The following is a 69,070-nucleotide window of genomic DNA, read 5'->3' on the forward strand; positions in this document are numbered from 1 at the left end:
CTGCGTGTAAATGGATGCACCGCTCACCACCAGCCCTTCTTCTCTGGGTTCCTCAGCTTGAGTCACTCCGGTTTTCTGCCTTTTATTGTTGGATGGTATTTCCAAGACAGGCTCTCACATCTCAGGGTCCCTCTGCTGACTTTCGACTTTGGCCACGCTTTCCTTCCCTCCGTGTGTTGTGGACATTTCTTCATGGTCTCCTGGTGTTGGATGTGGGGAAATCTGAGACTATCCTGAGTTTCCCTCTTGTAATGACTTATTTTTTCTCTACCTGGACACCTGAAAAATTCTTCATGCTTTGAAGTTCGGTAACTTAAACAGGTTACGTCTCTGTGTTGACCAACTATTTTTTTCTGGGATTATTCCTGGCGTCCTTTCCATTGGTAAATTCAGTCCGTCCTTTATTTAAGGGCAGCCTTTTCTGTACAATATCCCCACATATCTTTTCTATTTCATTTGTATCATTCTCTACTTTAAGGATATTAATTATTCTTACATTAGCTGATCTTTACTTATTTTTGTCTCTGTAATTGCTTTTCTCTGCGTTGATTGTGATGGTTTCAAGCCTCTCCTTTGTGCCATTCTATTTTTAGCCTTGTTTGTTGCTGCTTCTAAATCATTTATTGGGTTAGTAATGGTCGCTAGTTCTCTGTTTGTCTTCCTGACCCTGCAATCTCTTTTTATCCCATTCAGTTTTATTATCCAGTCTTTGAAGATTGTAGTAACACTTTCTCTAAAACAGGATGCGCTAGGGAGGAATCTGCTTCTGTTTTCCGCTCAGGTTTTCTTCCAGACTGGACTCTTCCCCCATCTCTTTCACGCTTTGCTCCTCCCCCTGCACACACCCCCACACACCGTCTCCCTGCACCCACAGCATATTTGCAGAGTTGCTGTGCTATTCCTTTTCCATACTGCTTACGCTGACACGACGGCCCCATCCACACCCTCCATTAGCTGTGATATAAAGCCGATGAGTCACATCTGTCTTGTATTGTTCCCCAGATTGCCTCATGCATGTAAGTCTCGCTCTCATGCCTTCGGCGTCCGGAGGACAAGAGCCACTCTTCACCCTCCTCTGCTCCCCATTGGGCATGCCACATGCAGGGGCTGTCTGAGTTCTAACTCCAGTGACCACAGGTCAGGGCTGAGCCAAGTTCTCAAGTCCTGAAAGACATTTTTGTAATTACAGAGGACTCTGCACAGCTGTTCTGGGAGCTTCTGAAGGGCAAAGCAAGAGAAAATGTGTTTAAATTACACAAGAGAAATTGAGGTTACTCAGAAAACATAACTTGCTAAATTCCAAGAATTCACCTGACACTAAATTTACAGGAGCAAAGAAGTTTGAGCTTATTTCATTTGGGGAGGGGGGTTTGTTTTTCCCATCTCCTCTGGGTGCAGAGTTTGAGAAGCTTCCACACCTCACATCCAACCTGTTAGGGAATGTTTTCTTGAACACCAACACTACGAGTGTTTAACAAACACCTACTCCGTGCTGGGCACTTGGTGTTTATCTTTCCTCTTAATCCTCTCAGAGCTATCCTACAAGTTGGTTTTCATCAGTTTCTTTTCACAGATGAGAATACTGAAGTACAGAGAAGTTAGGTAACTAGTCCAAGGACATAGACAGGTGAACTTCCCAGACAGGTACACAGACCACCCGGTCCCCCCAAAGCCTGGCTTCTCCCGCTGCCGCCTCCCAAGTTGGCCTTCGAGAAGTGTGGGCAGTTTTAGAAGAGGCAAGGGAGATAGGATGGGGCGTGGAAGACAGAGATCAAGAAGTTCTGGGTGATGGAAGCAAAAAGGATGAAATGGCAGAGGCAGAAGTGAGAGAGGGTCTGGGTCTGTCCCCAAAAGAACTGAAAGCAGGGACTTGAGCAGATACTTGCACACCCATGTTCACAGCGGCGTTATTCACATCAACCAAGGGGCGGAAGCCACCCAAGTGTCCACTGACAGACGAATGGATAAGCACGATGGGATCTCCACATACAGCAGAATATTATTCAGCTTCAAAAGGAAGGAAATTCCGACACCTGCTACACATGGATGAACCTGGAAGACATTATGCTCAGTGAAATAGACCAGTCGCAAAAGGACAAATATTGTGTGATTCCACTTACGTGACCTAGAATAGTCAAACTCACAGAGACAGAAAGTAGAAGAGTGGGTGCCAGGGGTTGGGGGGTGGGGGGTAGGGACTTTTTTTTTTTTTTAGTAGGTACAGCATTTCTGTTTGAGAAGATGAAATGGTTCTGGGGATGGATGGTGGTGATGGTCGTAGAACACGTGGTGCACTTAATGCCATTGAACTGTGCACTTAAAATTTGCTAAAATGGTAACTTTTATGTTATGTATATTTTATCACGATTTTTAAAATGCAACCCCACAAATTAGCTGGACCTGTCATGTTCTTTAAAAATTCAGGTTCCTCGGCCTAACCCTGGAGTTGGGTGGGTTCCTAAAGTGTGCTTTTTTTTTTTTTTTTTTTTGCAGTATGTGGGCCTCTCACTGCTGTGGCCTCTCCCGTTGCAGAGCACAGGCTCCGGACGCACAGGCTCAGCGGCCATGGCTCACGGGGCCCAGCCGCTCCGCGGCATGTGGGATCTTCCCGGACCGGGGCACAAACCCGTGTCCCCTGCATCGGCAGGCGGGCCCTCAACCACTGCGCCACCAGGGAAGCCCCTAAAGTGTGCCTTTTAAGAGAAGCACTCAAATGGTTCTCATGCTCTCTTGTTTAAGGACCACTGGCCAGGATGGAGACCTGACTGGTGACAGACAACCGGGCTGGAGGAGCGAGTGGAGGTGACAAGTCTTCCCGAGTCCGGGGGGCTGTGCCCGGGACATTCACTCTTCCTGCTGGTCCAGGACCCCCTCCTGGACAGCCAGCCATCTCTGGGAGAAGCCTGGGGGCAGCAGCTCCAGGGAGCCCCAGGGGCAGGGGTCTAACCCACGTCTCCCTCGCTGACACCACCGGCAGGGCCATTCCCTTGGAAAGAGAGGCTCTGGGGACAGGGAGGGTCCAGCAGGTCACCTGGTTCCTCTTCCCGTCACTGCCAGATTCCCTTGTACCCGTGACCCTCCCCTGTCTGGGTCCCAGCGTGATTCACTGTTCACAGAGTTCCATCCACAGGGAAGTGTCCGCGGGAAGCGTCTGGGAGCGGGCGGACATTGGCTGTGGCAGCCTGAGGGCCGCGCTCACGTGAGCCAGAGCAAGTGGACTCACCTGGCTGCAGGGGAGCGCTGTCACCACTGCTTCTACTCCCCGTGGACCAGGCCCATCCCCTGCCCAGAACAGCCCCTTCTCAGTTATCAGGGATCCCAAACAGGAGGCCACTGCAAGGCCTCCCTTCGGAACCAGGGGCTGGGGGCCCCTCTCCGCCTCCCCTCTCCTCCCCAGGGCCCTGCCTCACTCTCTTTCTGTCTGTGCACCGGGGTTCTCTGCCTGCTGGGCAGCGTGGTTGACGAGTGGGTCCCCAGCACCCAGAGCACCCCAGCCCCACTTTCAGGGTTGCTCTGCCTGGATCAGTCCACCACGGCCAAACCTGTGGACAGGCTCTGGGACCCCCGCTGCTGCCACATCCCAGGAACTGATGTGAGGAGGGGGGCCACTCCCAGACAAGCAGCGCTCCAAGGGTCCTGATCTGCATGCGATCCTGTGCTGAGCTCCCAGGCTCTCCCCCACCCACCCCGTCTTCCCAAACGGCTCCCACATCCCTGTCTCTGCAGAAGCTCTTCTGTCCAGAAGAGCAGAGCCGGGCAGGAGCAGGGCCAGAACACAAACCAGTCCTTCTGGCTCCAAGTCCTATAGCCCAGTTCTGTCCCGCAGGCTGCTGTGAGATTTCTGTGTAAAGCGGAGGCTGGCTTTCAAATCTCCCCTAACGTGGTCCAGGCTTTCGTTCTTCTTTTCCCTGTAGTTCCTCTGTGATTAGACTAATCTGGGAGACTTCTTGTCCACATAGAAAGGGGATGATGTAGAGAGCCTCCCACCCAACAGAAGGAGAAGGACGACACTCCTGAGACCCGGGGTGGGCACAGGCGGGCAGGGGAGGCATGAGGGTCCTGCCCTCCCCCCCACCACCGGGTTCCATTCAGGGGAGGGAAGAAGTATAAGTTAGGGGTAGAAACACCCAGAGAGTTTGGTAGGGGTCCCCATGCAGGGGTCACCCTCCTAGCTTCTTAGTATATGGACCCACGAATGGCAGGCCCCTTAGAAAAGCCCAGTGGTCCCCATGGGGCCACATCCAAAAAGGGACAGAGCAGCAGGTTAGGTGTCTGGAGAGGTGGTCCTGTGCTCTTGTCCCCCAGCTCCCTACGGCCTTGCTGAGGCATGTGGGGCTTCTCCAAGGTCCTGCCCCTCCCCCATGAAGCTTCAGGAGGGGCTGAGGGTGCTGCCTGGCAGATTTGCCAAGAAGCTGGAGCGGGCAAAGCAGCCACAAGGCTGCAGGGTGCCACACAGCCAGGCTGGGAAGGAGGTTTGGTCACGACCAGGACTCAGGCATCTTTGGGGCCAGGAGAGCTGAGGTGGGGGGCGCCTGGCCAGCCGGAGAGATGGCGCCGCCCCCCTAGGAGCAGCCCCAGGGCCTCACCTGGGACGGGGCAGGGGGACCTGCAAACAGAGGGCGGAGGGCAGACCCCCACTCTCCTACACCAGGAGGGTGCCCTCGGGCACCCTTGAGAGAAGCAGTAACAGCCCCGACGTGCAGTTTCAATGTTGAATTCATCACCCACCCAAGCGACTGTGAAAGAATACAAGCCAGATTGTTACAAACCGGCACCTCAGTGACCTTAAACGGGCAGGCTGGTTTGTTCTCACCATTGGTTCTACAGCATGGTCAGAATGAGAAAGCGGGCCAGTGCGTCCCCGGAATCTGGTATAGACAATAAGGTAGTTTACTCTTTTTTCCTGTATATTTAAGTATATTATGTAAACATTACACCTCTACAAACCTAAAGCTTTATACCTAGAAACTGAGAGCTACCCCAGTCTTGGTCAGAGACCCCTGGCCTGGAGCGTGGAGCTCCGTTCAGACAGGACTGGGCTGGGCACCAGGTCCCCTGAGCCCCCTCCCCAGGGGCCCAGCTCTGGCCTGCAGGGGGCTCTCCGTGGCCAGTGGGCTGAGTAAGGCGTCTCTCATCGTCAGACCCACGCTGACCGGAGAATCAGCGCCAACAGCCATGAGGGCAATGGTTCTGTTTAGACGTAACCGGACTTCACCGCAGGGGTCGAGAGAGTCTTCATCTGGCAGCATCCCGGCTGCCACAGTGGCCACCCCGCCAGGGCTCGTGGAGGGAGAGCGGGGCGGACGCGAGGTCGGGGTGGGGAAAGAAAAAGCCCCTGCTGGCCAGTGGGGGGCTCTGAGCCTGCCCCCAGCATCCACTGGCACCGCCTTGCCTGCCCACTTCTACCCACAAACGGCATCGCCATGGAGACTGACAGCCACGCCCGCCCAAGCACCTCGGGGCGTTCATTTCCCAAGGGGAATGAACCTCGGATCCCCCTGACCTGCGCCTCCCTCCTGCCCCAACCCCCTCGGCAGCTGAGGCCCAGCTCACAGGCTCCCCAGCTGCTCCCGGTGGAGTCAACACACTCAGGGGACCTGGAGAGGAGCTGGGGCCCCGCCTCCAGGACAGCAGGGTAAGGGGAGGAGCTGGGTGGGACTCGGAGGACCCTGGGGACCAGGTGGCAGTTATACCATCACCTGGCAGGTTGGACTCTAGGATGAGAGGGGAAAGCATGGGCGAGGGTGGCCGCAGCAGCTCCCTGGCCGTCCCCATCCATAAAGAGGACAGTAGTCGAGGGGCGCTGGTGGCCCGGCGCCTTCTGTGGGGTGCTGCACTCAACCATCTTGCTTTATTTAATCCTCATAACAAGCCTGCCAGGTGGGTGCTGTCACCCCCATTTCACAGGCTCCGAGAAATGACGCGTTTGCCCAAGAGGTCGTTAGCGGATGAGAGGTGCCTTTGTCTCCAAACAGTGAGTCTTATTCACACTGTGTGGGTCTTAAAAACATACATTTGTTCAGGACTTTGCAGCCTACAAAGTGTTCTCACACCAGTAGCCTGTCTGTTCTTCAAACAGTGCCCTGGGGAAGGTGGTGGCTGAGAGACCATGGCACGTTGGAGGCATCACAGGTGACCTGGCCTGAGCCCCGTCACTCTAAGCGTGGTCTGAGCACAGGCGTCTCCGGGCTGCTTGTCAGAAGTGCAGAGCCCCGGACCTGCTGAAACAGAACCTGTATCGTAAGGAGGTTCCCAGGTGATTCAACACATGTTCAGAATTGAGAAGCACCGACTTAGAGCATCTACCCCAAACCCCTCATCTCACAGGCGAGGAAACTGTAACCCAAAGAAGCAACGACTTGTCCAAAGTCACACAGCAAGCTGGAGGCCAAGCCAGGCCCAGACCTCTGCTTCGTACCAGGTAGTGTGGGGGACAAAGCCCCCAGGGCAATGCTCCTTCCCCCTCGACACCCACCCTCCCCTCTCCTATCCACCTCCCACTGCTCATTAAGCCAAGCCAGCTGAGCCCCAGTGTGACCGTCTGTAAGAAGGTCCGGCAAATCCTGAGGAAATTTCTGAAAAAAACAGAACTAAACTAAACTAAGCTTCCTGTTGAAGGCTGGTGGACCATCTTACCATGAGGATGGACCTTGGGAACCAAGTTCTTGGCCAGTATCACAGATCAGTAACTGGACTGGAGCCCTGCTCTGGCTTTCCTCCCAGAGAAGCACCCCAGTTTACCCACCTGAAAAGAGGCATCAGGGCCTCCCAGGAGGCATAAAACTGCCCAAGTGAAAGGCCCATCAACAGACAGGGCCCCATTATGTTTGCTTGTCGGGTTTAACTGTGGCTGCACCACATTAGCTGCCTAAGCGGGATGTACGAAGCCAGGGCACCCCGTGGGGTGGGGGGCCACGACACGAGGCTGACTTCCTGGCCGAGGTGTGGGACTGGCCTTGTAAATCCCTCCCAGGGAGGTGACGTCACCGTGCCTACTTTTCCCCCCGAGCCCTTGGAGCACATTCTTTTCTGGGTACAAGTGAAACCAAACAGAAAGTCGGTGGCCAAGGGCAAGGGGTGAGATGTTGGCCATCCAGTGCTGGGCAGGAGCTGCTGGCCCCTGCGTGCTGCCATTGCCGAGGGGCTGTGACATCCCGGAGCCCCTCCCCGGCCCCAGGGGCCAGCCCTGGGTCTCACACCCACCCCAGCCAGGTGCCCCATGGGTTTGCTGGGAGGCCGACAGCTCAGGCCAGGCGACCGAGAGCGTTTCGGAGTTAGTGTCTCTGTTTCCCAGGGTGGACGCGCACATCACCACAAACTTGGTGTCTTAACACCAACAATGCCTTCTCTCACAGTCTGGAGGTCAAAACTCCACAATCAAGGTCTGGGCAGGGTTGGTTCCTCCTGGAGGCTCTGTGGAGGAATCTGATCCGTGCTCCAGCCTCTGGGGGTCCTGGCGTCCTGGGCTGGGGTTGCACCGCCCACCCCCCACCCTCTGCCGTCTCCTCTGGTTCCATCTCCCTCTGTCTGTTCCTGGAAGGACACTCGTCATGGGCTCCAGGGCCCACCCAAAACGCAGCGTGACCTCATCTCAAGATCCTTACCTTAATTACATCTGCAAGGACTCTTTGCTCATATAAGGTCCCCTTCGTGGGTTCTGTGGTCAGGTCATGGACACATCTCTTTTGGGGGATGCCACAGTGTCCCCCGACGACTGTGTGCTTCGGCAGCTCCGTCCACCCCAGACTGTCCCGTGCTGTGTGGCGGGTGGACGTGGAGGGAAAGCCCTCGGCTCAGCGTTGCAGGAAGGACCTCTGAGACTACAATGGGGGCGTTAACGGGGCGGACACTTCACTCGGGAAACTGATGGGCAGATCCCAAGAGATCAGGACAGGAAACCATTTTGTAGACTAAAGAACTAGGTAAATATGAAACAGGGTCATGAATCCATGTGCAAAAAGACAAGAGCAGAGGCAAAAACTGTCCAAGCCAGCCAGTGATCCAAAAAGTACTCACTCCTGGGCTTCCCTGGTGGCACAGTGGTTGAGAGTCCGCCTGCCGATGCAGGGAACACGGGTTCGTGCCCCGGTCCGGGAAGATCCCACATGCCGCGGAGCGGCTGGGCCCGTGAGCCATGGCCGCTGAGCCTGCGCGTCCGGAGCCTGTGCTCCGCAACGGGAGAGGCCACAGCAGTGAGAGGCCCTCGTACCGTTAAAAAAAAAAAAAAAAAAGTACTCACTCCTGAGGGCCACCTGTGATTTCCCCTTGCAGACCTAGCAGCAAAACTCTTCATCCGGGACCACACATTTGCCTTCCACAGTTCTGCGGTCCCCAGCGTTCCCTGTGTCCTAAAAGGCCTCAGGTTTTGTCTCTATGTCACTTTGCCCACCCTCCCCAGCCCAAGCTCTGAGCTGAGGGCAATTGGAATGGTTTTATCTGGCTTAAGCAGAGTTCAGATGTCACCAGTTTCCAAGACACTGGGCTGGGGGACAGAGTCCTCCGTGACAGAAGCCAGGCCGCCCAGGGTCTCCTGCGGGCAGGAGGGGGCCGACACCAGCAGATGCGAAGTGTGCGGAGAGGCGCCTTTGGGAAGGAGTGAGACTAGCCCGGCCGCCTGGCCCTCCCCCTGCTTCCTCTGCAGCCGTGGTGGCCAGTGCAGAGCTAAGGCTGCAGGTGGCTTGAGAGTCAAGGTGTCTGGGGAGCCCCAAGTTCCTCCCCAGCTCCTTGTCACAACGGGCCCAGGTCCAGCTCTAACCCCAGCAGGGCCTCTGGGATGACAGTACCTCCTGGAAGGAGGGTGGGGGGGCAACACAGTGCCCAGAGAGGCCTCTGGCCGCAGGACGTCGTAAGAGAACACACGGAATGTCGCTGGATGGGCGAACGCTCGCCGAGCCATTGTGACATCCAGGCCTACCGGTGACGCGCGGACCTTACAGTGAGCTGGGGGACGCAAGATGTGCTGAGCGGCACGAGGTGCGGGGGCAGCGGTACGTCCAGCTCAGGACACCTGTGGGGAGGGGGCAGCGTGTGAGCTGGGCTGGGGGGCGTGGCCGTGACGGGGCTGCGTGCGGAGGGTGGGCAGCAGCCCCGCCAGGCAGACGGGCCACAGTGACCCCCCGTGGCTCCCAGCTCAGGCCGGGTCAGTGGGAGATGACAGACCCTTTGGGAGCAGCCTGTAGCCCGGGGCCCCACTGAGCACAGACGCCGAGGCGCCAGCCTGCTTGTTACTGGGGCTCCTGATAAAAAGGCACCCGGACGGGCAGTCCAGGCCGAGACGAGGGGCGGCGCAGACCGGGCTCTGCCTCCCGGCAGGACCTCAGTCCAGCCCCAGGCCCGAGCATCCGGGCTCCCACAGGCGCCCATCCGTGGCCCGGCCGGCTGCAGCCCAGCAGCTGAGAAGGGAAACACTGCCAGGGTGCCAGCTGCCCTGGGTGTGGCTGCCTATCTGCGGGCGCCAGCGGATGACGCATCCAATTATCAGGAGGCGGTGAGGGCTGCGGCTGGGGTTGGTGACTGTGAGACCCAGGGCAGTGCAGGGCCCACGGGGGGCGGGGGGGCTGCTCACATGCCAGGCCTGCCAGCCCTGCACCTCCCACAGCAGGTCTGGGGCTGCGGCTCCACCTCACAAATGCCACGATTCTCCCAGCACAGGAACCCGCTCTCAGACTCCCCTCAGGCTTGTCACCCAGCCCCACTGTCCCCCAAAGGGAGCAGCGACTTGGCCCCCCAGGGTGTGGGAGGCCTTTGTGAGGCGGGATCACCAGGCCCCTCTGCTCTCAGGGGCCTCTTCCGACGAAGCGAGGGGTTGACCAGATGGTCTCTGAGACCCCCTTGACCTCTGATGTTCTGAGGTCCCCAAGGTCGGAGTCACGACTGCTAGAGGAGAGGCGGGGCGGGGCGGGGCGGGTGGAGGGGGAGCAGAACCAGGGGAGGGAGGGTCTGGAGGGGAGCGCAGGTAGACAGGAGGTGTGGGGGGGAGGGAAGGACGCTCTGATTATTATTAAGTTCCTGCAGTATACCAGGCACCAGGCTAGACGTTTGATAAATATTTTATACATATTTATGGTCACAAGAAGCCTGTGAGGTAGGTGTGACTAACCTCATGTTACAAAGGAGGAAACTGAGGCACAGAGAGGTCAAGTGGCTTGTTCAAGGCCACACAGCTAGCAGTGGCCCCCAAAGCCCCTGTTCTTGTTTCCCAGCTGCCTCCTGGGAAGGCCCTGGAGTCTGCGCTCCGGTGGCTTCCGGTCCTGCACAGCCATGTGCCTCCCCGCCCCCGCCCCCCAATCCTGAGGCTGGGGCTCCGCCCGAGCCCAAGTCCTATCGCAGGTTTGCAAAACGTCACTGCTGGCCAGGGGGCAGGGCAGCTGGAAAGGCAGGTGCTGGGTTTGCCGGCGTGGGGAGCACAGAACTGGAATTTTGGGTTGGCAGAGGCGCGGGGCCCAAGCAGATCTAGTGCTGACAGCAGCCAGTTGGGCCGGGCTGGACCACAGCTGGGTTATTCATCACCTTCCCAGCCTCCCGGGCTGCCGCCCCACCCACCGCACCCAGGGAGACCAGAACTGCAGCTCTGAAAGGCTCTGAGCTCTGGGAGATGGAGCACACACCCTGGCCTTGCCCCTTGGCCCCCCCGGCCCAGCCGCCTAGGACTCACCCAGGCTCCCCCTGCTCTCCAGGCCTCGGCACCCAGTCTTCTGCTTGTTCTCCCTCCACTGCCGGCCCTGCCCCCTCATCTGGGCTGGGCACAGCAGGGGCGGACGAACGGGCACAGGCGCCCCTCTTGTCCCAGCCTCGGGCATGGGGGGCCCGGTCACGCGCTCTCATCGTCTAATCAAGGTCCTTGCGAAGGGCTTGGGGCGTGGCCCCTGCGGTTCCCACCCCTCTGTTCTCCATACCCCCAGGGGGGGCCGGGAGCCTCTCTGCGGCCCCTCTGGACCCTCCGGGGAAAATGACCCTGGGCGACAGGGCTGCGGGCACCCACACCTAGGGTGGCGTGAGTTAACCCCAGGAGTCAGGTCCAGGGTCTGTCCATTCCTACCCTGTTCCCCTGAGGGCGGCGAGGGTCCAGGATTCTGCGAGGGGTCAGCACAAAGTCCATTAATTCAGGTCCTTGGGAAGATGACTTCCCAGATTGGTTTCTCCCAGGATGACCAGGCCAGGGCAGGCAGGGAGGGAATTCTGACTTCCTGATGCGGGTCTCCCTCAGGAAGTGCGAGGGCAGGCGGGCCCCTTGTGCTCCCTGGAGGCGTGGGAGGATGGGCTGGGGCCTCGGGTGCAGCCCCCGGGGTATCCCTGACAGCAGGTGGTGAGACAAAGGTCGTGAGAGAAATCAGTGTTTAGAAAGGCAAAGGCTCGACCAGGCTGCACTCAGCGTCCATTATCCCAGAGACCTGGCTCTGGAGCAAGGGGGTGGACTCGGCTGGACCCAGTAAGCATTTACTGAGCGCCCGGTGTGTACCAGCGGTGTGGACGGTGGGGAAGGAGAAAAGAGCAGCACACAGCCCCTGCCTCAGGCTAAGAAGGTGACGGGGACTGTAACACGGGTACAGCACCTGCTACAAAGTGTCCCAGGAGAGGGCACTGAATTCATTCAATGTCTGGGAATTCCTCGGCAGGGATAAACCGGGTTGATGAGCTGACGGGTGGCAGGAGGCAGGGCTGGAGGGTCTCGTCCCCCTCGTTTCGGGCCTCTCAATCCTCTTAGAATAAGATTCAAACCCCGGACAGAGGTCTAGAGGGTCTGGCACGATTCTGTGCTGGTGGCCTCTGTATTCGCACATGGAAGCATCTGGAATGTGGCTGGTGTGTCTGAGGAGCTGACATTTTAAAATTTATTTTAAAGAAGTTTTAATTGAAGTATAGTTAATTTATAATGTGTTTCAGGTACCCAGCAAAGTGATTCAGTTAGACATATATATATTCTTTTTCAGTTTGTTTCTCCTCATAGGTTATCACAAGATACTGAGTTCCCTGCGCTAGACGGTAGGTCCTCATCGTTCATCTATTTTATGTATAGTGGTTTGTATCTGCTAATCCCACACTCCTAGTTTATCCCGCCCCCCGCCACACTTCATTTAGCTGTAACTGGTTCGATCCGCACAGACACGGAACATTGCCGTCATCACCCAGAGCTGCGCAGGACAGCGCACCCTGCCCGCCTGTGTCCACCTGTGCGCACCTTCTCCTCCCCGCGCCGAGGCCGCGCTGGTCTGTGGGCCCCGAGGACGTGCCAGGCTCATGGCCTTTACCCCGTGGTTCCCTCTGCCTGTGGCACCTTCCCCCACTGCTGAGATGGGTGGCCTGTGCGCCCCTCTCTGACCCCTCCCTGACCACCGCTCAGAGGGTGAGCGAGAGCGGACCCGGCCATCCATCACAGTTTTGTCCGTGGGGACTGGCCTGCCGCGTAGCCGTTTAGCACTCGGGACAGACTTACGAGACAGCCTGAGTGAGCCGCACGCAGAGGAACGTATGTGCAAAGGCGCAGGGGAGGCATCGGCGCCGGACGAGTCAGGCAGGGCTGGCAGGAAACAAAATGAGAAGGGAGGCTAGTGAGAGGTGGGCGAGGGGCAGCGGGGTCCCCCAGGGAAGGCTCTACAGCTCCTGACTTGGGCTGCCACCGGGGATCCCACTAGCTGACCGGGGACTCAGCTGGAAGAGACCAGGCAGCCGGAAAGCCCAGAGCTACCCGGGACAGGGAGGGGGCAGGGGAGGAAGGACTGGGCTTCGCAAGGGGTCCACCCAGGAAGCTACCGCTTCCAGCTCCGTTTGGGGTTCAGGTAGAGGTGGTCCCCTCACCTGAGGGGCTGGAAACAGCAAGGAGTAGCTTCAACCCTTAGAAGCAGCAGGAGCTCCAGAGGCATCGTCTCAGCCTCCACCCGAGCCAGTGTTCCTACCTGGCCCAGCTGTGCCTCCCTCACCTCTAGGAGGTGAGCTGGATAAAGACAGGAACTTCGTCTCTTTCGGCCTCATGTCCTGGCACGGGCCCTGCCTCGTGGGAGGGCCTCACGAAGTACTCATTGGATGAGTGAATCTATATTCCGCCTCTCGGAGAGCCCTGAGTGTTGAGAGCGGAATCTGGGTCCCAGGCAGTCTGCAGGGCAGGCAGCGGAGGCCAAGACCCCCATCCACACCCATCATCCCAATGTCTCTGAGGATGAGATTGACTCATCTTGTTTCCGAATCCAGTCAAAATTAACTTCTTCCAAGACGCCTTCCCTAGACCACCCCACACCCTCTAAACTCAAATCCACCCGCACCCACTCGGGTGTTTTCACCATCTAAAGGCATGCCGTTCAGAGCGCGCTCGTTTCCGGGGCCTCTGTGACCTCTGTTCCTCACTTGGGGACCGTGACCCTCTCCTCTGGCCTGTTCCAGGGGCAGGGCCCGTAAGGGGCGGGGCTTGGGCAGGCAGGAGAGAGAGGTGACAGGAAAAGCTGTGGCCCAGACCAATCTTCCCAGCCAGAACAAAGCTCCCTGTGGCCCCAGACCTGTGGCTTGAGTCACCTTCCTTTCTTTCTCCCAGGTCGGGGGTCAGACTTGGTTCAGATCCCGGCTGCACCACTGACTTCCTGTTTCTGAGTGTGTTTTCTCATCTGCAGAACAATACCTCCTGGGGGGTTACTGGGAGATAAAATAGTGTCTGCAGAGTGGACGGACCGGTGGTGCCGGCGCTCCCTCCATCCACGTCCACATCCAGACTTTGTTTCACCTTGTCGTTGGGGTAGGAGAGGCAAAGTCCAGAAGACCTGAGTCAAGATTCTCCTGCTCTAAAAACCCCCATAACTGACAGCTGAATTATAGAGTGTTTGGGCTACGGTGGACTTGGGGAGCTATCAAATCTACCTCCTTGCTTTACAGATTTGGTGGGGAGGATGGAGGAGGGCACCTATCCAGCACCATGAATCGAGTTAGGGATACCGCTGGAACTGGATCCCAGGTGGCCTGGCTTTCGTGCCTTGTGATGGAAACAGATGCTGTTAAAAGGTTGGCCCATGGAAGGCTTTTAGCCACTGCTCGTCACAGGGGAATCTCAAGGAGGTAGCCAGGCCCCGTCACCGAGTGCCCAGGTGCTGGATCCAGGCTGCCTGTGCTCGGCCCTGCCTCTGCCACTTACCAGCCTTGTGACCATGGTGAGCCTGTTTCCTCACCCGAAAAAGGAAGATGTGGCTGCTGGTACCCAACCCATAGGATGATTGCATTCAGATGAGATGGTCTAGGTAAAGGGCCCAGACTGTGCCTGATTTGTAGGAGCACAGCAAATACTTGCTGTGGCTGTCCATAGATCAAAACGTTAATATCAAAATAATAGAGAAGCATCTAGAAAAACTTCATATCTGGAAACCATTTTAAAGATAATCCGTTTCAACCCCCAGGGGCTAAGTATGGCCTATTATAGCAGTATGGGCTACTCCCGTCACCTCCCTCAGGGCCCTTCTACATCCTAAAGGTGGCAAAATTATCATCATTTAAAGATGAAATGAACATTTATTATGGCCAGCATATTAGGTTGTAGATGCGCGCCAAATGCATGATACAATGGACTTGTGTTTTTATGTGCTGTCGTGTATACTTTATAAGATGTTGGGCCCCTTCTGTCATCGGTGTGCGCTGTACTTTAAGGCCCATTTTGTAGGACTTTTATAACGGAGGCCAGATAGCGTGGAGGGGAGCACACTGGCCCTGGAGACACCAGGCCCGACTGAAATGTAGGCTTTGCCACGTATTAACTGGTGACCACGGGCAAGCTACCTCCTCTTCGAGTCAGAAAACCGCAGAGGCTGGGCTGGGTGATGTCCAAGGCTCGGTCCAGCCCTGGCAGACTATGGCTCAAAGCAGAATCTCACAATCTGAAGTGATAATCAAGGTCTACAGGGGTTGAGCTTTGGTATCCACGACATACCGTTGGTCACATCTCCGGTTTATTTGACTCTAAGTTCTTAGGGACATAACCCTCAATTATAAAACTATTTCTATTGAATCCACGATGTGCTTTACGATTTTCTTCTCTGCACGTGGCTCCCAGGAATGCATTACGGAGAACAGCTGGGCTCCCGCATATAACACCCACGTCTGAGGAAGCAAGCGAGTGACCATCATATGGTCCCTGAGACCATCCCTGGGCTTCTCAAGTCTACCTCACAGAACTCCCGACGAGCATAGGTTCCGAGGGTCCCTTCCTCTGCAGAGCAGAAGGGCCGGCTGAAAGTGAAGGGTGTGAGCTGTGAGTGCCAACTACAAAGGACAGCAGAGGTGATGGCTGGAGGAGCCCGGAACACAAAGAAACTGACAGGACTGCACTGTCCGTTCAGCACTGGATGTCCAGCATGGGAACCCTGAGTTGTCAAGAAGTGCGTAAATGTGCTCAGGGTCTTTTGCCAAAGGGGGAGAGGCAGGGGTGTGCTGCCCTTAGAAAGATTTCCATCAACATAGGTTTAAAATATTCAGTTCCTGTTACACACCAGATTCCCTGGCGCCGGCTACCTCGGGGCCTGAGGACAATGCTACAAGAATGAAACATCACTACACACGCCCCAGGGAGTATGGGAGAATGCACACAACGTCCTAGGATGATAAGTCCACAGCCGGGTAGTTTTAAGGGGTAGGCTACCTTACGGTTTTTCAGTAAGGATCTGGGTAGGATTCAAATCAGACTTAATCTACCTTAAATTAGCTAGTCTTCATTTACTCATCCGTTAAAACATATTTTTTATTGAGTCCCGAAGATGTACCGGGCACCCATTTTAGGGGCTAAGTCTGGAGTTTCAGAGACACCCACTGTTCACCTGGTGTTTCCCCTGGCATGCCCATGCCCTGGGGGGTGGGTACTACTTTGTGGTTTTGCATCTCAAGTCTCATCCTGCTGTGGGCTTCAGGCCCTCACCCCCTCCCTGCAGGTTGGAAGCTGTCTTGGAGCAGAGAGCCTTCGGACCGGGCTGCGCTCCTTGCCGTCAACCTGGGAGCCCCCATCCACAGGGCCGGTCTCCGCAGTGACCTCTGCACGGAGGCAGATGGGCATCTGGCTGTGCAGGGGGCCCAGTCGAGAAAGACTCCTTTTTCCTAGAGAGAAGTCTCCCTCAGTCCCGAGCTGAGCACGCACTCTATCCCTGAGCGCGCAGGACCGCCGGGACAGAGGGCGGCTCCCCGGCGGAGGCCTCCCCTCGGCAGGTCGCGGGGAGAGGGAAGGGGGACAGAGGAAGAGAGAGCACGGTCCAGGCTCGGGACTTGAAGCCCCGCCCCCAGAGCGCCCGGCCCGCAGCTCAGCGCCCGGGGCTCCGCTGGAGCGGCCGCGGCGGGGAGGGGGCGGCGCCGGGCGGGGCGGTATATCCAGCGCGGCGAAGGGCGGGCCCGTCAGTGCCTGGGCCAGGACAAGCCGGGTGGAAGTACCGGGAGCAGCAGCCGGCAGCCGTCACGCGCGTGGCCGTCGCTCTAGGGGCACAGGGAGCCTCTGAGCACGAGAAGACCCCGCTGCCGTCCCGCACGTCGCGCGCCCCGCACCTCGCACCTTGCCGCTCGCTTTCCGGGCCCGCGCCCCGCGCCGCCATGAACCACTCGCCGCTCAAGACCGCCCTGGCCTACGAATGCTTCCAGGACCAGGACAACTCGACGCTGGCCCTGCCGTCGGACCTGAGGATAAAGACCGGCACGTCGGGCCAGCAGCGCGTGCAGGAGCAGGTGATGATGACCGTCAAGCGGCAGAAGCCCAAGACTTCCCAGTCGTCCACCCCGAGCCACTCCAACCGAGGTAAAGGCCGGATGCGCGCGTGGCCGGGCGGCGGGGCGCGGGGCGCGCGCAGACCCCAGCAGCGCTCCCCTCCGCCGCCGGGTCTACTGTGCAGCCGCCGCTCGGCGGCGCGCTCACGGTGTTGGCGGGTGGAGACGCGGTGGGAGACGCAGTCAGGGCCGTTCTCGGGGCCCAGGGCTCTCTCTTCCCCGGCCTGCTCCGGGGAACTGTCTCCGCGTCCTGTCTTACCCGGTCGCCCGGGGTCGTGCGCCTCCCTCACCCCGCCCCATCTTGCCCGGACTTAGCTGCGGGATCTCGGTGGCTGGGGGGGTCCGGAGGGAGGGCGGTGCGTGGCTGCCCGACGGGCAGGGAGTCACGGAGACCCGAGTGGAGGCCCGGGAGGGGCGGGCGGCTGGGGAGGTGGCGCAGGGAGCAGACAAGCCCTTGTGACTGCGCGGCGTGGTAGCGGGAGCCTCGCACCTGGAAGAGGCATGTGTGGTTCCAATGTCGCCCCGGGCCAGTGCGGACCCTGGGAACTGAGGCCGGGAAGGGGACCAGGATGCCCTCTTTCCCGTGGCTGAGAGAAACCCACTTTCCCACGGGATTCGCCCTGACCCACTCAGCTTGCCTAGAAACAAGTGTCTTAGGGGCAACTAGGGAATTCTGTGGCCAAGATTGGGAATCCCCCGCCCTCGACCCCCCGCCTCGCTGGGCCCTCGTGGTGGGCACTTGTCCATCTAGGTGCCGGCCTGGCCAGCCCTCTCCCCCTTCCACGGTAAGCTCCCCCACCTGAGGGCGGCCAGGAGAAAGGGGTAGGACCCCTGAAACGCAAGGAGGAAGGTATGATACCTGACAGGGCCCTTTGCGGAGGATTTTTAGACCAAACGCTTTCATACAAACAATTCCCAGTGAGAATTACACACAGATCAGGGCACCTTCTATTTATTTATTTAAATGCTAATAAAGACGCTGCAGACTGCAAACCAGTACAGGTCATCCAAGATTTATTTATTGAAAAAAAGATATATTGATCAAGTCAGGTGTTCATGAGAGAGCGGGGAGAATGAGGGTAGTAAAGAGGTGGGGACAAAGGGGATGAAATCCTCACCGATTCTCCCACACACGCGTGCGTACGCGCGCACACACACACACACACACACACACACACCAGCTCACGATTTCAACCTCTGTGCCCCCGCCCAAGTGGCCCCCGTGTAGAGCTGAGGGGGAGAAAGTGGCTGGCGGAGGACTCCCCTGCACCCCAAACCCAAAGGTCTGTGCGGCTGTGCCCCTTACCCTGGCCTGGGCCCCCTACTCCTCTCCTTCCAGACCCCCACTCAAGATCACAGCCTCCAGAGCGCTTGCCCCCTTCCCTTTTGTTTGGTGCCTTGGTAGCTGCTTCCAGCCTTATTTGGAAGTAGGTTTGGGAAACAAAGTGCCCTTCCTGGCCACAGCCCAGTCACAGCTCAAGCCAACCTCCTCTCTCCCTTGCTGCAGACTCACCTGTCCCCACCCCACTCCCGCTCTGTCCCTGGCCTGAGCTTGAGGCTCACAGCTCCAGAAAAGTCTCAGACCAGCCCCGGTGACCCAGACACCCCCTCTGATTCCCCCATGGGGCGCTGGCTGGGCACTGTGCCCCTGGCCTCTCTCTTTGTGGGTGACACATCCATCCCTCTTCTCTCCACTTCTCCATCCCAAGGTCCTCCGGGGGCGTCAGCAGGCAGGGGCGGACTCTGATGGCTAGTGCGTCCCTCTCTGAGGGCTGACCCTGGAGGCATGTCCCCTCTACCCCTGGCTCTGACCAGTTTCCCCAGCGGCACTGTAGCTGGGAGAGGCCGTCAGGCCACCTGCAGCTGGTGTTTCTGGTTTATCCGGCTTTGTCTCTTCGCCAGCGCCGCCCAGGCGTCCCCCGTTTGTTCTGTGACTGCCTCTCCCTGCTTTGGTCCTTCTCTGTCCTGTTGGTTTCACTCCATGTGTCTGCTCTGGTCCCCGGAGGGGTGATTGGCGGCTGTGAAAGGACCACACCCCAGGTCATCCCCCTCGCCCCCTGCACAGACTCGAATTCTCTTTCAGTTGCCCAAGAGAGAAGAGCAGGTTTCTCTGGGGTCTTTGATTCTCCTGGGCCCCCGCCCTGAAGAAGGCCAGGTGCGCCCCCACTGACCGCAGAGGAGCTGCCTCTCCCTGTAGCCCTGTAGGACAGTCAGGGGTCAGCCACCCAAGATCCTGGCAGTAGGAGTGTCTTTTGTTCGGAGCCAGCCCGTAGGGCTGCCTTCCATCCTGTCAGGGAGGGGCCTTGAGCCGCCGAGGGCTGGGTGTGGGACCGCGTGGGAGAAGCCTGGCATGAACGCCAGTCTCTGCCGTGCCCTCCCCAAAACACGGGCCCAGACGCATGGCCCACCCTGTCAGGCAGTCCCCGGACAGGGAGGGGTTCTCTGGGGCCTGGAGACCCGCAGGAGGAGGCTGCTCAGGACCCGCCCACCCATCTTCTCCTGAATGGGGCCCCTGAGCATTGCTGCCCACGCTTCCCGAGGGTCCCCGTGGGGCAGCGGGAGGAGCCCGGGGACGTGGCTGCCCAGCCGGAGATCAGGGCTGGGAAACATGACCTCCTTGCGGCGGGCGGGGAGCCGCTGCGGGGTGGGCCGTGGGGTGAGGGACTGGTGCGCTGTCGTCTGGCCCAAGCGGAGACAACTGCCATTTTCATGCCCTTAATGCTCCGCTTGGAATCTCTTCCTAAAGCTGAACCCAAATCTCCTCTGATCCAAGTCCGAAGCCGCTGCTGCCACACACACACACACACACGCACACACACTCACCCTCACATATACATGCACACAGACACACACGCGCGCGCACACACACATACGCACACACTCACACACACACAGCTCGGTGGAACCGTCTGCCTTCCACACATCACTCCAGGGAGTCTTAACCCACGCGCTCTGCCCACTGCCCCGGGAGCCATCGTCAGCCTTGGGCCCGAAGGTTCTGTCTCCATTCTTCTCAGAAGCACCATTTCCCACCTGTGATGGTCAGAGGTGGGGGTGGGGTGCGCTGGACAGGTGTCCTGCTCCCCGGGGCCCTCCTGGGGGCAGACTTGTGCCCAGGGGAGCCAAGACCCTGTCTTAGGGCCCCGCTGGCCGGCTCCCTGGATTCATGGGGGGCTGTGTCTCGGCGTGACCCTCCACCCTGGGAGGTTCTGCTGTCTCTACTCTCCTGGAAGGTGTCCTGCCCTGACCACAGGCTGGGGTTATTTTCTCAGGACCAAAACTGAGACGGGAGGAGGTACGTGTCTGTGCTTAGGCCTGCCCCAGCAGGGAAACATCTTAGTTAAACTTCAAGCAGACCAGTTCTCATTTCTTCACAATGCCTCCTCTAGGAGCTGAGGGCTTAGCCAGAATTTCCACCGGCCTGTTACAACTCCTGCAAAAATGCCGAGTATTCCAGGGTGTTCCCCCACCACATCCTGCTCCTTTGCTAAACTCATTGACAGAGATTAGAAAACAAATAAACAAAACAAAAGAAATTCCTCTCCCCACACACGGAATTGTAAATATCAATAAGCCATTTGTTCTAGGTTTAAAACTCTGGGAGCTACTTCTGCGATAGGGTATGACCCGTAGAAGTTCTGTGATGTTTGAACAAAACAAAATGGAGGACTGTTTTCCATGGAAGGTAGCCTCCTGTGAGGCTCTTTGTAGGCACACGCCACACAGGCACGCATGTATGCACACGTAGACCCACCGCTGTGCACACACACGTGTCCTCACGCACACGCGCATTCACACGCGGCCCGCCTCGCGGCGCTTGTGCAGCGGCAGGAGTCCCGCTGGTGTCAGGAGGCTTGAGTTCTCTCTGATCTGTTGCCAGCTGCTGTGTGATCTCGGGCAAGTGGCTGCCCCTCTCTGGGTCTGTGCAACTGTAAGAGGCGGGGTGAGATCATCTCCAGATGTTTCCCTGGAAATAGATGGATAACTCACTGCTTCTGCAGACGGTTTCCCCAGACCGTCCGCAGCTGCAAAAAAAGCTCCTCCCCTCAAGACACGGCCCTCACGGTTTCCTTCCAGGAAGCATCAGATCCCCAAAAACCATCCTCCAAAGCACTGTCCTTGAGCATGGTTACACGTCGGAAGAGTCTGGGAATTTCCGGCCCCCAGAGGTTCCGGTTCAGTTAGTATGGGGACAGCGCGGGCGTGTGGACTTTTAAAGGCTCCCAGGCGGTTCTGATATGCAGCAAAGTTCAAGAATCCTCGTTCTGGCCTCACACAGAGACTCCCTGTGGGCACCACCCCCGTCACAGGCACACACCTCTACACACACACACAGGGACGGGCATCTAGTGTGGTAGTTGCTGGTGACGATGCTTTACCCTGGACCCCCTCGGGGGGCTGAGCCCAGGCCCCAGCACGCTTCTGCCCTCAGTCCAGCACGTAGGCTTAGTGATGGCCACACACAGGTCGGGAGGAGGAGAAGCAGGTTACCAGCAGAGCTGGGTTTGGACACACCCCGGTGTGCTTTGGTGTTTCCGTTCTGTACGCGTGCCCAGGAAAGGGCAACGACTGCGCCAGCGTGTCGGGTGGGGTGGAGCTGAACTCCTCCCGTCCAGGACAGGGCGGCGTGTCCACGAGCACCCCGCTGGCCTGGGTGGAGGGCAGAACATCCCCTGCGATGTTCGAGGGGCAGGAGCTGGGCTGCGGGACAGTCTGGGGTCCCAGACATCTCCGTGCCCTCTTCCGACAGTTCTCCTTATTGTCTAATTTAAATTCCTCTTGCTGTGGGCCTCACCCTGCTGGGCACCCTGGATGGGACGGATTTAGGGGGTGAAGTAAAGGCGTTTCTGAGGCCGAGAGACAGTGGGCTTCCTTTCTGAAGCTTTTTGTGCTAAGGAACAGATGTAAGTGCAGAAGCAGCTAGAAGAGGCAGGAGCCTTGTGAGACGCAGGTTCCCTCTCTGGGAGGGCCTGTGGCTAGCAGGGGCAGGGACGGGGGTGTGGGGAGACTGGGGTGGAGGAGAGGCGTTTCGGGCAACCTCTGCCCCTGGGGCAGCCCTTTGGCCAGGCTGGCCAGTGTCCCGAGGGCCTTCTCCAGGTGAGTCTGGTCCTGGGTCGGGGTGGGTGGAGAACGCCCCCAGCAGACACACACAGAGAATGTACAGCACAGACTGTGTCGAGCAGGTAGACCGAGTGCTGACACGGCTCCGAGGGAGAGTTGGGGCGCCGGGGTGGGAGGTGGTTCTTCTCCAGGAGGAGCTGGTTTTGTGCAGGCTTTGGGCTCCAGGGAGAGGCTTGGCTGAGAAGGAGAGCAGGAATGTTTCAGGCGTGGCGGGTGTGACCCATGGAAAGCTTGGGGGTGGAAGGATGAGTCATACCTGCGAAGGTTCATCCATCCCAGTGGGGAAGGAATCCCGGGGGTCCTGACAAAGGGCTGCCCAGTGACACAGGGAGAGTCAGGCCGCCGTGCAAGGCCAAAGGGAAGGGGCACCGGGGTGCTGCCGTGTGCGGGGTGGGTTTTCTGAGATGGCTTGTCACCCGGAGCAATGACCCACAGTGAGGCTTGCAGCGTAGGGAGCGGCCGGCCATGCTGGTCCACAGGTAAGGCAGACCTCTGCTCTCTGACCCCGGGCTTCTGTGGGAGGGCAGATGCCTCGAGGCAGACACACAGTTGGGCCACACGGAAAGGCCCATGGGCCCTTCCAGCGACAACAGCGGGTGCAGTGCTTCCCGGGAGGTGGGGTGACTGTGGGGCAAACTGGTGCTGGGACCCCCCTCCCTCCCCACCTCTGGACCAAGAATCCTCCCTGAGCATATAGCCTTGGGCGTTCTGGCTCCAGTCTCTCCCCGGTTCACCGACCCGCCAGGGACCTCTTTGGGTGGGAGGGGGGCCTGGTTGAGTGGAGGCAAGGACCCCAGTCCCCTGCTGCGCTTATGGGAACACTGAGCCTCAAGGCACCAGAGCTGGGCAGGGGGACCGTACCTCACCGTACCCTGCACTGAGAGGACAGGCAGCCTGGGGCACGGGGACCAGGTGGGGGTCATCAGGAAAGGGTTCCTAGAAGTGACAGTCCAGTGAGGTCAAGGGGCCAGTGGAGAAGTGCAGGTCATCAGAGCCGTCCCATCACTCTCAGTGAGAAGCTCCATGTTCTTCCTGCTGAACTTGACTTTCAGAGGGCGGTACTTCCCAACCAGACCCCCCAGGGTCAGGAGAGGGAGCGCTCGCTTCTGCTGTGGGAGTAACAGTCTCACAAACGGCTCGCCTCCCGCCTGCACCCCTTCGGGTATCTGGCACACTGCAAGGTGTGACTGCAAGTGTGTGAGGTGTCTGGACTCCCCACCCTCGAAACCTCGGCCCAAGGGCAGCTGCCTCCTGCCAGAGAAGCAGTGCTGGCTGGTGTGATGGCAGCTACATTCTCACAAGGAGGCCAAGCCAAGCAGCTCATGGTGGGAGTCAGGCAGTTTGACCCCCAGTTGCAGGTGATCTTGGGGAGATGCCTTCAGGAGCTGCCTGGAAGGGCCTGGAGGCCTTGGCCCAACCAGAAGTGAGAGTTACAGCCCACACCTGTCATCACCACAGTGCCCCCTGGGTCACAGGGACTGGCCTTGGAATGATAAGGTACTCCAGAGGTCATCTGCCTCCACGGCAGAGAACTCCCCACCTGTCGCACAGTGGAGAATGAGAGGGAGGCAGGCAGGTGCAGGGTGTCGGGGAGGATATGCTTCACCTGATGACCAAGAGGGCGAGTGACATCACTGCTGACAGACTCCCTCCCGAGCAGGGCGGAGGCTCTGTGGGAGCCTGCCCTCCACGGAGCCTCCTGGAGACGCCTCTCCCATAACTCTGTGTCTGTCACCACCCCAGATTTTTCATCCAAAGCAGCTGGCTGACCCACGCTTGCCCTTGGGTGAGAAATCCCTGCCCAGGTGAACCCTGCCTTGGCCTGCCCTGGAAGGGATGTCAGGAGTGGGCTGGACGGAGGGGAGATGGATGGGATGCTGGCTGTCGGCTGCAGCCCCTTTTCTCGGTGAGAGCGAGTTCTGGGCGTCCACGCCCATGAGATTGCCTCCAGACTCGTCCTGACAAAGGCAGCTTTTCCAGAGCTTCTGGAGAAAGGAAGAGGCATGAGCTGCCAGGGAGCTTGGAGCAATTCAGAGCCTCAGGGACGTCCGTTCTGGAGCCAGGCCTGGGCCTGGGGCTTTCTGGGGTGGGGCACCTCTGGGGGACCCTGAGGCAGGCAGCAAAGGAGGTGGTGATGTGATGTAGCCTTTGATGCCCAAACTTCTTCCTTGCTGAGCCCTGTCTCTAGAGAAGAGAGGTCAGGCTTCTCTGAATGCCCAGACACAAGTCTCCGTAATCACACAACCACGGGACCTTGAGGTCCAGAGAAGCCAAACCCCTCTGTCTGTAGAAGAGGAAGCCAAGGCCGAGAGAAGGCAAGTGCTTTGCCCAAATGCCGGAGCCAGGACCAATTCCAGCACCACTAGGCGCCCAGGACAGTGGGTCTGTGCCACAGCCGGCAGCCCCAGTGGCCAGTTGATCCTCTGTGATGGGGGGCATGGAGAATCAGGGACACTGCCCCTCCTGTGAGCTGTTGGGGGTCACCTGGCTCTGGACAGAGGAGGTGGCACCAGGCAGGGACATCTGCCACAACCCAAAGCTGCCCCTCTGCTCTGTCTTCTCCCCCCACCTCAGATACTCCAGCGCTCACCCCCAAAGGCTTGGGAGTCTGAGGGAGCACAGCCAATGGGGAGGGGTGAATTGAGCCAGGTGGGATCCCGGCCGGACCCTTCCCCTGATGCTGGGTCAACCCCCTCTCCCTGGATCGACTTTCCCCAGGGACCATCGCTTAGTAAGAGTGTAGGACCACCCTTGCTCCGGATGCCCAGGCCATGGGGCCATGGTTCCTAGTCTAGGAAATGGGGCACCAGGCAGGATGTGACCTGGGGTACGGACAGCAGGACAACCTCTTGGGCGGGGCCCGGTTGCAGGTTTTGAACTTGGGTTTACAGACGGTTGCGATTCAGTGGCTGTGGCCGAGGAAGGAAGGCAGACTCGGCACGGGACACGGTGTGAGCAAAGCCCCAGGCAGGTCACTGTCAGCCTCGCTTCAAGGGCAGCAGGACAGCGGGAAGAATTGGGCTGTCCTTTCGGGTTCCCCAGCCATCCGGTGAAGGAGCCTAGCGTCCAGGCTGCCTTCTGAAATCCAAAGCCACTTTACCCTTAATAAGAGTAATGACACTCTGTCCTCCCCGGAGCCTGTCATCTGTGGGCCCCCAAGCACTCGGAAGACAGTTCATTAATCCTCACCGGGCCTTTGAGGTTGGTGGCCGCTCCCCCTGCAGCAGCTGGGGCACCTGGGAGATGCAGGAGGGGGCGGAAAGCTGGGCTCGGGGACCAGAGTCCCGCGTGGCGTCGGCCCCGGACCCTGCGGAGCTGCCCTGCGGCCCTGAGGCTCTGGAGCTGCCGTGTGGAGCTCCGGGCTGTCGTCCATGAGTGGGAAGGCCGTCCTTGTGGAACTCGGAGCTGTGATTCCCTGGACCGGGATGACGGGGGCCTGAAGCCCTCCAGGCCAACTCCTGGCCTGTAGGTGTCTGCCCACCCCCGGCCACAGGGGTAGACCCCCAGGAAGGGGTCGGCCGAGGCCCTCGGAGCTGACCCTGCAGCCATCTGGCTGTGGAGGGCCGGGAGGAGAGAGGGAGAAGGTGAACAGACGGCTGCTTCCCCGTTCTCCTCCTCCAAGGCCTCAGCCCTGGTCTCCGAGGGCCGCAGGGCACCAGATGCAGAGGGGACGCCGAGGGCAGGAGGGCTGTGGGGAGCGAATGTCCTAACCCCTGCCCCTGTCCTCAAGGTTCCATGTATGATGGCCTGGCCGACAATTACAACACCTGCGGGACCACCGGCCGGAGCAGCTACTACTCGAAGTTCCAGGCGGGGAACGGCTCGTGGGGCTATCCGGTAAGGAGCTGCTTCCCGCAGGGTGTGGGTTCAGGCCTCATGGAGGAGAAGGCGTGTCCTGGTCGCCGAGACAGTGGTGCGGGGTGGGAAGGGTCCCCGAGGGGAGGCCCCCCAGCTCTGACCGGGTCCGTTTGCTTGGCCATCATTTCACACGTGGCTCTCACTGCAGCCTCCTGTCTGACTGGATATTTCTGAATGGCTCAGATGAGAACATTTTAGAAAAAGCGTAAAGAAAACATCATATTAAAAAAAAAAAGTCCATTTCCCAATATATCTGATTTGATCATAGATTTGAAAGAAGTTTGAATTCTCGTGGTCCAGTCATGTATAGGTTAGATGTTTCTAGAAAAATCCCGAAGGAACCCTCTCCTCAGTATGTGCTGATGACCAAGGATGTGTGCCCAGGGGGGAGTGTGGCTTGAGTTTGTAAGTTGGACAAACCCGCGTTCAGATTCTAGCTGTGTTACTGCCGAGCACATGACCTTGGGCGAGATTCTTCTACCTCTGGGTCTCAGTTCCCCCACATGTAAAATGGATATAACACAGTCTACCTCTGGGGATTGTTGTCAGGACTAAACGAAATAACGTGCATTAAAAAAAAACCTGATTGGGCTTCCCTGGTGGCGCAGTGGTTGAGAGTCCGCCTGCCGATGCAGGGGACGCGGGTTCGTGCCCCGGCCTGGGAAGATCCCACATGCTGCGGAGCGGCTGGGCCCGTGAGCCATGGCCACTGAGCCTGCGCGTCCGGAGCCTGTGCTCCGCAACGGGAGAGGCCACAGCAGTGAGAGGCCCGCGTACCGCAAAAAACAAGAAAAAAAAAAAACCAACCTGATTATAATCATTCTTAAGAATTTTTTTTTAAATTAGCATGAGTAGACATTATCCTAGATCCTTTAATCCCGGCCCTGTCATTGTCTTTCTGTGTGATCTCATCCCGCTATGCCCGTCCACCCATTACTGAACAAATATTTCTTTAGCCCTAACTCTCCATCAAGCACCAGGGCAGATGCCCTGGTTCAACCACACAAGCCCACGCAGGAGTTTTCTTCTACTCCACAATCGGGGTGTCGGGCTAGGTGACACCCAGGTTTTCTCCCGGTCTGCAAATCCTGTGGCTTCCCTTTCGTTTTGCTTATTTCAGCATTAGCCTATATTGTTCTGGAAATCCTTCTCTGAGGCCCTTCAGGCCTGTGCAGCTGGGGATAAAGGCCGCTTCTCCACGGGACTCTGGGCTCCGTCTGCTTGGGCCTCAGGTTTTAGCAGCTTTTGCTTTGAGTCCACATTGCTCACAGACGTCGGGGTCCCGGGCAGGAGAGAGGTGGGAGGTTTATGAGTGAGGTGTTCCTTGTGTTCCACTGGATTCCTTCCTACGTAAGTTCTCACTGGGGCTGATTTGGGAGGATCTGTCTTTCGTCACAGCTTTAACTAGGTCTGCTGTGAATTTATTTCCCTCCCTTTTTCCCGATTCTTGATGTCAGTTGATCCCCTCAGTGCCGATAACCGATAAAGACAGTTGACTGAGCCCAGTAGGCGGGCAGACCAGGCGTAGATGTGAGTAAAGGGCTTTGACAGAGAGACTGATGACCAGGCAGAATCTGAGAAGATGACTTCGTAATGCCCGTGAAAAGGATTAGGAGAGACCCAAGGAGGGGCAGGTGCCTGGACGGGACCAGCAGACAGATGAGTAATCGTGCTGACCGCGCAGATGTTATGTGTCTTTACAGTGTTGCATTGCCCAGTCAGAACTTGGTGCTTGGGTTCCCGCCCCGGGCCTCTGCTGCTCTCTGGCTCTGTGACTTTAGATCAAGCTCTGATTTCTCTGGGTATCAGTGTTCTCATCTGTGCGTGCTTCACCTCCACTCAGGGGTTGACGTGTTACATTAACCGGGACGTGTCATCAGATGGGCAGTGAGGGGTTGTTACATGTGGAGATTTGTAACCAGGACCTGCAGGGAACTCGTTCTGAGGGCCTTCTTGGGAGAGCCTGTGTGCGGCTGGGTTGAGCACTGCTTCTGGTCCATTAACTCGATCCTCACCGGCTCCCAGCTGCCCCTACACCCTCCCTGTGACTGTTTTCTGACGCCCGGTGAGAATTCCCTCCTTTCCCGAACCCCAAGGCCCAGCCCTCATCGCTCCTTCTCTCTGCCGGCGGGATTTCAGAGTGACTCAGTCAGGAGCTGCCTGGGCACGTGTCCCGGCTCGCTTAGCTCAGGAGGGGCTGTGGGACACGGGGCTTTGGTGGAGGGAGGCGGATGGGTGGAAGGATTGATGCTGGAGCCGAGCACGTCAGCCACGATGGCGGAACCGCTAGTCAGGACTTAGGGGAAGGGGGGCAGGGGGCAAGGCAACAGGGGTGCCATGGGATTTTCCCAGGGATTGGCACAGCTGAGCCAGGGGAGTTCAGTGCCCCCCCTCCCAGGAAACGAGCGCAGAGGGCAGGGGGAGGGAACAGGGCACACGGCCCCTCCTCAGAGGAGCCTCCATCTGCCCTGGGAGGACCGCAGACAGATCGAATGCAGGTGTCGGTTGCTAAGCTGGAGGAGTCCAGCTGTGCCGCCATTGCTGGAAGTGTTTCTGGAACCTCTAAAAAAATTATTTTTTATAAAATATAATTGTTGTTAGTGCCATTTTAGGGGCCATCTAAGAAAACCAGCCCCGTTTGTGTGTTGTCAGGACCTGCGTTTGAGCAGAAATGATATTAAGCCCTCTGAGAGCCTCACTCCTCAGATTTGTCTTGTTTCAAATATCAGATCAACTTCAAATAACAAAGACTGGTCACCGCTGACTATGTATTTTATTTAAGTATGCAAAGGGTCTGTGGGCACTTCCAAAAAGAAAGTTCTAAGAATGTTTGAGAAACAGTGGTGGTACCTTATGATTTTACCTTATATTCTAATTCAGCAATAGTCTTCTAATTTAAAAAAACAGATGAGATATATCTCATCCTACTATTTATAATCTATGATCACTTATATCACAAGATAAGAAAATTGAATATAGACGGTTTTGTCATAGAATGAAACAGAGTTAGTCTGACACACAAAAAGCATCAAGGGGCTTAAGGAAAAGAAGAACTGGTCCCGAGAAAGTCGTTGGCCAGTTGTTCTCTATTCTCTCCTGGTCCTCGGAGACCGTATCTGCTGGTCAGTGATGCCCAGAGGCCCAGGGAGGAGCAGGTGAGCTGGTGCAAAGGGTGGGGCACATCCAGCCCTTTTGCGCTCTTTTGCTGGGCATTTTATGGGATGTTTTCTGGTGTGTTTTTTTTTTTTTTGCAGTCTCAGTATTTTAAAACTATAGCATGTTCTGGGGACTTGGAACAGACGCATGAGTTCAGATCCCTTCATTTCCCCCCTTCCGTCCCCCAGCCAAGCCTACTCTTTCCTTGATGAGTCAGCCTCACATAAAAGACGCAGGGCAGTGGCCCCTTTTTCCTTCCTAGACTCAAGCTGGAGCCACTCAGCCGTGGGGGTCAGGGTGGGCTACCAAGTCAAACATAAAGAAATGCAATATCTGCGACATACTGGTCCCACAGTGTTATTTGTTGTTTACCTGATAGTCAGATTTAACTGGATGTCCTGCATTTTTATTTGCTGGACCTGGCGTTCCCCAGGTCAGGGTGTATTTCCACTCATTCCCTGTAATAAAAACAAGACTCCCTGAGTGCCCCTGTCCTAGGTTGGGGACCGAGGCAGAATTACTTTAGGGGAGCAAAGGGAGGCTGACGGCCCCCCTGAGGTCCTTGTACGGGGCACTTTGAACATGTCCCCTGGGTCGGCTGACAGCAGGGTGAGGGAGGAGGGAGGAGAAATCACTGAAAGCACGTGGGTTTGTCCTGGATGACGTTGTGGCAGGTGGACAGTTTAGCGTCCAGGGAAGGTTCTGGATTAAGAGGAGGGTCTCCCTTTCCACCGCCTCCAGCCCCAAATGGTTTTCCTATTTACAAATCAAGAAGCACATCTAGAGCGCTTACGTGCCTCTGGGCGTCACGTGGAGTGAAATGTGCTTTGGTTATGGACGGGCCTAGAGCGTCCCACCGGAGCCGATCCCACGCGCGCAGCAGCTGCCAGGCGGTCTGGGCCAGGGTGTCCCGTGGGGGTATCGTGCTGAATCCCTCCACCGTGCTCAGTTACACCAGCCCAGTGCTCGGGGCGGGGGCAGAGGTCAAGACTCCCCAGGAGAACGGCCAGGGGAAATTCTGCCTTCATTCTGGTCACTGACCCCATTTCTCTGCCTTAATCCAGGGTTCAGGGAATTCCCCTGTGGTCCAGTGGTTAGGACTCCGAGCTGCCACTGCAGGGGGCACGGGTTCAATCCCTAGTCGGGGAACTGAGATCCTGCATGCCGCACGGGGAGGCCAAAAAAAAAAATTCTTAAAAAAAAAAATCCAGGATTCGCTAGCAAATCTTCCTCCCAGCCTCTTCTCAGCTGTACTTGCTTAACCGATATGTCAGTATTTGGTGATCCCATCACGACAGGGTCTCCTGGACCACGTGCTGGGGACCCTCTCCCTGAGGGGGACTGGTCCTGCCCACCCCAGACCCAGAGACACCTGGGTGGCCCTCTTCTGTAGATGAGAGGGCTGAGGCTGTGCACAGCTCCGTGGGGCATGGGAACCCAGGCTCTGGTGAGCCATGTGTGCACAGGGTCTGCAGGCGGCAGGGCCCAAGGCCGAGGGGCTGCCGGAGAGAAAATGGCGGGACTCTAGCCCTTAAAGCAGAGAAAGGTCCCAATAAACACAGACCCCTCCCATGGCAGGTGGTGTGGAGGGACCAGCCCTGGGCCCTCAGCTAGCTGGATGACCCTCGGCAAATTCTTAACCTCGGCTGCTTGCCCATCTCTGAAATAGGTGAGAATTCCTATCTCGAAGGGCAGTCGGGGCTGTAAATAGGACACACCTGATCGGGTAGGAGGCCTGGATTCTGGTCTCAGCTTGGCTGCTACAAGCGGAGGGAAGGACCCGGGGGGGTCTTCACCTCCTGAGACCTTTTCTCATCCACGGAGCAAGGCTGTTGGACTAGACCTAGCCAAGGACCCCTTCAGCCCCGACTTTTCAGGGTTCTGTGCGGCTCGAGAGCTTCCTCTGGACAGCTGCGGGAGCCACAGCCTGGGCCTCACGGTGGTCTCCGGGGCCTGCAGGTGGGTGAGGGCTTCTGCATGACCTCCCCGCTTTCATCTGGGCACCTCCAGGCACCGGGGAAACAGCAGGCAGTTAACCCTTGCAGCAGGATGGAGAGCTGGTAGGCCCTCATTTCCTTTAGCTCTACAGAGGGGAGGTGGGCCGGTAACTCCCAGTGCTTAAAAACCCCGCCCCGCCTCCGGCCCTGCTCCCCTCTCTCAGCTGGGTTCTCTGGTGGGGTGCCTGCCCTCCGTCTGGAAAGTCTGGGGAGAGAAGGATGGAGGGGACGCATGCACCTGCCCTACGAAGAGGGGGTGATCGTCGTGCTTGCCAGCCCGGCGTCCCCCTGCCAGCAGTGACTCACCCCCACCCAGTCCCGCGAGCCCCAGGCTCTCGCCCAACGAGGATGCTGCTGTCGAGGGACAGAATTTGTCCGAGACAGGAGGCGAGGGAGTGGGGGCCGCAGGCCGGCCCCCCGCCCAGGCTCCCTCCCTGTAGGAGCAGCGCCCGGCTGGGCATCGCTGAGGCTGGAGACATCCCCTCTGTTCAAACTCATACGCCCATGTCGGGGTGTCCCTCGGAGTGGCCATGTGCATGGGGTGGCCCTGCTTTCCGTGCCGGACGATCCTGCTGGCCCCGGGCCGGAGCGTCCTTCTGAGCCGCTTTTCACTGAGGGCTGACTCCAACGTCTCGGAGAGGCTGCTCTTCCTGGCTCAGATTTGGGGGGAGCAGGGACTCTTTAGAGGCCAGGGGTGAGGTGGAGGAAAGGCCACTGGCCTGGGCGTGGGGCTCCGCAGCACTGCCTAGCGACCGCTGCTGGCCCTCCATCCCTGCCGGGCCCCGGGTGCACCATAAGACTGTCTCCTCGGCTCTGACGTCCTGTGTTTTATGTCCTCCCTGGGGGCAGAGAAGTCAGCACTGCGGGCCGGTGAAGGGAGAGGACCCGGCCCGCAGATCAATGCAAGCGGAGTCCCAGGACGGGCTCCAGGCGGGGAGCTGGGCTTGGGGGCTGCCCTTAGCCGACAGGAGCGGGCAGAGGGGTGCTGCCAGGCTTGGAGCTGGGACCGTAGCCCCTGGGCTGTCCTTTGTGAGTGCCCACAAGGCACAGGCATCACTCCGAGAAGGGCAGCTCCAGAGGCCAGGCCCAGGAGAGGGCAGTCACCTGTCACTGTCCCAGTTGGTGGACCCTTGTGGGGGAGGGAGGCGGGCAATTGGTCGCAATGTCCAGAGAGACGTGTCCGTCCGTGCAGGGGACTCAGTGTGGCCACTGTGTGGTTGGTGGGTGGGAGCATTGGGCTTTGCCAGCCCGGGACAGTCTGCAGGGGCCCCTCCCAGATGGGCTCGGGAAGGAGTTCCCCCTCCTCTGAGAGAGGACCGAGCCTGGTTTTACATCTTCCTTTGGCTTTAATCCACCTGTCACTTCCGGTCAGCGTCTTTCCCCAAGAAGGAGGCTCCCCTGTGATCTGCTTTGTTCCCACCTTCCTTCTCACATGCGTGTCACAGTAGAGCCGCTGAAACTTTAGAGGGAAGATTTGAAGAATCAAGGACAGTTGCAAACTTCTTTATTTCGCTCCAGAAGAAAATTAGTGAGTTTTAGTTTTGCCTTTTTTTTTTTTTTAACTCTTGACAAGAGCCAACAAGACTTGAAAGCCCTAACGCGCTAGTTAAAAACAACTAACAGGAGACTTCCCTGGTGGTGCACGGTTAAGAATCCGCCTGCCAATGCAGGAGACACGGGTTCAAGCCCTGGTGCGGGAAGATCCCACATGCCACGGAGCAACTAAGCCCGTGCGCCACAACTACTGAGCCCACGTGCCACAACTACCGAAGCCCGCGTGCCTAGAGCCCGTGCTCCGCAACAAGAGAAGCCACCGCACGGCAACAAAGAGTAGCCCCCGCTCGCCGCAACTAGAGAAAGCCCGCACGCAGCAACGAAGACCCAATGCAGCCAAAAATAAATAAATAAATTTATTTATTTAAAAGAAAACAAAAGCAACTAACAGACGAGACACCAGCGTGAGAGAGGGTGTGATGAAATGCTGGGGTTTGCAGCACGAGCTCCTTAACCCTCTCCGGGCCTCAGTCTCCTGGTCTGTCATTGGTGGGTGGGACCAAGTGACCACCCCGCCTTCTTCCCTAGCTCCAGCCCTGGTCCCCAGGGTCCTGGAGGTCTGGGGACGGAGCCCTGGGGTTCTGGGTTAGCAGGCAAGTGCCGGCTTTGCCAGGACCGCCACCTTCATGTTTGGTGGGCTGTCAGTGGGAGGAAGCCCAGTCCTCAGAACCCCTTGAATTATGGAGCGGTTTGAACGTGTACAAGGTAATCCTGTTTCCACTTCCCAACCTGATCCTTCCACCTTTGTGAGATCCAGATGGGTGAACTAGTTCCTGTTATTCCGATTTTATTCGCAGGGAAGTCAGGCTATGGAGAAGTGCAGGGGCTTGCCCGGGAGGTACCTCACAGGTAGACTGGGCAGAACTGGGTCCAGAGCCCAGTCAGCTCTGCGTGGGGTGTCGGGGGACACGAGGAGAAGGAGGAAGAGTCAGGACCTTGTCTCCTGCCCGGTGGGCGAGCGACAAGGGCTCCAGAGCCAGGAGGGAGGAGGGGCCCCGAAGGAGGCCGCCAAAACAAAGCCCTGGGCAGGTCGTCCAGGGCCTCTATTCTGGTTGCAACTGCCTTTTGTCACCAGACTCCGTTGACAAATGCAGCAGCCTTTCCCGTAGGTGGATGAGGACCTCACCCCGCCCTAGGGTGAGGCTCAGCCTCCCCGCCCAGGGCCCGGCCCTGGCATGCCGCCACCAAGGACTTCCAGCCGCAGGAGAGCAAACTTAGCTGAAAAGGAAAATCCAGTGGGGCGGGGGTGGGAGGAGGAGGTGGAGACACAGCTGGGGAGGGGTGCAGCTTTGGGGGCTCTAGCAGGGGGCACCCCACACACACACCTGCACAAGGTCGTGGCCCGGAGTGGGGGTGAAGACGGCCTCCTGGGTTTGTTCCGAAGCTCTGAGTTAGGCTGGGGAGAAGGGCGAGTGTGACTCCAGCGGGGCTGAAACGACACTAAAAGTCAGAAGCCTTACAGCACTGGCTCTAGTTGGGGAAACCGAGAGGCTCAGAGAGGTGAGGTGACCGCCCAAGGCTGCACAGCCACTCAGGGTAGAACCAGGACTAGAACCCGACCTCTGGGGCCCCTGCCCTGTGCTCCTGGTCACAGTGTCACAGGAGGGGACCCCGGCCACTGCAGGCAACAGAGTTTCATCTGATCTCTGCTGTCAGAGGTTTTACAAAATCATCACACCAATTATTATTTACTCATTTTTAATAAACTTCCTTTTAAATTTCAGTGCATACATTTTGAAAAGAAACTTTGTATCAGTAACTTGAGAGAAAAAAAAGGTATCCTTTGCCATAAAAGAAGGCTTACCATAATTTAGAATCAATAACAATAAATAGAAGGAAAACAAATCATTGTTTAATTCCAAATGGGTAAAAAGGCTTTTTATCTTTCTGCCCAGAAAGGGAGGTTGGCAAATGTTAAAGACACATCCTGGCACCAGCCTGGATCTTCTCCTCACGGTAGATCAAAGTGAAAGAGGAGTTTTCTGTGAGCCTCAGTGCTACTTATTGGCTGTGCCCTTAAATGCCCTAAAGTCACCTCACGACTGCTGATGGAGCCTGGCCCACACTTGGGGGGGTTCTGGGTCATAAGCTCGTCATGCAGGGTAATTTTCCCAAAGCTGGTCCAGCAGGTCAGGTAGAGACAAGGGCCAAGGAGAAAGGTGACCAGGTGGCTCCCCTCCCCTCACCGGTGACTGCCCTGTGCCCAGCTGAAGGCCTTTTTGAATGGAGCATTTAGATCTTTTCTTTTCTTTTTCTTTTTTTAATATTTATTTATTTAGGCCGCGCCAGGTCTTAGTGGTGGCATGCGGGATCTTCGTTGTGGCATGTTTTTTGGTTTGTTTTTTTTAGTTGTGGCATGCAAACTCTTAGGTGCAGCGTGCATGTGGGATCTAGTTCCCAACCAGGGATGGAACCCGGGCCCCCTGCATTGGGAGCGCAGAGTCTTACCCACTGGACCACCAGGGAGATCCCTTGAATGGAGCATTTAAAGATGAGGTTTCCGGCCAAGGTCTGTGGCCCTCTGTACTAACCCAGGGCCTGCCGGGCACCAAGCCCTGCAGGATCAATTGCCCCTGGGGAGGGTCGGTAGGAGACCCCAGGCTCTCCCGATCTCCCCGCAGCCCTAAGCAGCTCTGGGAGGCCCACAGAGCTGGGGGAAGGGCCAGGTGCCATGGGAGGAGGCCTGGAGGGAGCTGGGGGGCTCGGGGCAGGCCCTTCTCCTCCCTCTGACTGCCCCCGAGGCTGGGACGGAGGTGGCTCAGCTTCTAGAGCCCCAAGAAGCTCAGGACGACTCGTCTTAGTGCAGGAGACTCCGGGCTCGGCCTCAGTCGGCAGTCTTGACGTGATGTCCTGATGTCTCAGGGCAGCTTGTGTGCTCCAGGAACAAGCGTGGGTGCAGGGCATGGGGGCCCGCGCTCACTCCTCCATGCCTTCCCTCTCGAGACCCCCCCCCCCGGCCAGCCCTGCTGTGATCACAGGCCGCCTCGCCCGTAGGCGTCTCTCAGGACAGAGGGCCTTCCAGCCGGGCTCTGTGGGCAGTAGAGCCTTATCACGTGTCACACGGCCAGTCAGCCGCACTCTTCTTAAACGTTTCCCACCATCAGCCAAAGAGGAAGAGCAGGCATCTCTTGTGTCTGGGGCTCTGGGGAGGGGTTTCTAGGTGAGGGGCCAGCGAGTAGCCCAAGGTGGTAGTGGAGCCTGTCCTGCAGAAGCTCTGGGCCATTTAGACTTCACTCATGTCACCAGAGTCTGGTGGCCAAGTGGCTGGAGGACGAACACCAGGAAGGTCAGAGCCCTGGGTCCTGGTTCAGGGTCTACCCCGTCTTAGCCTCAAGTTCTCCGAGCTTAAGAGGTGCTCTCAGAGAGAATGCAGTTGCTGCTGCCTGTCCCGGCACCTCCTCGGCCAGGCGGGGGACGGAGGCTGTGAGGTTCCAGCAAGAGGTTGAATGGGAGGGCTGTTTACAAACTGTGAAGTACCAGGCCCGCTGTGGGGTTCTTAGGATAAGCTCGAGGCACTTCCAAAGACCTACCCGCCTGAGTCCACCCCCAGCCAAGTGATGTGTGTCCCACGCAGGCGGGTGTGCACGTGGAGTGTGTGTGTACACATGCACACAGGCTCGTCTTCCAGTCGGGGCTGTGTCACCAAGCCCTGGAGGGTCCAGCCAGTCGTCCCTTCCTTCCTGTGAAATTTCTGGCTGTCTCCTCAGTGGGAGTGGGTTTTTCACCAAGGAGTCTCCAAGGAGCTCTTTGTTGGCCAAGGAAGAACCTGCTTCTCAGGATGTTGCCGTCTTGCAGCGTCTGGCCCTCCTCTTATGGCTGGTAAGTGCCTCCTGGCGCAGGGCTCGGGTGGCAGTTCAGGGGCACCCCCAGTCTCCCTGCACAAGGTGGGGTGCCTGGCCCAGCGGGAGCTCCCTGACGCTCAGGTCTGCTGTCTCAGGAAGCTGGCACTTCCTCGAGGTTCCAGGAGTTCTTTCACGTGGGAACCTTGGAGGGGCCCTCACTTTTCCCTCCCCAGGACGAACCATCACGGGGAAGAAGGGGTCGGCCTCTGGGTTCCAAAGTGACCACAGAACACGGGGCTCCTGGGGAGCAGAAGGACCGTGCCTTGGACACTTCTGAGCCCATGAGAGAGGTGGCCGAGGTGCAGGGATCCTTTGCCTCTTGGGAACTGTTGAGAGCTGCCTCTGAAAGGCAGACACCTGCCAGGGGGTACTTCCCAAAGTGAAGCCCAAGGTTTCCACGAAGAAAACCTGAGGTCCTTGTCCCACAAACCCATCCTGGCGGGTCAGGAGCTGAGAAAAACCCACGTCTCAGGTGTGCAGGGGGAGAGGTCCAAGAACAGAGTTTCAGGAAATAGTTTCTCCCACAGATTACTGATGAAACGGGGAGCAGGATGTGAAGGCAGAGCTGGGTGCTGGAGCTGGGAGCTGGATGCTAGAGCTGTGCTGGGTGCTGGAGCTGGGTGCTGGATGCTGGGTGCTGGAGCTGGGAGCTGGGTCCTGGAGCTGGGTGCTGGGTGCTGGAGGTGGGTGCTGGATGCTGGAGCAGCTGGGTGCTGGGTGCTGGAACTGGCACCGTTGTATTTCCAGACATCACATGTCATGGAGGCCAGCTCTCGGCCAGGTGCTGGGGCACACAAACGCACTTTGTGCCCCCCGTTCCCGCCCTGTCGCCAGTAACAGCAGGAGCCACGGTGGGCCTGACCCTTGCCCCCGGCCTGAGAGGCAGACTTGGAGCCTGGAGCCCAGGAGGTCAGGTGGCTTCTTTCCCCAGAGTTGTGGCCTCTGTCCCTGGAGAGAGCAGTACCTCCGTGAAAGGCCCACAGGCTGCAGTCCGAGCGCCGTAGGCTCTTCTCTACCTGGGCTTCATGGTCCAGATACTTCAGAAAACTTTTCTGAATTACCCACAACAGTTCTTACTCCTGCCCTGGTCACTGGGAGTTCAGTCCCGACCCTACGAGGTGATAAGGGACACGCCATTATTAACCAGCTCTCTGGTGAAATCTACTCTCAGAATGAACATCAGAACTACCTTCTTTTTCATATTAAAAACATTCAGGTGATAAAAGATGCCCAGCCCCCGGCACTGAATTTCAGTTTCAGATTTCTGTGGTGCCTCCCCCGAGCCTGGGAGCCGGGCCTCCATTAGTGTTGTCCAGTTCGCAAGCCGGGGGATCTGCTGGTCACTGGGTGCGGGTGACGGACTCTCTGGGGCAGCTCCTCCCACCCTGAGGGACTCCCTGGCCAGGGTACCCGCATAGCTTCCTCCGGGCCCACACAGCAGGGCCTCCAAGCCGAGGGGCTGCTCCGTCTGTCCTCCACGCTCCGCACGAAGCCGCGTGCTGAGGAAGGAGGGGCGGGCCGGCCCAGGGCGGAGCCCCTGCTCCTAGCCGGAGAGGGAGCGGTGCCCGGCGGTGGGGGCGGGGGGGGGGGGGTGCCGAGGACCGGCACTCCCCCCAGCCGAGGTCCCACCTTTGGTGACTCAGGCCGGTGGTTTCCACGCTGATGCAAACTGCCGAGCAAGCAGCCGCCCCATGCCCGGGGGAGCCCCTCACACCCTGGGCCCTAAGCTTCCCCCCGGGAGCCCTTGCTGGGAGGGGACCTGTGCCCTCCAGACCCCCGGGCCACCACGCAGCGTGGGAAGACCCCCTGCTGCCTGTGACCTGCTGCGGTGCCATCCCGACTGCACTCCCAGGGGGAGGGAGGCTTGCTGTCTGCCTGCTGCCCCAGGGGCCCGGCTGGGTGCTGAGTGGGGTGACATGTGCAGAGAAATGGCCGATAGGGTCTGTCCCTGAGGCGTCTGTAATCCGGATCCTTTCTCAGGAGCCCCCTCCCTGGGCCACGAGGGCGAGGACCCCGTGAAGTGGCCCACGCGCTGGCTCTCACAGGAGGGCATAGGACGTGACTCTTCTCTGCGCGCCTGGGCAGGAGGGTCCGGGCGTGTCCGCCCGGAGCAGGTTTGTCCGGCCCTGCCTGCCTGGCGAAGCTTGGTTTCAGAAAGGGCTCATCAGTGGACACAGACCCTCTTTTCATCCGGGCCCACCTGGTGCACCCCTGGCTGCTGCAGACCGAGGGGGGCTCGCGGGGGTCACCCGCACTCAGTGCTTTGAGGCCCCGGGTCCCGGACTTCCGTTGCTTTACTTTGCCCCAGTGGCCCTGTCGGACCGGCTTCCTTGCCTGCCAATGAGAGGGTTGGCCTCTGCGAGCTTGCTGACTTCAGGAGGGATGGAAAGAGAGATTATGTTGAGGGCCCAGGGCAGGGGTGAGGGCACTCAGTGGGGGGCAAAATTCCCCTTTCCCACGAAGGAAGGGGAGAGGGAGAGAAAATGGATTATAAGACCAAAGTCACTAGCAGAGCAGGGCGGGGCTCCGGGAGGCTCCCTGGATGGTTCCAGGTGCTGAAATGTGTCTCTCTGGACACACTGCCCAGGCGTCCCTGAGGCTGCCCGGCCCAGCCTGCTCTCTGGCCGAGGGGTGGGCTGTGCTCCCGGGAAATCAAGTATCTCACCTCTGGCATGTTGTGGTCCCGTGGGCCATCCCCCGCGAGGCCAGAGTTTCCCAAGGAAGCATGAGATGACCAGACCACGGGGTGCGTGTGTGTGTGTGTGACCTTTGTAGCCACAGCAGAGGACGTTGCCAGCAGATCACTGTCTGAGTGTGGGAGCGGGCCCCGGCCTGGCCAGCGCCATCCCGTGCTGCCTCGCTCCCTGGTCTGGTCCGGCGGTTACTTGCGATCCACAGGCAGCGTTTGGAAGCGTGTGGGGTGTTCTCACTGGTCAGAGTGGCTGTGAGGTGTTACTGGTACTTAGGGCCTGGGGGCCAGGGCACCAGACATCCCACAATGCTTGGAGCATCCGATACAGTGAAGAATTGTCTGGCCTGAAGGCCGACATTGCCCATGCAAAGAAACACCACCAGGCTGTTTGATCATAAAGCCGCCCATCTGGGTGGACCAGTCTCCTCTGTTTTTCTGAAACCCATGGAGGCTGTTCTGTGGCCACGGGGTGAGAGCAGCCTGGGCCCTGGAAGCCAGCGTGCACCCCTTTCCCAGGCGCTCCTGGCTGCCTGGGTTCCTCCCCCTTCCCGTGCCCACCCGGCAGCTCCTTCGGCAAGACCCAGAGTCTGAGCGTCAGAGGGGCACTTGCGTCACGCTCTGTGCTAAGCGCCTCTCAAACATCCGTGCACCGAGTTCTCCCAACGGCCCTGCACGCTGGGCACAATGATGCCACTTTACCAATGAAGAAACCAAGATGCACATTTCAGGCAGATAGGAGAAAAGGGGCAAAGGGCACAGGCGTCAGCTAGGCCACGGGCCGCCTGCTCTGGGAGGGCTCGTCTGCGCCTTGGAGGGGAGCCTAGGCCCCCTGTGCACTAGGAGGGGATGGTGCCTGGCCGAGAGGAGCCCTTGCTCACGCTTGTCAAAGCGACAGCAAAGGTCCCGAGGGCGGGAGACTCATCCACAGCTGGCTTGGCCACTGCCAGCCCGCCGGCAGGCCCTGCCACAGGAACCAGGTGGGGTGCACGACGCGGCTGTGGCTGAGAAATGCTGCCCCGCGGGGCCGCTGCCTGCCCGTACCTGACCTCCCGCAGCACAGCCGGCACCCCGGCCCCTGTGGGCAGCGCCCCCCGACCCCTGGCCAGGGCAGGAGAGCAAGCCCTGAGCTTCGCCAGCAGGATGGTGCGTGCGCTGGGTTTGGGCCGGGGAAGCGTGGGGCCTCTCCGGAGTCACAGTCTGGGGTGACGACCAGGAGTGTCATCACTGAGGACCAGGGGGGCCCAGGGGGGTCCAGCCTTCCCTCCATGGCGCCATGTCATCTTCCTCCCCCAGAGGAAGGTGGGGTGTGGCCGCCAGCCTGAGGCCTGGAGGCCTAGTTGCGTGTTTCTCGTGTGCCGTGCAGGTTGCCCACTGAGGACGGTCAGACGGCGGCCCGCTCCTCTGACCTCTGCCTCTTGTCCCTTTGTGCCTACCCTGCCCCACACACCAGTTCCCTTTGGAGTTGGCTGGCTTGACCCAGTTTGGGGGTGAACGCCTTGCCCGCCTGAGTGCACAGCTGCCCGCGTGGGCGGAGCTGACCAGAGCACCTTGGCCAAGGTTGACAGTGGGTGTCTTCTGAGCACTGGGTGTCACTGCTGACGGAAGGTGACCCACAGGCGGTCTCCTGCTCCAAAGTCTTTCCCTGCAGAGAGGGACGGGGCCCAGCCAAGGGCCGGTGGCTAGATCTGGAGTGGAGGGGAGTTCCCAGACGCCCGGCGACTCCCCTGTGTGTGGGCACTTACACACGTGCGCGCACACATACGTACATACGCACGCACACACATATATGTACGTACATGCACACATACATACATGCACGCGCACACACACACATGCACACACACGCTCACTCACGGGGTGGGGCGGGCAGGCTGTGGGCTGCTGGACTGGCCCCAGCTCACCCTGGCAAAGCTGAGTCTCAGGTCGGCACCTGTGCGGAGGCATTTTCTCAGGCTGCATGTTGATCCTCTAGTCTCGGGACAAGTCAGAGCAGGCAGACCCACCGCCCGTGAGCTCCTGGGAAAGCTCCTCGGACGGCCCTGTGACGGCTTCGCTCCCACCAGGTCTCCGGCTTTGCAGGCTCTTCCCAGGGCGCCTGACTCCCCAGCTGGGCTCACACAGAGCCCTGGGGGCGCCTCATTATTATAAGTTTACTATTGTCTGCCCACCTCTCCCCTGCTGCCAGCCTGAGGGCACAGCCTAGGAGGCCGCCCTGCACTCCTGCTGCAGCCCCGGGCCGGCCTCCATGGGTGCAGGAGGCCCAGGGAGCGGGATATTTTCCCCCTCTGGCCTTCGAGGGGTCCCCCTAGAATGCCTCTTGCCATTTGCTACCTGCACTGCACGTACTCTGATATTTTTAATTCCAGTATATATTACTCAATCCCATTTAAAAAGAATGATGGTCACAGTCTGCTAAATTGATTTCATAATCCGTGACGGGTCACAGCCTGCAGTTTGAAAAGTAGTCTGAGACGCTGGCCACGGTTCCCTCCACACCAAACACCCCAGGCTTCTCTGAGCGTCATCGCGGGGGCAGCGGGGGGCTGGATCCCGGGTCGGGACCCTCGGCTGAGCCCCTCTCCCCTTCTCTGGCCAGATCTACAATGGGACCCTTAAGCGGGAGGCAGACAACAGGCGCTTCAGCTCCTACAGCCAGATGGAGAGCTGGGGCCGGCAGTACCCCCGCAGCAGCTGCATTTCCCCCGGCGTCGGCAGCGACATCTGCTTCATGCAGAAGATGAAGGCCAGCCGCAGCGAGCCCGACCTCTACTGCGACCCCCGCGGCACCCTGCGCAAGGGCACGCTGGGCAGCAAGGGCTTCAAGACCGCCCAGAACCGCTACAGCATTTACAGCACCTGCAGCGGCCAGAAGGGGGTCAAGAAGTACCCGGCGCGCCCGCCCTCCTGCACCTCCAGGCAGGACCCCGTGTACGTCCAGCCCATCTCCTGCACCAAGGACCAGTCCTTCAGCCACTCAAGGGCCAGCTCCAAGTGAGTGTCACTCGGCGGGGCGGGGGGGCACGTGGGGCACGGGAGACACACCGTTAGCCCGGGAAGTTCTCAGCGTGGAGACACTGAGCAAACCTGTCGAGTGCGTGAGTTTTCAAGGGTCACGGGTACTGAACGAGGGGAGGAGAATCAGAAGCTAGCTGGGCCAGCAGTTCTCAAAGCGTGCTTCTCTGGCCAGTAGCCTCAGCGTCACCGGGGAACTTGTGAGAAACACTCCTGTCAGGCCCTCCCAGACCTCCAGCTCAGAAACCCTGGGAGGGGCCCACGGTGTGTGCGTTACCGGCCTGCGGGAGACGGAGACCCTGCCAGGGTTTGAGAATCCCTGGGCTTGGGCGTGTAAACCTCTCCCCACGTTCTGAAGGAAAGAAGTGTGCCCTGGGGGCAGCAATGGGAAAGAGCCGGGTCCATCTTACAGGGCAAAAGTCATAAAAACTGGTAAGATCTAGTGCCAGGGGTGGGAATGCAGGAGATGAAGTGGGAGTCCTACAGAGAGCCCTGGGCACAGGGTGGCTTGGGGATGGCCACGGGGTCTCGAGGGTCTTGAGGCCTGCCCTCCAGGGCTCAGAGCCCCATGAACCTTGGAGCTGTCCTCTGTCACCACTGAGTGGTCCTTTATTCATGTACTTGACATTCACTGAGCATGTGTGGTCTGTGGTCAGAGCGGGGAGACAGCCGTGAAGAGAGCGACAGCCCAGGGCCATCCTGCGGCTGCAGGATGAACCCCCTGCCATGGAGCCCACGAGCCTTGCAATCTTCATCTCTAACCCTCAGAGTCCTTCCAGGCTAGAACCTGAGGAGAAACAGGCACAGAGACATTAGGTAGCTCGCCCAAGACCACACAGCCGAGGCCACACCCTGTGCCCTCCCCTACTCACCATGCTGTCCCGCCCATAAGCAGAGCCGTTATAAAGCCGGCCCTCTCCTGGCTACTCGAAGGCCGTAAGGGGTATTGAGGATGTTCTGCGCGAGGACTAAGAAGCCTCTGTCCCATGGAGACTGACCAGGGCAGCGCCTGGCCCTGGCTCATCGCCCCAAACCAGAGGCCCCGAGGGGACAGGGTCAGGTGAGCCATGGAGGGCGTGAGTGACAGGCCACTTGGAGGTGACGTTCGACTGGCAGATTCTGGGCGACAATCTCTCAGTGAGGCTGGGGGAGACTGGAGAGCTCTGCCCCGTGGGTGATCTTTCCAGAAATGGAGTCGGGCACCTGCTATGGAAAGGCATGAGGCTGGTACACATGAGGCATGTTTCTTCCTCTAGAAACGCTGGGAAGATTTCTATGGGGGCAGGGCTGGGTGCCAAGAAGGAGCTGTCGCCGCTGTCTTGTGGGACCCAGGACACGGGCGGCTGGGGAGGCAGCCTGTAGTCAGCACCCTGGGAGCTGGTGTGGGCCCTGGAAGAGAGGTTTCCTTTCCCTGGGAAGGTGGTGGGTCTTCAGTGGGTCACGGGGATGGTGAGGGGAAGGGACAGAGGCACCCCTGAGCCCTGATCAGGGCACAGTGCAGAGGGCAGCCTTGCTGGAGCAGACCCACATTAGGGCTGGAGAGTGTACGGGACACAGCAGAGCCAGACTATTGGGCTAGAATATGAGTGTTCTAGTTTTGTAGCTCAGAAAAGCTGGTTATCGGCCATTTGGCGCGGTTCGATCTAACACATGCCCTTGGATGTCAGTTTAAGCAGTTTGGACTTGAACTTGCAGTGTGAGAAGCTGCTGATGGGGACAACACAGTGAACGGTGTTAAGACTGCTTACCTGGGGAAGGGGTGTAACATTTCGGCTGGGAGTGCTTGGAGAAGACACCAGCTGCGGGGTCCTCACTGTAGTCCCAGCGAGGGTGACCATGGTCAGAGGGAAGGCAGTAGCCGTAAGGATGGAACAAGGAGTAGGTGTGAGAATTTTTGTGTTAGAAGAATTAGCTAGACTTAGAAATGAAGAGAGATGGATGCATGGATGGGTGGGTGGGTGGGTGAATGGATGGATGGATGAATGGATGGAGAGGAGATGGGTGGATGATGGAGGGATGGAGGGATGGGTAGATGCATAGATAAATGGGTAATGGATGGATGGAGAGAAGATGGATAAATGGATAGATGGATGGATAAGTGGATGTGTGGATGGAGGGAAGATGGGTGGATGATGGAGGGATGGGTAGATGCATAGATAAATGGGTAATGGATGGATGGAGAGAAGATGGATAAATGGATAGATGGATGGATAAATGGATGTGTGGATGGAGGGAAGATGGGTGGATGAGGGAGGGAGGGAGGGAGGGAGGGAGGGAGGGATGGATGATGGCAGGGCATGGATAGACGGACAGGCCCCCAGCCATTCTCTTCCATTTTCCCAGTACCAGGCACAGACATGAGAGATGGCAGAGTGGGTGGAGAGCTTCCGCTCAGGAATAGGGCAGAGTTTTCTCTCAGGGCAGAGGTAACTTGCTGCTTGGACACGAGCCTATGACAGGGCCTTGTCCCAGCAAGCATTCACGGCGGGGTGAGCCTTCCCCCTCCCCTGGAGGAGCTGTCCACAGCGGGGCCTGGGGCTCCTCGTTCTGGCTCTCGGCACGCAAGGGGGATTCCAAGCCCCCGTAACCCTCGTGCACCCCACGCCGCGCGTCCCCACAGGATCTGCAGCGAGGACGTTGAGTGCAGCGGGCTGACCATCCCCAAGGCCGTGCGGTGCCTGACCTCCCCGGACAAGAAGTGCCAGGCCATCGGGGCCTATTACATCCAGCACACCTGCTTCCAGGATGAGTCTGCCAAGCAGCAGGTAAGTGGCCTGGGTGGAGCCTGGGTGGGGCAGCCTGACCCTGCACGTGAGCTGGTGGGGGCATTTGCCCGATGGCTCCTTCTACCCCAGCCCAGCTGCCTGCGGCCCGGGAGTGGGCCTGGCACTGCCCGAGATCAGAACGGGCATCTTAACGCTCTGTGGGAGCAGAGCCCCTGGTGGAGGGGACGCCACTCGGCCGTGTTTCCTCTGTTGGCTGTGGAAGAGACCCTTGGTGACGGCCACGGGTTCCAAAGAGACCCCTCCTCAGATTCCACTAAGGAGGGACATCTCCCTCCACTTCAACTTCCTCCCCCTATCCCTTCTCTCTGTTTCTGTCTCTCTCTGTTTCTTTCTCTCTCTCTTTCTCTGTTTCTGTCTCTCTGTTTCTCTGTTTCTGTCTCTCTGTCTCTGTCTCTCTCTGTTTCTCTGTTTCTTTCTCTCTGTCTCTGTCTCTCTCTGTTTCTGTCTCTCTTTCTCTGTCTCTGTCTCTATGTCTCTCTCTGCCTATGTCTCTCTATGTCTGTCTCTTTGTCTCTCTCTCTGTCCCTGTCTCTGTCTGTTTCTCTGTCTCTCTGTCTCTCTGTGTCTCTGTTTCTGTCTCTCTGTCTCTGTCTCTGTTTTTTTCTCTCTCTCTTTCTCTGTCTCTGCCTCTCTCTGTTTCTTTCTCTTTCTCTTTCTCTGTTTCAGTCTCTCTGTCTCTGTCTCTGTCCCTCGGTGGTGCCATCGTCTCTCACCAGGCTTCTGTGGTGGAGAACAGGGCTGTCTGTGCCTCTAAGCGTGGCTGGCAGGGAGGACTCATCAAGTCCTCCGCTGTCAGCCCAAGGGTGCAGTCCCGTGAATGCATTTCCTAGAGTGGGCAGGGTCCGTCTGCCTCCAGTTCCTGCTGTATCGAGGAGGCGTTTGCAGGGGGGTCTCCCCGCCTTAGGGTTCTGAAGTGTGTTTCTATGCGTGTTCCCGTCCGGTCCTCACACCAGGCTCCCGAGGAGGGGCTCAGGGAGTTCCGGCTGGGGTGCGAGAGAGCTGGCGGCGAAGTCCCGCCTTTGCTCCGCGTCTGGCCGGTCACTGTCACCCTGCACTACCTGTTTATTTCGGCCGCCCTGGGTGTTTCGGTTGGGGTGAAGCTGCTTCAAGTGGAGGGTCGTCAGCCCAGCCTCACCGCCCTGCCCGGCGCTGGGCGCCCTGTCCCGCAGGTGTACCAGCTGGGCGGCATCTGCAAGCTGGTGGACCTTCTCCGCAGCTCCAACCAGAACGTGCAGCAGGCCGCGGCTGGGGCCCTGCGCAACCTGGTGTTCCGTAGCACCACGAACAAGCTGGAGACTCAGAGACAGAGCGGCATCCGCGAGGCCGTCAACCTCCTGAGGACTACCAGCTGCACGGAGATCCAGAAGCAGCTGACCGGTGGGGAGCCCGGCCACAGAGAGTGGGGCGGCCACAGCCCGGGACAGGGTGGGGCATGGGCGGCCTCGGGCTGATACCCCAGGAGTCCCATGGGACCGGTGCTGGCCAGTTGGTCGTGTCCAGCTGGTGACCCTGGGTATTGTGTCCCTCCATCCATCTGTCCATGTCCATCCATCCACCATCTATGTGTGAGGGATAGAGGGAGGGAGTGGAGGGTTGGTGTCCAGGCAGGACCCGTACTCAGCAGACCCTGGGATTTGCAGGTGAAGGGGAGCAAGCAGGTCAACAGGTCGTCAGCGCCTGTATCCAAGGCTTGTGCCAGCAAGCACTCAGGGGGGGCACACAGGGCACAGAAGTGACTGAGGAGACCTGGAGTGGGATGGGGAAGATGGGGCCACATACAGAGCCAGTAAGAGTCTCTGGGCTGACCTTTGGGTGGAAAGCAGAGGCCGTGAGAAGATGCTGAGTGCTAGCATTGGTATCAGAAAACATGGATGAGTCACACGTGTTTTGATCAGCTTCCCTGTGTGTAACTTTGACCTGCACAGAGAACTCTAGACGCTCTGCCCTCAAGAGCCTGCCGTCTAGTTGAAACGTGGGCAAGTGGGCTCACGGGATGCTCACAGGACAGAGGCCCGTCCGGGAGGTGGTGTCCAGCCAGCAGTGGGTCCCTGGTCTTCCTGACCCTGGCGGTCCCCACCCCCAGGGCTGCTCTGGAACCTGTCCTCCACCGACGAGCTAAAGGAGGAGCTGATCTCGGACGCCCTGCCCGTCCTGACGGACCGGGTCATCATCCCGTTCTCCGGCTGGTGCGATGGCAACAGCAACGTGCCACAGAAAGCCGTGGACGCTGAGGTCTTCTTCAATGCCACCGGCTGCCTGAGGTGAGGGCGGGGAGCTCAGCCCGGCTCAGCCCAGGCTCAGCGGGGCAGGGGGCTGACACCAGCCTGGCCTCCCATATGTGGCTGCGTCCCAGCTTCCCTGGGCCTGGTGGAGGCTCAGGACCCCACCACCTCTGCTGAGGGGGTCTTCCTTAGGGATCTGAGTGGAAAGGCTTGGATCTGAATAGCTAAACTGGCACAGCTGTTTCCCCTTCTTCCACACCACAAAATAGACCTTCCTTGTGCTGTCTTGAGCATTTTTAGACACAGGTCTGCTGGTGGGCTCCCGGCTGGGGTGCGAACGGCATCTGCCGTATTCCTCGGCGTGAAGATGGCACTGCTCTGCCCAGAGTTCCCTGAGTTCTGCCCCAGGGTGTGGCAAAGGCCCTGGAGGCTGTTGGCGGAGGGACCTAGGCGCGCTGCTTCCGGGGTGGGGGGGTGCGGTATGGAGGTGGAACTGTGGAGCAGATCCCCCCTAAGGGTCACACCTCACTCTGACGGGGTTTGTCTTCCCCAACTCCTGGGAGCCCCAGAACAGGGGTACAGTTGGCTTGGGCTCCTCCCTCCCCGCCCCTGGCGGCAGCCTCTGGGAAGCAGAGAGGCTAGGCAGAGGCAGAGCCAGGGTAATCGAGGACTTTGTGGGGTGGTAGCAGTCACACCCCACCTGCACCAGGCGGAAGGGCCCAGACTGCCCGGGTGGGAGTGAGCCCGCTGCTGGGGGCAGAGCACAGCTTCCGCGGGGAGGGACGTCCAGTCCCCTGCCCAGCAAGTGCCACGAGGGCAGGGTGTGTGCCTGGGCTGCCAGCGGCACGGAGCCCTGGACACATAAAAGTTACGGGCCTGGGGACCAGGTGGGCAGGAAGGGTGAAAAGAGCCGGGTTCCAGTGAGAGCCCTTCCCAGCCTCAGCCAGGAGCCGAGTCCCAGTGAGACCCCTTCCCAGCCTCAGCCAGGAGCCGAGTCCCAGTGAGACCCCTTCCCAGCCTCAGCCAGGAGCCGAGTCCCAGTGAGACCCCTTCCCAGCCTCAGCCAGGAGCCGAGTCCCAGTGAGACCCCTTCCCAGCCTCAGCCAGGACTGAGCAGGATTTGCTGAACGATTTCTCTTTCCTTCCTTGGCCCTCATTTCTGTTTCCCACCCATTCCTTTCCTCGTCTCCCCCCCTCCCCTCCCCGCTGCATCTCCTCCCCTCCCACCTGTCCCCCCCTCTCCCCACCCGCCCCATGTCCTCTGCCAGGAACCTGAGCTCCGCAGACACGGGGCGCCAGACCATGCGCAACTACACGGGTCTCATTGACTCCCTCATGACCTATATCCAGAAATGTGTGGCAGCCGGCCGCTGTGACGACAAGGTGAGCGTGGCCCCAGGTGGCACCCCTGAACCTAGACTCCTCTCTGTCTCCAATCAGTGAGGGCGGCCTGGGACTCCAGGTCCTGGTACTTTTCTCTCCCAGATTCCACAGGGCAGGTCTGCGCTCCTGGGAGCCTTTAAGGCGTGGCCTGGTGGCCGGAAGGGACGCAGAGCCTGGCCAGCAGAGGGAACGTGTGGATGCCGAGCAGCCCGACCCTTCCTTGGCGGGTGGCGCCCAAGCAGTGGTTACAGGGGCAGGTCCTCTCCCGCACTTAGAGGCTTTGCGACTGTGACACTTCCCTCATCTCTGTCCCTCAGTCCACATCGTATCTACCTCGGGGGTTGTTTTAGAGACTCAGTTAATAAGCAGAACACGAAGGGAACTCCTGGCTCAGGGCGAGCTCTCTGTGAGCGTCCGCTGCCGCCCCCAAAGGCCCTGGTAGAGCCACCCTCCCACCCCCCCAGGACTCTGGACACCTGCCCAGACAGACAGAAAGGGGACATCGGGGCAGGAAGGTATACTGGAGGCTGAGGTCCTTCCGCACGGCAGGACGGAGACTGGCGAGCAGTCCCCAGGGGGCTGGCCGGGCATCACGGGCCCTGGGTCCTGCACACGGTTTCCCTGGGGAGGGATTTTGTCTCCTACTACTCCCTCCCCTGGAAGTGACAGCCGGCTTCAGGAGACAGCCTGTCACTTGACTGCTCAGGGTGGCCCCGGCAGCACAGTGATCTTCCGCTCTGGATGGAACACCGCCTCCGCCAGGGTGACCCCGGGCCCCGGAAGTCAGGGGCTCCCAAACCCCAGCAGGGCCAGACATTAAGAGGGCAGATCTGCTGCCTCGCCCCCGAGCCGGGAGGGTTTACGGAAGGAAAGCGGCAAAGATCTGGGAGCAGCTGCCACTGGGAACTTCTTGGACCGTGGGGGCGTCTGTGCTGGCCCAGGGCAGCCCGAGGGGCCCGCCCTCTCGTTGGAGGGATTTTGGCAGCAGGGACTGAGCCAGGCGCTCGGGGGCTGAGCAGAGGCTCAGCGCCGTCTCTGCTTGGCCCCCAGTCTGTGGAGAACTGCATGTGCACCCTGCACAACCTCTGCTACCGCCTGGACACCGAGGTGCCCACCCGCTACCGCCAGCTGGAGCACAACGCCCGCAATGCCTGCACCGAGAAGTCCTCCCCCGGCTGCTTCAGTAGCAAGAACGGCAGGATGACGGTGAGCGCACGTGTCTGTCCGCGCGTCTGTCCGTCTGCTCCCGCGGAGTCCCCCGGATCCCACTGCCTCGTGCACCCCGCCTGTCTGCCCTGCTGGAGCCTGAGGCCAGTCCCGGGGGATGGACCCCTGCCCGACCTTGGCATCTTACGACACTGGGGGTGTGTGTGCTCGGGGTGTAGGAGCTGCTCAGACCCCCAGAGACCAAAAGCTCCAGGCCCCTGTTTGCAGGCTTGTGTCTCTTGCTGTGTGACTAGTAAATTCTCCCCCTCTTCATCTCGCCCCTGAAGATTGGGGGGCGTCCTGGTTCCCACCGCCTCCTGAGCCCCTTGGGTCTCCCCAGAAGCAGAGGGATGCTGCGGAGGGACGGTGGCTGCCATCACTGTGCCGGTGGTGGGAGCCAGGCCCTGGACCACCCTTGTTGGCCCCGGGAGGGTCAAGTTCAGGCTGTGACTCTGGGAGGGGTGGAGGCGTCAGGGTGTGAGACCCACAGCAGCCTCGTAGCTGGGTGGGGGCAGAGCTGGCCCGGGGCACCGAGGATGCTCTGTGCCCCGTGGAGACGGCAGAGGGCACAGTTGCCCCTCACCCACCGGGGAGCAGCTGCAGTGCACAGAGGAGGGGGCAGCGGGTGCTTCCTCATCTGGGAACCATGACCCTGAGGCTGGGGGAGCAGGATGCGTGGGTTCAGCCCCTCTCGACTTGCTTCTTGTCCCCAGAACAACAACTACGACTGCCCCCTTCCTGAGGAAGAGCCCAACCCCAAGGGCAGCAGCTGGCTGTACCACTCGAACGCCATCCGCACCTACCTGAACCTCATGGGCAAGAGCAGGAAGGACGCCACCCTGGAGGCCTGCGCCGGCGCCCTGCAGAACCTGACCGCCAGCAAGGGGCTGGTGAGCGCCCCCGCCCCGCACCTGCCTCTCCACCCACGGCCCGGGCTCAGCTCCCCGCGTCCCCATGTACCGGGGCCTGCCTGAGTCAAGGGTCTGGCACGCGTAGGCTCTGGGCCAGGCACTGGGGACGTGTGGAAGAAGGATCCTCAGCGCCTGGGAACGCCCAGGTGGAGGACAGGGGCTGTGGAACCCAGCCCTCCTGGATTCTGTCTGTGCCACAGAGTCTGCCTCCTGGTGTCCGGCCCTGGGCTGGCCTTGGGCTCGGCCTGGGATGGGGGACAGGAAGAAGGGTGTGTTTGTGGTAGGAGAGGGGTCTCCTCTTTGCTGAACTGACAGGGGTGGAAATAGAGGGTTTGGGGTGTGGGCAGGTCCAGAGGAAGATGTGGCAGGATCGGGAGAGATTTTGAGGCCACGGGCAGGGGGAGGACTTGATAGACTTGAGACGTGTGCCATGGGAGACACATCTGTGGCTACCCCGCCCTCCTCCTTGCTCAGGACAGAAGGGGGGCGGGCGGAAAGAGGACAGGGGTGAGTTGAGGGTAAAGGAGGACCCCCCACTGAGAGGGGATAGGCCGGGGGTCTTCGAGAACCCCACACCAGCCCGGACCAGGTTACGGCCGGGATGGCTTTGCGGCCAGCGGCCCGGGTGGGCTGACCTGGACGGCACCTCCGCGAGGCATAGGCCCGCTCTTATCCCTCCTTGACTCAAGTATGTACCGACTCCACAGAAGGCAGGGAGGTTGGCAGAGGACGGTGGGCACTTCCTCAGGTGCCAGGTGCCCTCGACCCGAGGCTTCACGTGAGCAGCTAGTGCCGGGAAGGGTGAGGCAGGCAGAGCGGCAGCCACTGGCACCGGCTCAATCTGGAAGTTGATTCTGGGGCCCCTCCCGCCGTGAATGAGGGGCCGGAGACTTCCCTCGTTCCCTGGGCTCCAGGCTGCCCCGGGTGAGGTGCAGGTGCGTGTCTGCCCGGGGCTTCGTTCTGCAGTCACCCAGGTGGGAGCAAATGTGTGTCTGTCTCTGCTTCCAGCACGGAAGAGAGAGAGTTCTGGGGTCTCTCGGTTTGGGGTAACTGGCCTGGGGAGCCCAGCCAAGGCCTCACTCTTGCGTACCTTCTCTCAGATGTCCAGCGGCATGAGCCAGCTGATCGGGCTGAAGGAGAAGGGCCTGCCTCACATCGCCAAGCTCCTGCAGTCGGGCAACTCAGACGTGGTGCGGTCCGGAGCTTCCCTCCTGAGCAACATGTCCCGCCACCCCGCACTGCACAGGGTGATGGGTGAGTGCCGTGTGGCTCAGGCCAGCCCCCACCCCCACCCCCTCGAGAGGGACCCCCACTTTCCAGAGCCTACCAAAAGGTTACCCTCTGACCGCTCCCGGGGTGGTGGGGGGGAGCTGGCCCGAGAGAGGCTCGGGCACGGGAAGGGGCAGGTCACCCGAGGATGGGGCGCGGGCGTGCGAGGTCCCATACGGTCCCAAGCCCCGAGTTGGAGCCCCGTGGGAGCCCTCGGTCATCTGACCCCGTGCCGTCCCCTCCTTTCTCTCCCAGGGAACCAAGTGTTCCCAGAGGTGACCAGACTTCTCAGCAGCCATACCGGCCACACCAGCAACTCGGAGGACATCCTGTCCTCGACCTGCTACACCGTGAGGAACCTGATGGCGTCGCTGCCGGGGATGGCCAAGCAGCACTTCTCCAGCGACATGGTCTGCAACGTCATCAACCTGTGTCGCAGCAGGTGGGCAGCACGGGGGCCCCTCCGTGCCCTCCCCGGCCCCGCGGAGGAGCAGTGCTGCAGCCTGGGCCGGCCGTGCGGTGCGGGGTGGGGGAGCCGTGCGGTGCACGGGGGAGCGGCGGGGAGGCTGACCAGGAGGGAAGTCCAGAAGCCGAGCTCCTGCATCCAGGCCTCGGGCAGCACACTTCCCAGCCAGGGGACCCAGCGACACTGAGTCCTCGTGGGCCAGCGGGAGGCACCGAGCGGCAGACCCAGCCGTGCGGGAGCTGCGTCTGCTCCACGGGCTCCTCTCCTCCGAGGACAAGGCCAGGGGGTGGGACCGGGGCCCCAGAGAGAGTCCCGGGTACCTCTAGGTGGGCAGGGGCCTGGGGTTGTGCCCGCTGTGTAGAGTGACCCCCGTGGGGCTGCGCTCTCGGGCACCCAGGGGCCGCCCCACGAGGAGGTGAGGGGGGACGGAAGAGGGTGTTCGTTCATCCTCAAGTTGCTGGAGTCTCACCCTTGATGAACTTCTACCCGTGCAGTGCCTCCCCCAGGGCTGCAGAGGCCGCCCGACTCCTCCTGGCTGACATGTGGTCCAGCAGGGAGCTGCAGGGGGTCCTCAGACAGGTAAGGGCCCACACCTTCCACCCCTGCCGGCGAGCCTTTCCCGCTCCTTCCCACCACTGACTCGGGTCCGCGCGGCACAGGAAGGGAGAGGCCAGCCCCTCGGTGACTGGGATCCAGGCGCTGACACATCTCAGCCCAGGGCCTGCGGAGGCGCTGAGGGGGTGGAGGACAGAGGAGATCCAGGAAGTGCCGCAGAGGCCTGGGGGTGGGGGTTCTTCTGGGAACGAACTGGGAAGCAGGCGGACCAAAGGCACATCACGCACTTGGGGGCACGAGTGCACTCTGGCTGGGAAGGCTGGTTTGGGCCGCATGGCGAGACCCAATCAAGTTCAGACTAAAGGGTTTGCTTTTGGCGCTGGGGAGCCATTGAGGGTTTGGAGGAGAGGGTTACATGCTGAAACCAGCCCTAGGAAGGCTCCTTGCATGCACTGCAGGGTGGAGTGGACACGAGACCAGGCTGCTGGATTTGTCCGGTGGCAACCTTGCCCCTCTGTCCCCAACACCTCCCCCCTCCCCAGCCGCACGGTCGGGTCCAGTTCTGTAGAAGCCCTTCATGCTGACTGACCTCCTTTCCCATCTCAGGAGCAGCCGCTCTTTAGACCGAGGTGTCAGCAGCGGTGAGGGTGGCCATGAAGGGCAGGGGCAGAAGAAACAGGCGGGTTGGGCTTCCGGCTGGAGACCCTGTGGTTACGTTTAGAAACGGATCAGCCAGGGAAGGGGGGAGGGTCAGGGGCTTCTGAGGGAGCCCTGATGGAGAGGTGGAGTCTGGGGTCCGCGTGTGGGGCCTGGGGAGAGAGGCCAGGCTGCGTGCAGACGGCTGCATGTCCACGTGGGAGAAGCCACGGGCACGGGCAGCACGTCTGCAGAAAAGTCTTGGGGGACAAAGGCGGAAGCAGGGAGAAGACCCTTCCTGGGGGCCGAGGGGAGATGGGAACAGGAAGGGCCTGGATCTGGGCGTCCAGAAGTCTCCGGTGACTCTAGGGCATAGCTGTCAAAGGGGGGGGAGGGGGAGCCCCATGGGGCCCACTGCAGGGGGGAGGGCGGGGGATGGGAGGGGACCTGATCACCTCAGTTTGGCCAGAGGGCAGGGAGACAAAAGAATGCATAAAAAGCTGCCTGTTTAATGACATTTCTGCAGGGAAGGTGAAGGAGGAGAAGGAAGGTGGGGGTGGGGGGTGGGGACAGGGTCTTGGAGGCTCAGGAACTGCCTGACCAGGCAGGGGAGGGGGTGGGAGGACAGCCCCCTGGACAGGAGAAGGACGGCTCTTCCTCCAGCGCGGTGGGGAGACAGGTGGCCGGGGCCGTGTGAAGCCACTGCCAGTGGTGGCCCTTGTCCTGCTCTTTTGGGCAGGTGGGCTTGGCCACGTGACAGCTGCCAGGAAGGCCTCGTGGAGGGGAGGCGGGTGAGAGGACCAGGGAGCTCTTCCTCCAGCTGCTCCGAGGTGGCCCGAGGGTTGGGCTCACCCAGATAGGGAGGCGGCACCCGCCCGGGACACACAGAGAGTCCCCCCGTCAGGCTCTCCTGGGCCACGCAGTTGGAGCCAGCTTTGACCGCAGCCCCAAAGGGACTGGGCTGGTGCTTCAGTGCTCATCCACCTTCATAGGGCTGTTGCATCCCCAGTGAGGCCGCCATGGGCTTGGTCCCTCCTGCAGACCGGGGAGACGGGGCCCCGGAGTCGGCCTTGACTCGGCCAGTTGGAGGACAGTGGGGCTGGGACCCAGGACTCGTCTCTTCTGGGACCTTCCACCACATCCTGCCAAGCTTGGCAGGAGAGAGCCTGCAAACCTGCAGGGGACGGGGTGGGGGGGGGGGGTGATCACGTTTCCCATGCCCAGACCAGGTGGGACCGGGGCTTCGAACCGCCTGCCTTGGTCCCCTGTGTCCCCACCGGTCAGTGAGCGCTGACGAGGCTCTCAGAGGCCAGGGCTGGAGCCAGGCGCCCCTTCTCAAGGGCCGCCCTCGGTCACTCCAGAGCATTTATTGAGCACCTGCTATGTGCTGTGAGACATACAGGAGTGAGATTCAGCCTCTGCTCGGCATGCCCTCGGGGCTGGTAAGGCTGGAGGTGGCAGAACACACAGGTAGACAGAGCCCATGACCCTTCCGCCCCGCCGGGCATGACCTCCTCGCCAAGAGCTCTTGTCGGGATTCATCTTTTTAAAAAGCGGGGCCAGTCAGAGGAAGAAACAAACAATTTTTCTAACCTGATTTCGGTGGCTGCTCTGTTTCTAGAGTGACAAGCGGTAGCTAAACCCTCACGCCTCGATTCAGGTTTCTGTGATGGCACGTAGGATGTTCCGTTGTGCGGAAGGCCAGACCCATCTCACTAACTCGTGAGTGTCAGTGACCTCACGCTTGGTCACACCAGGCCAGTGTTAGCCCCGACACACGTGCAGAGTGTGTCCAGAGAGCTTCGCGCAAGCTCGAGGATGCTTGGGGGCAGCCTCTGACCGCGTGGACGCCCACGCTGGTCCGTCCTGCGATGTTTCATATCGCTCCTGTTTCTCCTCCGCAGCAAGGTTTCGATAAGAGCATGCTGGGAACCTTAGCTGGGGCCAGCAGCCTCAGGAACTTCACCTCCCGAATCTAAGAAGAGGCTACCCAAGCAAGTTCAGCTTGCAGGTGAGAGTCGGCCCATCCAGGGCAGGGGGCGCCCCCGGGACCCCTACCACCGCCTCAGCCAGTCCCAGAGAAAGGAGCCAGGCGGTGCTCCCCAGGGATGCAGAAGCCAGTCCAGCGGACACACGGTGAGGCTGTCTGTGAGGACAGCCGTGTAGACTGCCTGGCCAGTGACCATCCCACACAGGATGTTATGGGTGTGCGATGTCCTGGTAGCGTCGACAGGCCAGAGGTCTGGGCAGAACTGCTGGGTACAGCCGTGTGCGTTGCACACTGCACGACCCGGATGGTGCCATTCACGTGGACTGCAGTGACACCATGTGTCGCTTCGGGTTTGGGCTTCTACAGCTCAGCACCTTCTCCTTTCTATAATCCACCTTCCGGTCTCTGCAACATGCCTAGTGTGAACAAGCTTGTTTCCAGCTGATGATTCTAGGGACCAAAACCTCAGATCCGATATCTGTGACAAAGGCTCATAAATAAGCCTTAGCCTTCGTTAGACTCACCTGGTCCCAGCCCCAGCAGTTCTGATTCAGTGGCTCCGCAGCTGGGTCCAGGAAAATACATTGTTAGACAAGCATCCAAAGTGATTCTGATGCAGGTAAGCCCAGGACCAGGCTTAGATGCTCAAACCAGACCTCGTCAACCCTCGAGGGTCAGCAGAGGCAGGCAGCCCTAGGGTGGAGCCATCTGCAAAGAGCCAGGGATGGGGACAGGGTCTTCTGAGCTGAAGGGGACTTCCTCGTGCCCCGGCTATCGCCAGGACCCCAATCCCAGCGCCCAGGGAGGGTCCTGGCCGGGGTAGGGGCTATAACTTCAGTCCAGATGAAGTGGATTCCAAGCCCCCGGAAGGCAGGCTTAGACCTCAGACACCCACTCCTGGCAAATGGGCTCCAACGACATGAGGACAGGCAAGGAGAGGAGACCAAAACCAGCAGATGCCTGATGCACGCGGTCACGGCGTTCGGTGCTGCGCTGGCCACCAGGGGGGGGTTGAGGTGGGGGGCAGCTCTGACCCAACAGGAGCAACCTATGAACGTGTCAAGGGCGACCCTGACCCCAGGCTCAGGCCTGGGCACGTCTGTGCGGACGTGGTGAGAGGGGGAGACAGCCCTGGCGAGACCGGTGGCGTGGCCGTCCCCCTGCGGGCACTCACTAGAGGCCTTGTCCTTTTCCAGACGTGATACGATCCAGCTGAGAAGACTCGGGCCTTGCTGGAGGGGTATTCTGTCCAGCTGCACGGTATTGGGAAATGTTTAACCACAGCTGAGAGCAAACCAGGACGCTGTGGATGACAAGAATACTTTCAGATTCTTTTTTTTTTTTTCTTGGGGGAACTGACAGGCAATGGGGGTTGGGGAGGGTTGGGGGGCCTTTCTTCAGTTAAGGGAGCTTACATCTGATGTCAATACTTCTTTTGCTGAGAAACGGTACATATACATGTGTATAGTGTGTGTGTGTGTGTGTGTGCGTGCGTGCGTGCGTGCGCGTGTGCTGAAAGCAGGACCTGAAACTGCAAAGAGCTGTGTGAGCTGCCGGATTGCAGCTTGCGGTGGTGGAGGGACTCGCCCTCACGGGCGAGGACAATGTGTGCTTTGGGTGTAGCTTCCCCGTCGTCCTGAGCTGTGTGTGCCGGGGCAGGGGCCACGCCAGCGCCAGGCCCACAGGGACCTCTGCAGGGGGCGGGGCGCGGTGGGGAATATGTGAGGCCGGGGGCTCAACCCCCGCTAAGAGGCAGCTCTGCAGGAAGGGAGGTTGACGGGGTTCGGTGTATCTCCTGGGAAGATCTAGTTGTGCGCTTGTGCGGCCCAGCCCCCAGTGCCACGCGGCCATCTGCAGGATGGGCCAGGACAGGCACGCTGGCTTCGCTGTGTGAAGGCTGTCCCGAGGGTAGGTGCCAGAGAGGGGGCCTGGCCATTCTCGCGGGCTGTGTACCCGTCAGAGCGGGCTCAGCCTGGGAAGCCCCTGCCTTCCGGGGGCTTGGAATCCACTTGTTGCAGGAGAAAGAAGGAAGAATGGTGCTCAAAGCCCAGCAGCTGTTCAGGGAATGGCAGCTTGGTCCTCGTATTCCCAGCGGAGGGGCAGGCTGGGCTGGGCAGGGAGTCAGCCAGGAGGGTCCTGCCCTGTGCGCCTGCCGAGATCCAAGCGAGGGAGTGTTTTGGGTCCCAGGAGACTCGGAGGAAGGGAATTCGGGTAGAACAGGAAGGGGAGCCACCCCCGTCCCAGCCAGAGCCGCTCGCTTCTTCCCCGACCCCAGCCCTCTGTCTCTACTTTGTGCAAACCGCGGGGGACGTGATAAGAGGCCCACCAGGGACACTGGCCACCCCAGACCCCAGACTCCTGTGCATTTCAGATGAGAAGTAGAGGAGGGGCCTCCAGAGAAGGGCTGTGGAAATGGTCCTTGGTCTGCATGTAGGACAGGGCAGGACACAGCGTCCCCGCCGAGCGGCACTGGTGGTGATCGAGGGGAACTGGCTGCCTCGTCCTCCCTCCTCCCGGCCTGGAGATCCCCCCACGCCCCGTCCAGCCCCACCGCTCACCCCAGCAGTCAGAGCCTCTGCACTGAGGACCCTCCTGATGAGAGGTGTGGCAGCAGGACGGGACTAGGGAGGGGGTGGGGAACAGACCCGAGGTGACGGGCCACGCAGCCAGGCGTGCTCTGGCGCTGGGTCTGTGCCGCGTCCTCCCCGCCCCTCGTGGTGGTGGCTTGCCTCTCTCTCAGGGCCCGTGGGGAGCTGGTGCCAGTAGACTGTCCCCTCTGCCAGCCCTCAGGGCCCAGAGGAACTGGTTTCTCAAAGAAACACGTACGGAGCCAGGCAGTGTTGTAAGCACTCTGGATACGTCAGTGAACGGAGAGGCCACACCCCTGTCTCACGTTCTTCTGGAGGAAAGAGGGGCCTAGGGGTCCCCAGTGTGAGAGGACCATCCAGTTCAGTCAGGGTGAGAGGGAACTAGCCGATGACCCTGTGGGGGTGCCCCTTCCCTCGGCTTTCCTTCCCCCGCAGGGTTAGGAGCCGGGGCCCAGCTTCTGCCTTGGGGATGGGCAGCTTTTCAGACCCCCGTGGGCCAGGTGGACCGTCAGGCCAGGCCTGGCTTTGGTCACCTCTCTCATGACTTCTGAGGCCAGCCACCTGGGCCTGTCACTTTGGAAGAGGCAGACCTTGGAGGGGCCTGTGGATAAATTTCCTCCAGAAGGAGCACAGGGCCCGCTGAGGTACAGCTCAGGATGTGAAGTACACGTCGGCCGCGCGCCGTCGGGCTCGACATCCGGAACAGGACAGTCCAACGCCGAGTGGGGGAGGACCCTGTCCTCCCTGTCGCTGCCCCGACCCAGGGCCTCCTGCGCTTACGACAGGCCCGGTCACTGGCCACCGGCAGCCGGTGCCGCGGGGCCGACCTAGCAGCGCAGACTCAGCTGCTCCCAGGACGCAGAGGCAGAGCTGGTCCCATCCACCCTGGAGGCTGGCTGAGGCGGGGGCAGCTGGGACAGTGAGGAAGGGGCTCTGGCTGGGCAGGGAGGGAGGGTGGGGCGCTCTGCAGCCCGTCCCCCCGCCCCCGCTCCATGTTTGCGGAGGAACCTAGCGCTGGCCAGGCCCGTTTCCCTGGGGGGTACGCTATGCGTTTGCTTTTTTTGGAAATATAGGAAATCAATAAATTGCTGGCATTTCTTTGAACACTTTCGAGCAGGGGATTATTGGGGGAGCTGCTGAGGACCGAGGGGCCGCCGGCTTTCTCGAGGGATCCCCTCTCACTGACCCTGCGCCAGGCAAGAACTGGGCTCACCGTGGGGGGGGCACCACCCTCTCCGGGTCCCACATTCCGTCCTCGTCTCCAGGACGCTGGTGTGGCTGCACTCATCTTACAAATAAGTCACGTGGGGCTTAGGGAGGGGATAGACAAGCCCAGTGTCCCACAGCCTGTAAAGGGAAAGCCACCCCCAGGGGAACATGTCCAGGCAGGCACCTGGGGGACGTGAGCTTCAGGGCTATAAAAGGAGCTCGCGTTTACTGAAAGCACGTTCTCCCTGGGTCCTGCAGGACGGGCTGGGGCCCCCTGCCTCAAGAGGCTCGTAAGGGACGTGGCAGGCGCACGGAACTTTCTAAGTCATAAGCTCCAAGTGGTGGTCAGACGTATGGCTGTGGGCTCCGGATGGAGGAGGCTGGAGAGGGCTCTTCTCAGCCTGGGGGGGCAGTGACCTCTGTGTAGAGCCCATGGACCTGACCTCTGGGTCATCCCTCAGTTGGTGACGGTCAGCAAGGCCAGGGAGGAGGGCTCTACCTCAGCCTAGCGGGAGAAAGACGGCCTGTCTGGGGCCCAGATTGTTGATACACCGGGTCTGGGGCTTCCAAAACGTGAGATCAAGCTACAGCTTCAAAACCAATAAGCATTTGGACTTCCCTGGTGGCGCAGTGGTTAAGAATCCGCCTGCCAACTCACGGGACGTGGGTTCAAGCCCTGGTCCGGGAAGATCCCACGTGCTGCAGAGCAGCTAAGCCCATGAGCCACAACTGCTGAGCCCACGTGCCACAACTACTGAGCCTGCGCACCTAGAGCCCGAGCTCCGCAGCAAGAGAAGCCACCGCGATGAGAAGCCTGTGCACCGCCACGAAGGGTAGCCCCGGCTCTCCGCAACTAGAGAAAGCCCGCATGCAGCAGCGAAGACCCACTGCAGCCAAAAATAAATTAATTATTTTAAAAATGGCTGCTTAATTAGGAAAAAAACATCAATAAGCGTTTAACTGGTGAGCTGTCGTTTAACTGGTGAGCTGTTCCTTAACCAAAGCGTACACACAGGAAGGCGCATGGCTTCGGCGTGGGCGGCTCTGTGAATCTCTGCCAACTGAGTGCCAGCCCCCAGATCAGGAACAGAAAGTGACGGGCTCCCAGTGGCCCTCAGGCCCCGCTTGTGTCTGTCCTGCTCCCCAGGGCAGCCCCTGTCCTGACCGACCTGTGCTTCTTATGAACGGAGTCGGCACGCCCTTCGGCCCTCCCCGCAGCTCATGTTCCCGGGGCTCGTCCGCTGCTGCTCCGGGTCACGGTCACTGCTGTGAAGCAGCCCTTTCGCAACGACCCTACGATGCAAAATACAATGTTCCGTCCCCACCGTCCTCATGTCCAGCGTCTACAAACGTGGAAACCACGTGTGGATTCGTTGTCTCCCTGCCCAGGAGTCCCCACGGGTGATGTGATGACAGGGAAAGTAAAACTGACGGTAAAGAACTCCGATCTGTGTGGTCGTGGTGCATTTAATGTGTACGGGTGCTGAAGGGACGTGATGTCGCCGTCCCTGGTCGGGGGGCACAGGCCCTTCTGGCCCCTCAGAGGATTTGCAGATGGGAGCAGGAGGCCTCGGGGGTCCCAGGGCAGAGGGAGCGCAGAGCGGGGGCGCCAGGAGCCGCCGCAAGCCTGGACTGTGCGGAGGCGTCTCCTGAGCCCTGAGCCCGAGTCTCCCAGACCCCAGGTCCAGGTTGCCCACAGCCAGTCCACCCTGAGCTGTGATGCCATTTCTTCCTGGAGTCCAGGCTGCCCTGGAGACCCTGCAGGCCTCACTCATCACCTCTTAGCACGCAGGGCGTTCTGCCGCCCAGCGCACCCAGAGAAAGAGTGAGCAGAACTTATTCATCCTAACGACAGGCTTTTTACTTGAGGGACCACAAAATAACCCTGTTACCTTGCAAAGCCTTAGGGTGTTTGTTTGCTTCCCCTGGTGAGGCAGGCAGAGCTCAGGGCACTAACGTCCCCTTCATAGAAGAGGAAACAGGCCCAGGGAGGCTGGCCCAGAGCCACACGGCACGGCTGCGACACAAGCGGGGCGGGACCCGGCCTCCTGGGGCTCAACCCACGGGGACATCCCAGTGTCAGAGCTGAGGACCCCGTAAACAGCCGGACACGGGGGCTCCGCTGTGTGTCATTCAAGCTTCAGTGATTCGGGCGCTTGTGAGGCCTGAGGCCTCCTAGGATCTCACGTCTGGTGCCAGGGCTGCTGGGCTGACGTGCTGATGAAGAGAAAGTTCTGATCCATGGAAGAACAGATCCCAGAAATACTATGAGGGTCACCCCGTCTGGGGCCGGCCGGTTTGCTTGGTTAGAATATGGGGCTAATGAGAGCGAGGCCACAGGGCAAACTATGCCTTAGTGACCCCAGCAAGCGTCCCCCAGCCTAACTGGTCGTCCTCTGGCTCAGCAGAGGACTGATGTCACCGACCAGCATGTCAGCCTCTCGGGGACGCACGTCAATGCCGACGAGCTGCCTGACGGTGGGTCAACAGGGACCCCATGTAAGAAAGGACTTCACGCCCTTTAGCCAACCAGTTGGAAGTTTCATGACCGGTGAATTAATAAAAAAGCACTTTGGCATTTATCAAGTGGTTCTGAATCTCTGGGCCACAAATGCCACCCCTTCCACACAAGGCCATTAAAATCCCACCCTCTGCACCTCTCTCAGAAAGAAAACTTCACCTGGGTCTCCATGACCAAGGGGACCCCCGATGAGCCTGGTGTGTCGTTCTGGTCGAGCCTAGTGCCTCGCATCCCTGCATTCTAGGGCCTGAAGTCCTGGAGGACAGCTGGGCCGTGGGGACAGGTAGACGTACAGAGCAATGACCACACATTAAGCACCTAAATCTTTATATCGACGCCACAAGGTAGGCATGACCACTCCCCGTTCGCAGATAAAGAAACTACGGTTCAGGGCTTCCCTGGTGGCGCAGTGGTTGAGAATCTGCCTGCCAATGCAGGGGACACGGGTTCGAGCCCTGGTCCGGGAAGATCCCACATGCCGTGGAGCAACTAAGCCCATGCGCCACAACTACTGAGCCTGAGCTCTAGAGCCCGCGAGCCACAACTACTGAAGCCCGCATGCCTAGAGCCCACGCACTGCAACGAAGAGCAGCCCCCGCTCACCGCAACTAGAGAAAGCCCGCGTGCAGCAACGAACACCCAACACAGCCAAAAATAAAATAAATTTATTTAAAAAAAATAAAAACTACGGTTCAGAGAGGCTCACTTGTTCAAGGTCACACAGCTAGTAGGTGACAGACTTGGAATTTGAACGTGGTCTGAGACCCAGGTTCCCACTCTTCCCCCCTTTAGCTGCATGTAGACAGCAGTTGCCCACAGTCAGGCCAACTCCCACAGTGCCCTCCGGGGACTGTGTGAGCCCGAACCTCCGGCCAGGCAGGAGCGGGGGTACCCAGGGTTGGTGCCCGGACCCCACAGCCTCCCGCCTCAGCATCTGCCTGAGGCAGGAGGCCCGGCCAATGCAGCTGGCAAGTCAGGCCGTGAGGACTGGCCCTGCCAGCTCCACCTCCGTCCAACCACAGTGTCAGCAGAAGCCCAGGCTGCCACCCGCCCTCCAGGTGGGCAAGACAGGGCTCTTCCCTCTACCCTTTTACAACCAGCAGGGGTGCCAGCTCCAGGCCAGGCTGGTGGATTTGAGAGAACCATCACATTTGGGACTCAAAACAAAGGCTGGTGAGGACAACCTGCCCCATAGACCCTGGGCAAGGCAACGTCGCCTCGACCCCACGGCCGCTGTCCAGAGGGTGGTGGGGAGAAGCTCCCCCAGTGTCAGCTTCCCACCTCCCGAGGGTGCAAGGGTTCCTCGGCACCAGAGCCTCACATGAAAGCCTTCGTAACTGGTGTACGTGCATACGTGTGTGCCTGCGTGTGTTTGCATGTACATGTGTGCATTGTGTGTACATGTGTGCATGTATGTGTGCGTGTGTATAGAAAGGCATCAGATTAGCATTTCCCTAAGTTATTCCCACGGGACGTTCTTCGGTGCTAAGTGACAAAGGAGGTCTAAGTTTTGGAGACTCTAAATGAGGTTAAGCGCCTAGCGTTCATCACTCAGGACCCCCAGAAGCTTTAAGTGCTCGCACACGTGGGAGCAGAGAGAGCGAGAAAGAGGGAGGAGGTGACGTGAGTCCCCCGCCCCAACCTTGTCTCCCTGCAGGGAGCCAGTCTGGGCCAGTCTGCCGCAGCCCAGGTGAAGGGAGACTCTGGGGCCCCAGGCAGACATCCCCCTGGAGCACGGTAGTGGCAGACCAGCCAGGCATGGCCTGAGGGGGCCTCTGCCTCAGCTGAGGGGGTCCCATGACGGGGACAACCTCCCAGGGGAGTTGGTGTGTCCAGGTTTCAGCCAGCAGGAGAGGCTGGTGGGCGGGCTGCGGTCAAAGGAGGATTCAGGATGGGGCCCGAGCAGACCTGCGTCGTTATTTACAGCATTTGAGACGCCCCCTCCTCGGTCCTCAGTCAGCCTGACCAGCTGACCCAGATTCCCAGAATCTCCATCTTGTCGGGGTCGGAACAGCAAGAGTGACCTCACTCAGTAATTGTCAAGCTGTAACGTGCATGTGGCCCCTTGCAATCGGGTTAAAACGCAGGCTCTGAGCTTCTGCGTTGCCGCCAGCCCCCGAGGGGTGCCCCTGCCGCGCGGCTGTGGGCCACACTTAGCAGCGAGGTCCTAGCCGGTCCAGGAAGGCTCCCTGGAAGAGCAGACCTACTGGAGAGGGGAGACCGGAGGGAAAAGATACCAGGAAGCAGAGCTGGGGCTGCAGAATAATAGGGAAGTGGGGAGAGCCTGACAGCGAGAGCTTTGGGGGCCTGGACTTGAAGCAGGCACGGGGTGGGAGGCCCAGAAGGTGGACGCCAAGGCCGAGCAGCCGGCCAAGTCTGCCCCGGACCCCATGGGGAGGGTGACAGAAATTCATTTGCAAGGCCTGGGGACCCCACCCAGGTAAGCCCTAATTCCTTGGAAGAGGGGTGTGCCGTCAGCTCCCCCCGCGGCTGGGGGCTGCAGGGCAGGGCAGGGTGGGCCCATCTTCCCATGACCAGCGGTCCCAGGCTTGACTCAGGAGGGAGAGAGCAGGAAGGAGGGGCGGCCAAGGCCCGCCCTGTGCCCTGGGCTGGGTGAGGGGAGCCTAAGCTGCGGGAATCTGAGGGGAGGCAGAGGGGAGCTGGGCACCCCCTGGAAGGAGAAGGACAGGGGACACACACAGTATCTGAGATGCCAGCAAACACTCCCAGGCCTCCCCCGTGTGCCATCTGCTGCTCCAAGCTCTCAGATCTAAATAAGCTCGTTTCATCCTCACAATGACCCAGTGGTCACGTCACCCCGTTTTACAGACGAAGAAACGGAGGCACAGGAAGGGCACTTAGCAAGTCTGTGATACAACTGGGACTAATCCAGGGCGGGTGGCTTCAGAGGCTGTGCACTTAACAATGGGCTCCGGGGCACCCATGGGCTCCCCACTCCCCACCTGCCCCCCCACCCCGGCCCAGCCCCGGCCCAGCAGGTGCAGGATGGGGTCTGATGGCCCGAACAACGGTCCCACTGTCGGCCGACAAGGCAGCCCAATCTCCTTCCTGGGAAAAACTCCTTTCCTACTGGTCCCCCCAACCGTTCACTCAGGACCCTGTAGCCCTGGCCTCTCCATTGCCAGCAGCTGAAAACTCTGTGAATTCCCTTCCAGTGATAAATTCTTCTGAGCGTCAAATATCCAACCGCCCCGGCCCCAGGGCCACGAATCTCTCTGTTCCTTTCCCAGCAGCAAGATTCTCTCTGACCTTTTTAGAGCACTGGGGATGGGCGGCCCGTCCAGTGCCAAACCTCAACTCCCTGGGGATAAATGGTCATTCATTCATTCATTCACTCAACAAACAGTTACTGCGCACTGTGCGCCAGCCACAGTCTTGATGCCGGGGATTCAGATGGGAATTCGGCAAAAAAGACAAATCCCGGGTCTCTTAGAGCTTACAGTGAATGGAGAGAGACAGAAGAAAAACAAGATAAACAGTGAAAACACACAGTATGCAGACCATGAATAATAAAACAGGAAAGGGGCCGGAAGCGCCACGGGGAGGGGAGGGTACAGCAGGGTCAGCCTTTGTGCCAGGGATGCCCAACTCCAAGAGGCGAGGTTTCCTTATGAAAGTCTCATTTTTATCTCAGTAACGGCCACAACCGAGCCCCAGGGAAGCCCCTTTCCTGCAGGGTGGTGGGTCAAGGTGCCGGACTTGGCCGTTTCAGTTCTTTGAACCTTCACGTCTTAGTTATGAAGACTCCACCCTAACCCACCTCAAACGCCTGCTTCATATTCAACTCACAGCTCCCCGCCGCCAGCACGCATAGACCTGGGGGGACAGGGCCTGTGCTCCGCCACCCCCCATGCCTCTTTCCACGTGGATCCCGCTCGTGGGGGTGGGCCAGAGGAAGGAGACAGCGGCTCTTGCCTGGTCCCATGGGTATCAGGCCATTCCCCTCCCTCCACGTAGAGGCTCCATCGGGTCCTCTGCTCCATCGTCTGCAGGCTCAGAGGGGCCGGAGGGCACCCGAGAGGTGGGTCGTGGAGGGGACAGTCCAAGCAGCAGACTCACCGGACAGCAGCTCTGGGCCACGCTGTGAGGCGCCCACTTCTCTTCAGGGACACTAAACCACGCCCTGGGACCCCACGCTCCCAGCCCCCCAGCTTTCCACAGTCAAGCCCCCCAAACCGCCTTCTTTTGCCATGGGGGAGGGGTAGCTACTCTGAGCCTTTCTAGAGCTTACGGTGACCCGTCCCCATCCTGTCCCCTGCAGCTGGTCCCACAGTGCCCTACACGCGCCTCGGCCTCCGTGGATGGGAGAAGCCCTGGAAAGGCCAGGCCTCCCCAGCCGTGGTAGCCGAGGCCCTGGCCAGCGGCCCAATCTGTTTCTTCCACCCCGTCTCTTCTGACTCTGGGAGGACCTTGAGCCCCATCACAGCCCCCCGTCCAAGCTCCCCCAAGCCCCACCGGCCACACGCAGTCACCCCTGGGCCCCCTCCTGGGGGCACACACAGGTGGTGTGGTCTGCCCCACGGAGGTCGCGCCCAGGGTAGAGGCCTCGCGGGCCCTGGGTCATGGCAGGAAGCCTGTAGCTAGAGCAGCAGTGGTGGGAGTGCGGGCACTCTTTCCAGTCCTGGGCCACAGGAGCCCTCATGGCAGAACGCAGGGTGGCTGCATCCCAAAGCCCACGGCTGAGCCCAACCGCGTGTGTGTTTCTCCTGTAGCAAGACTGGCCTGGTGAAGGAACCCGCACAGGCTCACCTTCTGGGGCAAATGCCCATCTCGCTGTGGTGCATCTCTGAGCAGCTCTGGTTCGGAGCAGCTGGGTCTGGGGTCACGTCCCTCGGGCGGCAGATGGCTCTTCACACCAGACCCTCCCGGGTCTGGGGTGATGCTGGAGGGACCAGGTGAGGCGGGCCTGGGGAGTAGATCAGAACCTGTGCAACCCGCAGGGCACTCGCACCACAAGATTCTACACCAACGATCTCAGAACCCCATCGCTTCTCCTCCACCCCCAACCAGGACCTCAGCTGTCCCACCTGCTGCCCCACCGTCGCCACGGTAACAGCCTCCCACCTGGTCTCCCCACGTGCCTTCTGGCAGCGTCACAGCCAAAGTGATCTTTTTTGAAACGTAAACCAAAATGTGTCCTCCTGCCTGAAACCCTCGGTGACTTCCCATCACACCGAGGAAGATCGACCCCCTTCCCCCAGCCCCCAGGACCCTGCCGGCCTCCCTGACTCCTCTCCCACCTCCTCTTGCCTGACTCTTTCAGGCCCCGGATCACACCAACCTCCCTGCCCTGCATTCCCTCTGCCCCCCGACAGCTCTGCTCTCCTCCTCTGTGGACCCCTGCTCACTCTGGGCACCAACCCAGCCATGGCTCCCACATTCCACATGTGTGTGTCTAAGTGTGTACATACGAGTACCTCTATCTGCATATTAGTATCTATCTATTCATTGGCTTAATGTGTTTACTTTCTCTCTCCCTGGCCTATGAAGACCTGGAGCTCCTGCCCTGTGGCCAGTTATGACCCTGACAACAGTCACTACCTGCGCTGGGCCCTGTGCTCGCTGCGTGTGTGTTGGATTCACGGAAGGATGGATGAACCTCACGGTAGAAAGACCGGTCATCAGTCAGACCCGGTGCTCAGGCTGATGTCACGTGAGTGAGGCGAACATCTCGACCTTTCAAGATCAAAGTTGTTCTTTTTCTAGTTTCAGTTGTTTGGGGTTGATTCAGTGCTTTGACTATACAAGCTAGGACAGCTATAATGTGACAGTGTTGCCTTATTTGCCCTCCCCGTCAATTTTTTTTTTTTTTTTTTTTTTTTTTTTTTGCGGTACGCGGGCCTCTCACTGTTGAGGCCTCTCCCGTTGCGGAGCACAGGCTCCGGACGCGCAGGCTCAGCGGCCGTGGCTCACGGGCCCAGCCGCTCCGCGGCACGTGGGATCTTCCCGGACCGGGGCACGAACCCGCATCCCCTGCATCTGCAGGCGGACTCTCAACCACTGCGCCATCAGGGAGGCCCCTCCCCGTCAATATTTGATGTTCAGATGATCAAATCCTGTACCAGACAGGCTGGGTGAGAATGATCTCTTCCTCCATCCATTCACCATCTGGGGCTGGACACTGGGCTCCACAGATGACTGAGCCAGGGCCCCAGGAAGCTCCCAGCGTAGAAGGAGAGAGATGAGAAAACCAACCAGCACAGCTGAGTGGGGTGAGGCCGATGTTAATCTGAGCGAGGACAGCGGCAAGACCTCACGCTCACCAGCCAGACGGCCAGCAGGGTGCCCGGGGAGCCATCAAAAGCCTGCAGTAGACACATGTGAATGTTATTTTACACTCGATCTCCCACCATCGGGACGGCTGCACGCAGACTTTGCACCATATAATCAGAAATTATTCAAACATGTGTTGGCTAAAATACAGAAGCAGTTGCTTAAAAACACGCCTTTCTTGGTTTCTATCAGATACCCAATTTGGTACAAAGCGTACCATGCAAATAATTTAAAAATCGTAATCAAAACAACAAAGGTCCTGCCCTGCATGGCCTTGGATGCGTCACCCAACTTCTTTGAGCCCCAGTCCCTCATGTAGAGGGTGTTATTTACGTGGGCCCTGACTCGGCGTGGGACTGAGATATCGCACGTGAATTACGCATGGCGCCCCAGCGCACAGCAAGGGCGTGTTGATCTGACAGCATTTGTCTGTGTCATCGTGGAGCTGGCTTATAAGTTATGCCCACTACTCACCGCCTGCCCTGGACCCCAGAAGGTAGGAGATGTGGAGCCAGAGGGGCGACTATGTCAAGTCCAGAGGAAAAATAAAAACTGCTTGGCCATTAGCACGGAGCAGAAATGAAGCGACCCCTCTCTTCATTCTCAGCTACCTGCACCCGTGGGCTGCTCCTCTGGGGAACTGGCAGGGGAGGGGTGGGTGGGGGGAGGGGAGGAGTGCGGCAGCTGGCGCTGAACAGGGTCTCCCGACCCTCCCCCGCAAGCCCAGCACGTGATCTCAGCCCCATCTGGGCACTTCTCAGCCCGGAGCCTCCAGGGCCTCACACCCGCTCCAGCCGGCCCTCCACTTCCCTGAAGAGCAGCCCTGCCCGCCTCCTGCGGGGTGCCAGTGCCCGGGCCCCACTTTATGCGGAAACTGCTTTGGGACCGGGGCTCCCTAAAGCTGTGCAGTGCAGCTGGTCTGCGGAGTGCCGGGCCACGGGGCGGGGCTGCCCCCTGGGGCCTGGGCGCTTAGCGCCACGTGGAAACAGTTTTCTCCTGAGTCTTCCAACGAGAGCCATTTAAATTCCTGTAGCCATTGGGGTGGAGGCTGAGAAGCAGGCATGAGCGGGTGGGTGGAGCTGAGGCTCCAGG

The 69,070-nt window shown here is 59.5% G+C and overlaps 1 protein-coding gene across 1 annotated transcript; it reads left to right on the forward strand.

The window, feature by feature from the left end:
• The first annotated feature begins 16,399 nt into the window (after nucleotides 1-16,399).
• PKP1 (plakophilin 1) lies at nucleotides 16,400-56,810 on the forward strand. The gene is made up of 14 exons (XM_065879510.1): nucleotides 16,400-16,741; nucleotides 25,562-25,668; nucleotides 41,527-41,921; nucleotides 44,563-44,707; nucleotides 45,898-46,105; nucleotides 46,812-46,989; nucleotides 48,219-48,333; nucleotides 49,384-49,539; nucleotides 50,253-50,429; nucleotides 51,551-51,704; nucleotides 51,975-52,161; nucleotides 52,680-52,764; nucleotides 55,281-55,387; nucleotides 56,563-56,810. The coding sequence occupies exons 1-13, from the start codon at nucleotides 16,540-16,542 to the stop codon at nucleotides 55,353-55,355; spliced, it is 2,184 nt and encodes a 727-aa protein (XP_065735582.1). The 5' UTR covers nucleotides 16,400-16,539; the 3' UTR covers nucleotides 55,356-55,387; nucleotides 56,563-56,810.
• The last annotated feature ends 12,260 nt before the right edge of the window (nucleotides 56,811-69,070 follow it).

This window comes from Phocoena phocoena, chromosome 1 (genome assembly GCF_963924675.1).
Source record: "Phocoena phocoena chromosome 1, mPhoPho1.1, whole genome shotgun sequence".
Classification (NCBI taxonomy): Eukaryota; Metazoa; Chordata; class Mammalia; order Artiodactyla; family Phocoenidae; genus Phocoena; species Phocoena phocoena.

Excerpts from the sequence above, each read along its gene's own strand:
- PKP1 (XM_065879510.1), top strand. The coding sequence starts at position 16,540 with ATGAACCACTCGCCGCTCAAGACCGCCCTGGCCTACGAATGCTTCCAG. Across the intron at positions 41,922-44,562 it reads CACTCAAGGGCCAGCTCCAA|GATCTGCAGCGAGGACGTTG; the intron begins GTGAGTGTCACT and ends GCGTCCCCACAG. Across the intron at positions 48,334-49,383 it reads CCGGCCGCTGTGACGACAAG|TCTGTGGAGAACTGCATGTG; the intron begins GTGAGCGTGGCC and ends CTTGGCCCCCAG.